General features: G+C 44.4%; 1 protein-coding gene and 1 long non-coding RNA gene across 4 annotated transcripts; one reads left to right on the top strand and one right to left on the bottom strand.

The window, feature by feature from the left end:
• Positions 1-4,449: 4,449 nt before the first annotated feature.
• LOC119088732 lies at positions 4,450-21,675 on the bottom strand. 2 transcript variants are annotated; one of them, XR_005092434.1, is made up of 5 exons: positions 21,593-21,675; positions 17,452-17,560; positions 16,509-16,620; positions 15,157-15,324; positions 4,450-4,899 (listed from the first exon to the last, which is right to left on the bottom strand). It is a non-coding gene; the product is annotated as an uncharacterized LOC119088732 (long non-coding RNA). The 2 variants fall into 2 exon arrangements; XR_005092433.1 differs by lacking the exon at positions 21,593-21,675 and adding an exon at positions 19,620-19,974.
• Positions 21,634-47,650, top strand: Aggf1 (angiogenic factor with G-patch and FHA domains 1). 2 transcript variants are annotated; one of them, XM_028871667.2, is made up of 14 exons: positions 21,640-22,133; positions 25,350-25,452; positions 26,059-26,252; positions 26,970-27,134; positions 28,020-28,208; positions 32,259-32,580; positions 33,416-33,527; positions 33,860-33,911; positions 38,093-38,194; positions 39,626-39,791; positions 40,661-40,743; positions 43,684-43,811; positions 44,957-45,056; positions 46,609-47,650. In XM_028871667.2, exons 1-14 carry the CDS (start codon positions 21,930-21,932, stop codon positions 46,807-46,809), a joined length of 2,121 nt encoding a protein of 706 aa, XP_028727500.1. In that variant the 5' UTR covers positions 21,640-21,929; the 3' UTR covers positions 46,810-47,650. The 2 variants fall into 2 exon arrangements, with proteins under 2 accessions (XP_037065389.1, XP_028727500.1); XM_037209494.1 differs by lacking the exons at positions 44,957-45,056; positions 46,609-47,650 and having other exon boundaries at positions 21,634-22,133; positions 43,691-43,805.
• Positions 47,651-53,384: the final 5,734 nt, after the last annotated feature.

Genomic DNA, 53,384 nt, shown 5'->3' on the forward strand with positions numbered 1-53,384 from the left:
GGTTGAGCAGGCTTCTCTGCTCTCACTTCCACCTGCTGTCCCTGTGGTCTCTGCTGCCACCACTCTTGTTTCTGCTGCCACTGTTTTTCCTTTTCTTTTCTTTTTTCCTTTCTTTTCTTCTCTTCTCTTTTCTTCTCTTCTCTTCTCTTCTCTTCTCTTCTCTTCTCTTCCTTCCTTCCTTCCTTCCTTCCCTTCTTCCTTCCTTCCTTTCTTTCTTTTCATGTTACCAGCTCAGCCCAGCTCTTCTGAAACTAAGCAGGCAAAGCGGAGTCAAGAGATGACTCTGACTCTTACTGGGCTTGCTGTTGAAGAGCAGAGGAGGCAGAAGAGGAGGGAATCTCCCAGCTGGCCCACCAGGCGGATGAACATCCCAGGAGAGGGAGTTAGCACCAACTTGGCTAACCTGCCATGCAGACGAGGGTCTGTGTCTGTGGCAATCATAGCAGTGACCTTGTTTGCACCAATCACAATGGTCCCCACACCAGGCTACCACCCAGGGAAATGATCCTCCTCTGGTCTGGGTGTGAAGAAAATAAATATCTTAAGGAGCCTTTACAATAAGAACTAATCGCGGCCCTTGGCATTTGCTTTAACTGTGCTTAGTAGCATACTTTAATTGTATCGTATTTATTTTGTGCACCTCTGTGGGCATGCATGCACCACTGAGCCCATGTGGAGGTCGGAGGACAACTTGCAGGAGTCAGTTCTCTCCTCTACCATGTGGGTTTCAGGGATCAAACTCTGGTCATCAGGCTTGTTGGCCAGGGCCTTTACCCATTTTACTGTGCCATCTTACTGGCCCTAAGAGTGCTTATAATAATGCTCGCTTCCTGACCATATGCCACAGAGAAAGACTGCCCCCTTCATCTAGCTCAGTCCTTCCTGCATTACAAAACCTCTGGAGTAATTTGTGTTGGGATTTCTCATCAGAATCAAATGTGTCAAGGCTAAGCTTCGACTGTCATACTTGTCAAAGTCACTTATTCTGTTTTTTTTCTTTGTGTGTGTGTGTGTGTGTGTGTGTGTGTGTGTGTGTGTGTGTGTGTAATGCAGGGCCTCAGGCATGTGGCCACTGAGCTCTGTCCTGGCTTATGAAAGTGTCACACATCTACACATTTACACTCTCTGAGACAGATGTCTCTGGGGGACTTTCTGGTTGTCACCAATAGCTCTCTACTGAAAGGCAGTGATAAAGAGCTTGGAAGCCACACCCTGAGCACATGCCCACTTTGAGAACCATGGAGTTCTGAGCCTTTTGGTTCCATGTCATGAGTGAATCCCACCCTGATTTACTTTTGATGCGTAGGCTTTCCAATGTTATTAGAGATGATTTGTGTCTTATACCATCTCTGTATAAGAGGCCAAAGGATAAAGGAGCATAAATGTGATCTGTTGGCTTTCCTTGTGTTAACGGGAAAATGGTGTCTCTGACCTGGGCTTCCTCTACGCTTCTGGCTGGTTATATTTTGCAGTGGATTCTAAGAGAAAAGCATTACTGCCGTTTGTGATGAGAACAGCTGGACAGCTTGGAGACGGCAGTCTGATGTGGCGTTTCCCCTGAATGCTTCCATCATCCAGGCTGAGTTACAGGCTGGTGACCGCATGGCACAGTAGCCTTTATGCGGAGTCGCTGGGAAGAAAATGAATCTAAAACATTATAGAATGGGGCCAGGACCTCCAAGCCTACAGAGCAGCTGTTCTCAACCTGTGGGTCACGATCCTATTGGCAAACCGCTACCTCTAAAAATATTTACGTTATGGTTCGTAACTATAGCAAAGTGACAGTTATGAAGTAGCCGCGAAATGACTTTATGGTTGGGGGTCACCACAACATGAGGAACTGTATTAAAGGCTCGCAGCATAGGTTGAGATAGGTTGAGAACCACTGCTCTAGAGAGTAGTAACCCTAGAAAAAGATGAGGGTAATGACTTGGTCAGCTCCTCTCATCCCTCATAGCCTTCTTCCTGCTACCACGAATAAAGTTTCCTGAGGCGGCAGCCTGGAAGTCAGGGTGGAAAGGCATTTGTGGATCTCTGTTGAATGTTAGCTGACACCCTGAGTTTAAAGGACATGAAGACTGTATGGCATGGCTGTCACGACTGCTGTTCTGGTCCAGTTGGTGGACTCTCTCTACCATGTGGCATCTAACTCGGGCCATCAGGGCTAGCAGCAGGCACCTTTACCAAATAAGCCCTTCTGCCAGTCTTTTTTGTAGATGATTTTTTTGTTTTTGAGACAGAGTTTCTCTTTTGACAGGCCTAGAACCCCCTTGTAGACTGGGCTGGCCTCAAACTCACAGAGATCGGCCTGCCTCCGCCTCCTAAGTGCTGGGATTAAAGGCGTGCGCCACCACCGCCCGGCTATGCCAGTCTTTTTTATAGGAGCAATTATATTCACTCTTTTTCAGGGTGTGTTTCAGAACAGGGCCCTTCTGAGCATTCTCTGGCTTTTCCCCATGGCCTTGCCATTAATATTAAATACTGATACCACGGGCTTTGCTTACTTCACTAGCTTGCAGCTGACCGGACCTGGAAGGTGACAAGAAGTCACTGTGGTCACACAGTCAGGGATTTCTTCAGACCATAAAAGCATTTTTTCTTAAAGGTAATACTGGATTTCTGAAAGAAAAAAGACTGCTGTATAGTCAGTCCGCTCTGAGGGTTTCCATGTTCGTTTCCCAGAAGCATTTATGTTTGAGAAGCCTGCCACCTGCTGGACAAGTGTGTAGTAGCATGCCAGGTCACAAAGTTCACCAAACTTTCTCTTTAAGGATCTCACAGGAACAATGCCTCATCTGTTGTCCCAGCTTTGGGAAGCAGAATGAATAAGTTAGACCTTTTTGAAATGTTTTCTGGGACAGTCTCATATCTTTATAGTAGAGGAGTATTTTGTTAACTTAAAAATGTTTTAAGGGGGCTTGAGATGTATGTAGCCAAGAGTGTTTCCCTAGTAAGCACAGAGCCCTGGGTTCTAACCCCAGCATCACATAAACCCTTATGGTGGCACATCCCTATTATCTCAGTACCCAGGAGGTGGCGGCATGAAGAGTCGAAGTTCAAATGCAGTGGAGGCAGGAGGATCAAAAGTCCAAAGTCATTCTTGGATCCTTGGTCACAGAAGGTTTGAGGCCAGCTTGAGACATATGAGAACCAGATTCAAAAACAACAAAACAAAACACAGAGAGACACTGGCAAAAGCAATAATGATAAATATTATATGCAGAGTTCTGCTACGTACCAAACTCTGGAACTCCACTATTTGCAATACCCAAACACCATCACAGGCAGATTCTGTGCATCAAGACCCTCACGTTACAGAATGCGTTAAAAGAGGGGAGGGTACCTCACCCCTCCCCTGACTCACCAACCACCCACACCTCGGAAGTCACAGCTCATGGCCACCTTTACCCCCTCACCTGGCCACAGCTGACAAGAGGAGAATTCGTAGCCAAGCAGTGTTCGCGGGAGTGGATTAACTACATTCTTCTGGGAATTTTGAATCTGACCTGAAAGGCACAGGTGCAGGCTAGTGACCTGATTGGAGGTCACGTGGGTCAGGAGACCCGGTGGAAAAGTTTTGGTTAAAGGCAAAAAGGATACTAGAAAAAAAAAAATGATCAAAGCCAGAAACTTACAGTTCAGGAATGTGTAAAGCAAATACTCCTCCCAAGTTTGACATGCATTATTTACCTGAAATTAGTTTCTGTCCTAATTAGCTAGAAGCCTGGTATGGGGCCGATAGGGGTGCCGTGGAATAGACAGACAAACGTTTTCCCGGAATCGTTCACCATACACGACTGAGGTGCGGCCCGTGTCTGGCATTGTGGTGGGCGCTGAAGCGACAATTGCAGAATGGGGTCTTCAGAAGTGTCCCGAGTCAGGCACTCGCCCTTACTGTGTGCGAGATGACTTAGAGTGTTATGGAGAAAGAAGCTGTTCCCACCTGCGAGCATTAGAGTGACTTCTGGACATTACATTCAAGTAGAGCATTGGTAAATCCATGCTAAGAGGAGTCTGGGAGAGAAGGGCGGGAGGCAGAGCCTGAGGAAAACCATGGACTGTCCTATTGGTGCTGGAGCTGGCTTTAGGTCTACTCCCGAGGGCTGTTTTCAAACCATGTTTGTATGGACCATTTCCCTTTATTCAGCCCCCTGTCTACACCCGTTCCCAAGTCACACAGTGCACCTTCCTACTAGAAAAGGAGAAAAGGGAGAGGGTCTCCGGGTATAGAACCCCTGAGCTGCTAGGATATGTGGGCACAGTTCACCCACGTACACAGCTGGGCTGAGTGGAAGCTCTTTTGATAAGAGTGGGGAGACTGAGGGACAAAGTGTGACGTCATTTCCTGCCTGTGTCAGAGCTGGTGAGAGCCAGAACCGAGTGCAGGCTCATATTTTCAGATACAACCAGAATTGATTAGCAGAACGAATAACAGGGAAGGCACACGCATTGCTTTGCTTATTTACTTCTAGGGTTAAATAAATTTTAACCATGTGACGTGTGGGAGTTTTCTGTGCACATGTGAAGGTGCCCGCGGAGGCCAGAAGAGGGCATTGGATTCTCTGGAGCTGGAGTTCTAGGCAGTTGTAAGCCACCCAAGATGGGTGCTGGGACCTGAACTCTGGCCTCGGCAGGCACAGTATGCACTCTCAACTGCTGAACTATTTGTTACTGTGCATAAGTGTAAGAGTAACAACACTTAACCTGGGGCTGGGGAGGGGGCATGAGCTGGGGATGCAGCTCATTTGGAAGAGGCTTGTGTAAGCATGCACCAGACCTGGAGTTCAGACCTCAGTATTGCATAAGCCGGGGGTGGCGGAGCTGTAATGGCGGAACTCAAGAGATGGAGGTAGGAGAGAACCAGAAAGTCGTTCAACGTTGTCCTTGGCTACATCAGCTCTGCCTCAAAACAAAACAAGAAAAAAAAAAAAAGTCACATAGGTGAGTTTAAACACCCTCTTACAGGGAGAGAAGGATATGGGGTGTGGCACATTTAAAGGGTAGATCTCTTTCAGGGAAGATGGATGGGCCCAAGGAACAGACATCATTCTGGAGAAAACCTCATCTGGGCTCTAGATGTCATGTTCTGTTTTCAGTTTTCCTCAATGTCGCAGAAGTCCATTTCCCTGTAGTTAATGACATGTCAGAAGCGATTCTGGTCCTCTTTGGGCAGCTGTGTTCAGACAAATGAAGGGACATTGCAGAAAGTCTTTCCCAGTACTTTGGAAAAGGGAAAGGAAAGTCAGAGGACCCTTGACCCCAAGACACTTCTAAAGCCTCTCAGCATGCCAAACTATAACCTTAGAGTCATTTCCTGATCTCCACAGTTTACAGTGTGACTACTATTTTAATTATCCCATTTCCATGGCTTAAGATTTGTCCTCACATATACATCGAGCTCTGTCAAACTAACTTGAAGACCTTGATCATGGGCTTCCTGCTTGGGGGTCTGTTTTATTCAGCGTGGGGCCCAGAGTTGGTATAAGGGACTGCCCATGGACACTCAGTATAGGGAATGGCATTGTTAGATAAAGGCCACAGAAGACCATTGTTTTAGACTAAGTCACTACACTGGGCTCCAACACACCTGGCTAAAAATTAAAACAGAGTCACCAATGCCAAAGTTCCACACCAGCAACTCAGAACAAAGATGCTTATTTGAATTTCCAAGGAATGAGCAGGAATGAGAGATAAGACTTGCCCAAGCAGGCCAGTTTTCATGGCCAAACGACATTGCCTGTCTTTGATTGGTATATGCGGTGCTCCGTGTAAATGGTAATGTAGGCCGGATGTAGGGACATAGGTGTATGCGGAGCATCATGAGTTAGACCCAGCTTAAGCAGCCAAGTGAGACCCAATGTCAAAAGCAAGCAAGGGCTAATACAAGGTTATTATTTTCTATTGTTCTCTGCAATGGAAATAACTTTGAATCTTTCAGCCTGTCTCTGCTCTTTTGTAAGTTCTTCAGTCCTTGTTTGTAAAACTGACATCCTTCGATGTGCTGTGAGAACTTACTGTGCTTTATGGAAGGAAATAGTGCTTGATTCTAAAATTGTAAAGAAAGCCCATTCATTAGGAGGTTAAACTAAATGATTACTGTTTTGCACCTCATATGCCCTTAGTTTCTATTTCTTACAGAGAAAAAACAAACAAACAAATCACTGATAACCACTAAAAAGACTGAGGCCGCTCCTTAGTCCTCTGGAAATACCAAACCTGTGAGGTCTTGAGGCAGGACAAAGACAGGGGAAATTATGAGCACATGAGGAAAAAAGGGGCCCCCAACTCTAAGGTCTAGTTAAAGCCTTTTGCCAGCTACCAATCAAGAATTCCAATACAATTAACAGTATTTGTTGTTTGAAGGTTTCCAAAACAGAGATGAAATTTCTTTTATATATATAGAGAGATTTTCAAATAAAAAATATCAAAGCATCAATAAGCCAGCTTGGGGCCTAAGTGCATATGACTTTGGGCAGTTCCTCACTCCTCTCTCAGATATGGTCAAGGAAATCTTCAAAGCAAAAATGCTAATTTTTGTTTAGTCAAAGTGACCTAACCTTGTCCTTTTAATTTTTATTATTGGTGTAGATATGTGTGTGAAGTGTGTGTCTTTGTGTATGTGTGATGTATGTGTGCATTTGTGTGATCCGTGTGAGATGTGTGTGTGATGTGTGTGTGACTGTGTGTGTCATGACACACATGTGGAGTTCAGAGGACTACGCTTTGGGGTCTCTTCTCTTTCCACATTTACATGAGTTCCAGGGATCCAATTCTCCACTTAGCTTGGCTAGCCTGACTGGAAAATGCTGTTAGCCCATTGAGTCTTATGCTGGCCTTTGAGTTTTATTTTATTAATTGTAATCCTGTCAGGGGCAGGTCAAAAACTATCATGCGAGCTAATTTAAATTTCTTAGTAATCTTTTGAAGGTCTGAACTTCAGAAATCACCCATATTCTATATACAATTAGTCTAAAGACTAAAGTGCCAGTCTCCTTTGAGAAGCCCACCTCCCCGCTCTCAGACATGTCTTGGTCTTGCCCTGGGTGCCTGTAACCCTTTCTTCTGAAATATATTACGAAAGTCTTTTAAAAATTATTTTTGAATGTGGATGAGCTTTGCCTGTGTGCCTGCATTTGTACCATGTGTGCAGCTGCGGCAGCTAAGAGGTGGCACTGGATGCCCTGGTACTGGAATTATAGATATGGGTGAGGAGGAAGGGGATTCTGGGAACTCAGCTCTGCTCCTCTGCAAGGCCAGCAAGTGCTCCTGCAGCACTGAGCCATCTCTTCAACACTAGAGTCGTCTCTAACTCTGCCTCAACCTGGAATGTCCTGAAATCCTTTTCTGCTGCAAAAGATCCAGGCAAGGATGCAGCCTTACCTGAGTGCAGGCCCCCAAATAGAAGGGAATGAATTTCTCAGGCTGCTTCAGGGGGCAACATGGCACTGTGTCTGTGCACCTCTCCCTGCTGGGTCTTGGTTTTTGTTTGTGTGTTCTGTTCAAAATTGCTACAGAAAAATCAGGTTAATTGTCATCTTTGTGAATTAACTTGTGAATGAGTTCCGGTTATGCTAACGTTGAGTAGTTTCCTATTATAGGAAATGCAATTGAATTTATTTCCTGCCCAGCCATCCTACAATGCTCTTGTCTTTGGGCAAAGCTACTTCTGTAACAAACAGCCTTCGGGAAGTCTCGGGTTGACCATCAGAGGGTGAGGTTGGAATCTGATGAAGCTTGCTATGTTCAGCGGCAGGAAAGTGAGAGTCCCGGTTCCTGGGGTGAAACTTGGCGGTGGCATCATGAAGTCTTGGTGACAGATGGATACTCATGGTTCATTTGACTCCACCAACCATGCATTTTCCTGTCATGTTTATGCAAATGTACATTCAGTAATACACTTAATTATTTCTCTTAGGTGTATGGCTCTGTCCTGTCTCTAATCTAAATGACTGTAGCCACAATCCACTTCCCTTTGTTCTTTCCCCATGTATTACCCCTATCACCTACACCGGTCCTCCCCACAGCTCTCACAGAATGAATCTTCCAGAACTGAAGCTGTTATGTTTTCCTTGCTTGGAGATGTTCAGCTTTTCTCTGTTGCCTGGTGAGCTTGCATTGGCCTCCAGGGCTCTGGAAGAAGCTTTCAAGCAACTGGTCCAAGTCTGTTTCCACTCTCCCCAAATCTCCACAACCTCAGCCAAAGTCTACTACCTTCCAACTTCCAAACTTTTGCTCCTGGAACAGGTGTGGGGAACTATGTATATGTTCTGTGTGCTTTTGGATGTGGCTTGTTTTTGTTTCTTTGTTTTTCCAAGACAGGGTTTCTCTGTGTAACAGCTCTGGCTGTCCTGGAACTCAATTTGTAGACCAGGCTGGCCTTGAACTTTCAGAGATCGGCCTGTCTCTGCCTCCAGAGTGCTGGGATTAAAGGCACACATCATGGCCAACTGGCTGGGGACTGTTTTTGAATAGCCCATAAACTAAGGTGATTTTTACCTGTTCAAAATCTGGAAGAGACAGGAACAGTGAAAGAAGAGGGAGATAAGGGGGGGACGGGACCAGTTGACCCTAACATACTATCTGGTCTTTTAGAAACAGAGAAAACCAAATTTATTCAAATACAATTTTATGATTCATAGAAGCCACCAGAAATGGAGACTGAAAGGCCCAGGAAAATCTGTCTATTCCTGGACTTACTTTTGGTGAACTATGGACAGCCACAGAAAAGAATGGTTAGCCAAAGAGAGTCGATCCAGTACCAGCATCTACATTCTTGCAAGCTTTTCAGCCCAGATTTGGGGCAAGAAATTGGGGAAAAAAATTGTCTTAAACAAAGTAGAAAACAAGGACTAACACCCAAAGTTGTGCTCTAATTTCTACATACCTGCAGTGACTCACATGGAGAAATCATGTACTCATGGGAAGAAGGAGGGAGAGAGGGAGGGAGGGAGGGAGAAAAGATGACCAGTTTGAAGCCAGTTTAGGAGAAATCAGTACAATTAGATCAATGTGAAGATCTCTCATGTGCGGTAAGTACAGCAAGGCCAGCAGCCCCACCCACACAAACATGGAACTAAGATATGAGGTCCAAAGATACAAGGCAACTCTGTATTACTCAGCAAGAAGGATGGTTCGTGTTAGTTTGGAGTTCCCATCTGTTTTAGGGATGGAGGACAGAAGCCAGGCAGGTGGGCGCTGTACCTCAGAGTTGACAACCTCAGCCCGAAAGCCTCTGTTATAGTTGAGTTTTTAAGAACCGTAACGTGCAGTTCCCAGCGTGGGCAGTAAGGAACGAAGGAAGCCGAGGCTGAGGCGGCTCTCTGCTCGGGCTGGAGACACCGCATTCCAGCCGGGGGCGAGTCTGTCCAGGGCCGTTTCCCGCGGCATCAACTATGTATCTCTTCACTTTTTAACCTCATTGTCACACCCTCTTCACACTGAGCCCGTGGAGAACGGAAGGAATCGTAGAGACAAGTGGGGTCACACGTGGTGCCCCTCTTAGGCCCGACGAGAGAGACCGTTGCTCTCCCATTATCCAACCAGCGAGACCCCGGGGCTTTGGAGGAGCGGAGAAGGATTTCTTCCTACTCCTCCATCCCAGCCAGCAGCAGCTCACCCACAGGGCTGATGCCCCTTTCAGGAGTCATGTGAGGGGACCCGGAGCCCAACACTCACTTGTGGGAGGCCTGGGGTCCTGAAGAGGAAGTCTGGCTGGCACTCTGAGCTCAGGGATGAGCCAGTAGAGGAGGGAATGGAGCTGACAGGTGTTCTCTGGGATCTGCCCATCCCACCCCCAACCTTCTTGTTGCTAGGCAGCCACACCCGAGATTTCTCCCCAGGAAAAGCACACTCAGGGAACGCTCTCATGCTGCAGCCTCTCACGCCTGCAGATCGCCAAAGGACTCTGAAGTGAGAGGAGCCACCCTGACTGTCCCACCAACAGCTCTCTACCCGGCCACCCTGCCTGTTACTTTTCTTTAAGGGACTGAAACTACTTGGCAGCCATGACTACACACACAGTAGTTCCTCGTGCCTGTCTCTCTTCATCCGGGGATGCAAGGTCCAGGGCGGTTGTACAGTCTGTCCGGCATCCTTTGCAGGACTTGATGTCTGCCTTGCTGAGACGGAGGAGAAAGGGAAACAGTGACGTGTTTTCCCCAAGTCTACACTGGTACTGGCTAAGTAGCACAGGCCATGAAAGTACTAAGTCCCTGAGGCCAGCTTTTCTCATCTGCTAAGTGGAGAGTAGAATTATAATCCCAAACAAAAACCAAAATCAAGCATCAAGCAGCAGCAATTGTGCCTGATGCAAGCCCGCAACGTGTCAGGGGTCTAGTACGTCTTCAGCTCACCCCGTGACTAGGTGCTTGTCATCTAGAACCTTCTTATCATGTCAGTATTTCTTCAGTGTGCTCCAAAAAGGTTTGGACTTAAGGGTCTCTACAGCAATAATCTGTGAGCTGTGCTCTCTATCAAACTAAAAGTGAGGTTCCCTATGCGTAGATGTAATTAACGACCTCATCAAGCTCATGGCTGGAACTTATCTTCTTTCTTTCTTTCCTTCCTTCCTTCCTTCCTTCCTTCTTTCTTTCTTTTTTTTTTTTTTTTTTGACTCACAAAATCCTACTAGGACGGTCTCATTTCCAACATAGACAAGCATTGGCAAGGCCACCGGGGCTTCAGATCACACAGATGTGAAGGGCTAAGCAGACTTAACATCTGTGTTCCTGCTGCTTTATTGATATTTCTGTTGTGTTTTGTGATATTTTCCTCCTTAAATTTTCTTTTATTCTTGAGAATTTCATACAGGTACAATGAAACATGATTATGTCTACCCCTCATTCCCCTGACTCCAACTCATTCCCACATCCCCCTAACATCCATCTCTCCCAACTCTGTCTTCTTTAAATTAAAAAAAAAAATCACTCAATATTCAGAAAACTGAGACAGGAGGATTAAGAGTTTCCAGGCCCTTAAAAAAAAATGGGTGCCAGGTCCAATGAGATGGCTCAGCGGGTAGGCGAGCCTGACTGAAAGCCTGATAACCTGAGCTTAATTCCCCGGACCCACACGGTGAAAGAAGGGAGCACCAAGTTGTTCTCTGACCTTCATACTACACCATAATACAGGTATCCCAAGACCTGAACTAGATAAAGGAACCTCACAGGATTGTTAACGACTATAATTGAATGAAATGTATAGCCGAGGAAGGAAACTGCACATTACTGAAATTCTAGGCCTGTCCAAATATCCTTCTAGAAAGTGATTTGGGTACTGTGAGCACTTTTAAAGGATAAATAGTAATGCACACAGTGCTCAGCACAGAAGGAGAACATGTCCACATGACATAGTTCTCAGAGTAAATTACTATTTTTTTTTTACATTTTTTTTTACACTGAAAATAGATTCTCATACAATATATCCTGATTCTAGTTTTCCCCCCTCTGCTCCTCCCAGTCCCTCCCCATTTCCCCTCTCCTTTGGACCCACCCCTTTCTGCCTCTCATTAGAAAAGAACAGGCTTCTAAGAGTTAACAAGATATATGTTCTAGGTTTGGATACTACCCTTTATTATTTACAAGCTACCACACCTCACATATTTGGTATACACAAAAATCTAGATTAAAACCTTACCTGTGCATATGGTTCATTTGTTTAGCGCTAAGGAACATGCTTTAAAGGGACTAAAGATCATGTGTTAACGTCACAGGACCTGTGGAGACCCACTGTGCTGATATCAACTAATATCAAAACTAGAAACAAGGGATGCTCCAGTTGTCGACTGATCGCCCGATCTGGTGATTGCTATGCGATTGTTAAAGAGCTATTCAGGGTAGAATTCTGTTCCTATTTGACTCTTAGTAATATAAACCACCAGCAGACAAACAAGCAAATAAACCTGGCCCAGAACCGTCTCCAAAAGGAAAGAAAGAGCAATTCCAGGTCCTCTAGCTGCCACGGAGAACGACTAACGATGATGGTCCCTATGACTTCCAACCACCCACAGTGACTAGGATGACTAGCATTATCCTGGAAGACCTATGACTCTCCTTAAAATCATAGAAAATGGTCATCCAGGTCCTGGAAGGGTGAGTGAGGGAAAGCATAGGAATGAATGGAGAATGTTCCGGAAATCGACATTTGTACTTGCAGCCTTAGCCCACCTAGGCTTCATTCAGCCAAGGGAGTATGCTCTGAATTCTGTGAACTTCAGATAGTGATGCTATTGTGCATTGAACCTGATGGAGACTGTCCTTCACTCACTTTGGGCAGCCTTCCCGGAGCCCTGTTCTCAAACAGGCCCCAGCTTAGCCAGCTTTTAGCAAGAATCCCAAGTCTACTTAGACCCCTGCATCTTTAATATTGTCTCACCCTCAATGTCTGGTCATATACCCCTGCCTTGCTCTCTCACCTCCCGGCCTGCCGTCAGCAAAAGCCCTGCTTTCTCATTCTAGCCAGAGTCTCCCAACCCTGTTTTAGTGTTCTGTTACCATTACCCACAGGCTGCCTCTTAGCTATAAATCCATTCTCTTGTTCTCAGTGCTCAGCTTGATCTCTTCCCTTCCTGCAGCCATCTTGACACTGTATATATGTGTATATATACATATATATGTGTGTGTGGCATGTATATATATATACACACATACATATATGTACATATGTGTATATATACACCACACACACACACATACACACACACACACACATATATATATATACAGACACAAACATATATACGTATTTTTGAGACAGGGTCTTACTTTGTAGCCCTGGCTGGCTTGAAACTTGTTATGTAGACCAGGCTGGCCTCGAACTCACAGAGTTATGTACATAAACTTGTTAGATCAGGCTGTCTCTGTTTCCTAAGGTCCAGGGTTAAAGGCTTGCGTCATTCCAGGCCAACTCTATGTAAACTGACATTTTCACATATACTGATACTCCTGAAGAAATTTTCCCTTTGATGTTAATAGAAGTCATCATAGTTATTTACATGAAAAAATGGGCCCTCTCAGCCTATTCTAGACATCATTGATGTGTGCCTCACAGAACTAAGGGCTTATCCCTTGGGATAAAGCACCAAATTAAAGGGCATGCCACTTTCTCCCAATAGTTCCTTCCCATTCCTGAGCCTTGAGCAAAGGGAAGTGCCCTGTACGTAGATGCAGTAAAATTAGTATATGGAAAAACACCAAGGTGTTCAGAGCAACCACAATACCCAGTAATCATTCGATTTACACAATAAAATCTACCTAAACTGTGGAGTCTTAGCTTAATGTTAATATCTACTCACAATGCCACAAGATGGAGACACTCTTCCAATAATGGCCGTGCCCCAACGCACACTGTGCATCACATTATATTGCAACTGCCCCTTGGGAGAGCCCGAGCAACCTCAGGGCGGACACCCTGGGCAGGAGACTGGGTGGCGAGTTTCTCACTCACTGAGCACAGGCCTGTGGCTCTGTTATCACTTGAAGGGCTGAGCTCAGACACAGGATATGGAGCAACAGTTCCTTAGATATCCAGTACTGTAACTGCATTGTTACACTCAGAGTGGGTTTGAGGCCAGCCTGGGCTACGTGAGCTACTGTCTAAAAAGTACCATTTATTCATGACCTCCTATCAAATCTTCATAAACTAAGGCGAAGTAGGAAATTATATAAAACAGTGGGGCTATGGAACAAGAAGGTGAGCGTCACGGCAGACCAATGCTTCCCTTGAATATTTGCTTTGAGTTTTTGAGACCGAGTCCCACGTAGCTGACGTTGGTCTCCAACTTGCTATCTGAGGGTAATTCTGAACTCTGAAGCCTCTGGCCTCTACTTCCTGGGATTAGAGGCATGTGGGACCATGTCTGGCTCTTCATTTTCTCTTTTATCATAATATTGGAAGTTAAACTCTGTATCTCCACGTGTTAGGCAATTCTACCACGGAGCCACATCCTTGGCCAGTTTTGAATAATTTTACTCTCCTTTCTTATCCTCATAAATATTTTAAATTATTATAATAGAGCTTTTAATATACATTGCTGCCCCTGAGGAAGAAAAGGGGGAGGGTGGAAGGAGACTCCCCTGGTGTCTGGGTGAATGTATTAGCAACCCACCTCCCAGTACAGGTATCAGATGCCTCCCCATCACATGGGCCAGCCCAGGACCCAGCATTCCTCTTCCTGTCCTACTAAAGGTGACCCATGTCCTACTACCCAGGTGCCCTTTTGGGTTCCATGTTCTTTTCATTCCTCCCTTTGCTCATGATGCCTCAAGCCCCAAATGCAGGGCCTGACCCAGCCTAAGCAAGGGTTTTTACAATTAAGCTACATCCCAATCTTCGCTGTGGTTTCAGAGACAAGTATTTTGCTATACTGGCCAGGCAGGCCTTGAACTCCTAGGACTGAGATCCTCCAGTTCCTGCCTCCTGAGTAGCTCAGACGACAGGTGTGAGTTACCACTTTCAACTTGGTAATTTTTGAAACCCGTATAAAATTGTAACATGAACGTATAAGTAGTTCAGGTGTGGGTAAACAAAGGGGGGGTCACCTGGTTTGGCCTTCATCACCTTTACTCCGGTGTATAATGGTACACTCATCCATTCTTTCCTTACACTTCCAGGAAAAGAAATGGGTAATGGTCAATTGACCAAAGTAATGTGGAACCATTAATCACTACTATGGAAATGTTATGGTTCCCCAGACATCCTTATGTGACATCAAACAGGAAGCTTGGTAGAGGAGAGTTGGCTATCCACGGGATCCGATATAAATCACTACCGGTGACTATTCATTAAACTCCAAATTCATGACTCCCTAAGTGAAATTAGATATAAATCAGGCTGTGCTGGGTGGACAACATTCCTCGGTTGGGGAATACAGTTGTATCTCAGCTGTTTGGACTCCATCTGGTGAGACTCACAGGCACCTGCCATGGCTCTCAATTAGGCTGAGCAGCTGTTAGCTATTGCCTCACAGAGAACCCCTCAAAACCCAGTGGATTTAAGCCATCACCTCTTATCACTCAATTCTCCGAAGCCTGGAGTGACATGGAGGTAGGCTGATCACCACTGGCACCCCTAATGATTCTGGAGTTTCCCAGGAGCCTCTGTCCTAACTGGGCTTAGCCGGTCATCTCAGTGGGTTCGGATCTGCTCCGTGCCACTCACCGGTCTCCTGAGCCCAGCAGACATGCCTGAGTCTGTTCTGTCCACAGTGATGGCAGGATACTCAGTCAGCCGCAGGCAGTCCTTCTCCAACCTCTTGAGACCCGACTTTGGGTCTGGTGTGGCACATCACCTCATTCTATGGCTTCACAGGTGGAAGGGGGATTCTCCCTGGTTAGTGGGGGGAAAATCACAGAATCATGAGGAAAAGAACATGGATACAGGACAAAAGCAAACTGGAGCCATTCAGAAGACCTCTAAATGGTAATAGGTAATTATACACGTCAGCTTCACTGGGGTGTGGGATTCCCAGGCATCTCCTGAAATGTGAGTTTTGGGGTGTGTCTGAGGATGCGTCCACAAGTGGTCAGCATCTGATTTAGTTATGTGAGAGAAGCAGTCAGTACCTCTAGGCCCTCCAATGCCAGAGAGCATCTGTAGCACAAATCTTAAAAGTTCTTATTAATAAGAACAAACCTGGAGCTAGGTACTGGGGTCAACGCTGGAAGATCAGAGAAGCAGAACAAGCCACAGCTTCCTTACCTTGCAATTCCTCAGCTGATCTTGTTTCCTCAGACTGGAAACCTCTGTGTCCTCATCCAAATGGACCTCAGCTGAACTGCTTCTCAAAAGCCTGAAAGCTTAACCAGGTTCTAGTTCCTGGTTTTCATGCCTTTTATACCTTTCTGTTTCCTGCCATCACTTCCTGGGATCAAAGGCTCTTGTTACCATGCCTGGCTGTTTCCAGTGTGGCCTTGAACTTACAGAGATCCAGACAGATCTCCACCTTTGGAATGCTAGGATTAAAGGCGTGTGTGCCACCATTTTCTGGCCTCTATATCTAGTGGCTGTTCTGTTCTCTGACCCCAAATAAGTTTATTAGGGTGCACAATATTTGGGGGAACACAATATCACCACAAGCATCAGCCAACCCACCGCCTGCTGCAGCTGGAGCACCAGTCTTCTCAGTCCAAATTATCGATTCTAAGGCAGCCATTCTCAACCTGTGGTTTTTGACCCCTTTGGCAGGGGGCACATATCAGATATTCTGCACACCAGATATTTATATTATCGTTCATAACAGTAGCAAAATTAGTTATGAAGTAGCAATGAAATAATTTTATGGTCGCGGGTCACCACAACATGAGGAACTACATTAAAGGGTCACAGCATTAGGAAGGTTGGGAACCACTTAGAATCTAAAGCCTTCAGCCTCCGGTTGGATCTACTATACAAGCTCCGAGGCTCAGGACCACTATTGGATTCCCGCATCTCCGCCTTGCCCACAGCACGTGGCCAGACTTCTTGGCCTCCATACTGACAAGAGACCATTACTTAAAATCAATCTCACTTACACTTTTCTCCTTTCCCTTTTCTCTTCTCTCCTCCGCCTCTTTCTCCTGGTCCTCTCCTTCCCCCTCTTCTGTTCTTTCTTTTTGTTGGTTCTATTACTTTGGAGAATCCTGACTGGGGAAAAGAGATGATACATATCAACAGGTGGGATACATAAAAACAGCTCAACTTTTAAAAATCACAGTAAAAAAGGAGAAAACTGAGAGGAAAAGAGAAGTTAGAAAGTAAAGAATAGGGAAAAGGAGGAAATAGAGCAGTCAGATTGATGATACAAGTGAGAAGACCCTGGAGCAGCCCCGGAAGTAGACGTTAATTATGAAAAGTATCCTGTAAGGAAGTCACAGAAACAATGTTCCTAATCTTTGGAGGCAGTCTCACTATGTAGCCCGGGCCTCAAACTCTCCATCCTTCTGCCTCAGCCTCCCAGGACTGAGATTACAGGCGAGCACCACCATAGCTGCCTGCTTTTCTCATTTGAAAATTGGATTTTTTTTAAAAAGTTAAAAGTGATCTTATGTGTATGTATGTGGGTCTACCTGTCTGCATGTGCATGTCTACATGCACACAGCACCCTTGAAGGTTGGGTGAGGACATCTGACCCCCAGGGACCGGGGTTTCGGACTTTTGCAAGTGTCTATTACCAATACTTGGAACTGAAGCCAGGTCCTCTGCAAGAGCACCAAGGGGTCTTAACTACCCAGCCATCTCTCCAGCACCCAAAGCATGGTTTTTAAATTAAAAAGCATTCACTTAAAGAAACGGGTTCAAAAACAAACAAACTTTTCTTGACGAAGAAGAAGAAGAAGAAGAAGAAGAAGAAGAAGAAGAAGAAGAAGAAGAAGAAGAAGAAGAAGAAGAAGAAGAAGAAGCAGCGCCAGGAGACGGCCCCGTTCCTGTGCGGCTCCACCGTCCTCAGTAGCTACGCACTGCTCAGTTTTCTCTCACCACAGCACTGTGGGAGGGGCTGTGCCTAGCCCGCGTCCTCCTGCCCGATCTGATTCTGCCTCTCGACTTCCAGAGTGTTCCCTTCCTTCTGAACAGCTGAGCAAGTGTCCTGCAATCCACACATGATCAATAAACCAAAACGAAGTTCCGTTCCCGGTCATGCAGTAGGCTCTGCCCCAGTAGTCCGGACCTCCTGGATCCATCCGCACTAGAGACCCACCCACCACTTAGCTTTTATCCATTTCATGTGTATGAGTGTTTGCCTGAGTGTATGTAGGCGAATCATGTGCGAGCTTGATGCCTGCTGAGGCCAGAATTAGATCCCCCAGAACTGAAGCAGTACATTGCAAATTACAAGCATTATGGGTATTGGGAATTGAACCTGCATTCTCTGCAAGAGCAGCAAGCATCATGACCTCTGAGCCGTCTCTTCAGTATCAACACAATATTTTTAATACCTTGAGACTTTTGCTGTTTTCACGTCTCCCTGTTACAGAGCTAGCAGGGGTGACCTGATCCAGGATGGGGTATTTTGGAGGACAGTTGACATAAACATTCTTGAGTCTGCGACAAGGAAGGGTCTTCTCCATCCTACAGTCTACTTTGAACATGCTTAAGCGGCACAGGACAAGTTACCACTATAATATATATTATCAGTGCTGTGGAAAGTTATTTACTGCTGCCATTAAAGAGATTTGAAAGGCTGGGGTGGTGGTGGCAGAGAACTCCTTTAATCCCAGCACTTGGGAGGCAGAGGCAGGAGGATCTCTGTGAGTTCAAGGCCAGCCTGGTTTACAAATCAAGTTCCACAGCCAGAGAGCCGTTACACAGAGAAACCCTGTCTCAACAAACAAACAAACAACATATATATATATATATATATATATATATATACATATACATACACACACACACACACACACACACAGAGAGAGAGAGAGAGAGAGAGAGAGAGAGAGAGAGAGAGAGAGAGAGAGAGAGAGAGAGAGAGAGATTTGAAAAGACATCCATCAGGGGCAGAATCCTTCAGAAACTGCAGGCTGATCACATTTCCTCAGCAGCCCACAGGCTGAGCCAACGAAGGGGGAGGTGTCCACCTCTCCTGTGCTCATAGCTCTTGCCATGTGGTAACAGCCCTGTCTGGGAAACTCTGGAGCAGGGGGGATCTGAACGTGTTCACAGACCCACATGTGACCACACCAGCTGAAGCAGTGGGAAGCCTTGGGTCCCTCTCTGCAGAGAGACGCTTTTATCAGGAGTGCATGGAAGACTGTAACTTTGCCAGAGGAGGAATTTTCAGAAGCGCGTGTGCCATGAAAGCCAGTCACCACGGGAGAGCTATCCTCGTGGGTGTGGAGTGTGTCAGAGTGAATGGAAAGTTCCCTCTAATGCCCCAGAATGTAAGGTTGTGAAAATGGAATGTTCCTGCTCCTGCTGTATGCTCCAAGACCTCCCTTAATCTTGGTAGGCTGTGCAGCACCTGTCTGACTATATAGACACAGCCTGTCCCTTATCCACACTCCCTGCAAGGATATTGCTCCCAGGAAGACACTGTCGTTAAGATTCTGGGTCATACAGAAGCAATACCACAGTGGCAAAGAGTTCCCTATTATACATCCCTCTGTCCCATACCAACTAATTGATGAATTTGTCTGAAATTTGCTGTTTCTCTTAATTGAAACTATGTAATTCTTTTTTTTTAATTTTTAAAAAAGATTCTTCTACTTATTTTACATGCATTTGTATTTTCTTGGGTGAATGAATGTACACCATGTGTGTTCAGATGCTCACAGAGGCAAGAAGAGGGTGTTGGATCCCCTGGACCTGGAGTTACAGGTGGTTGTGAGTCACTCATCCTGGGTGTTTGGAACTGAACTTACATCCACTGAAAGAGCAACAGACACTCTTAACTGCCGAGTCATCTCTCCAGTAACCTAGATTTTATTCCCCCCCCCCTGTGTGTTTGGCACTAGGTTTCAAACCCAGGGCCTCACTTACATTAACAAGCTTTACTACTGAGCTAAACCTCAATCCTGACTCTGTGTCTTGCTGTTGTTGCTGCCATTCTTTGAAACAGCATTTTGCTGTGCTGCCCAGGCTGGACAAGAACTCGGGAGCCTCCTGCCTCAGCTTCTCTTGCATGCAGCCTTGGTAGGTCAGGGACTTACTCTGTCTCAGGCTTGTGTCAATCCATCTGCCTCCATCTTTTGAGGACTTGAATTACAGGCATGTGCTACCATGTGACTCTTTGTACTTTTGAGTAAAGATTTTACTCAACCTTTGTATCTGAACATTGGAAGGAATAACACAAAATGAAAATAAATGTTTCCCTCTAGTTTTTAAATTTTTTCATTGTATATATTCATTGTGCATGATACTATGTTGCATAAAAACATTTTTGTACAGTTTTTACATTAAGTATATTCTTTCCCTTACCATCACCTCACTTCTCCCCATCTCTTTGGTCCCTTCAGTTTCTCTTCTATTTGCTTTCCTTCCTTCTTTCCTTCCTTCCTTCTTTCCTTCCTTCCTTCTTTCCTTCCTTCCTTCTTTCCTTCCTTCCTTCTTTTCTTCCTTCCTTCCTTCCTTCCTTCCTTCTTTCCTTCCTTCCTTCCTCCCTCCCTTCCTTTCTTTCTTTCATTTTTAGTGTTTGGTTTTTCAAGATAGACTTTCTTTGTGTACCAGCCCTGGCTGTCCCAGAATTCACTTTGTAGACCAGGCTGGCCTCCAACTCACAGAGATCCACCTGCCTCTGCCTCCCAGTGCTGGGATTAAAGGCGTGTACCACCACCACCCAGCTTGCTTCTACTTTATTGTCATAGAAGATAGATAATTATCTTTATATCTTTATATTTTATTAATATATCTACATAATAATACCATGTCATAGATAGATAAATGGTTTTATGATTCTATATCAAACCTAGGAACCATATGTAAGAGAAAACACATGACATTTGCTTTTCTGGAACTGGCTTAATTTCCTTACTATGATTATCTCCAGTTGTATCCAGTATCCTGCAAATAACATAACTTTATTCTTCTTTATTGTTGAACATTTGCATTTTATATATATGCCATATTTTCCTTATTTCCTAATGTGAAACCCAAACCAGAACAGTATACCTTGCAAGTTAAGCATTCTGTTTGCAGTTAAGACAGTTAAGAATAACTTCCCGTTTGTCCTGTGTTAAGTCCTTGCAAGTTAAAGTTTCTATTTGTAATTAAGTTCCTGCTTCTTCGCTATGATGTTAACTGCCTGCAACCCCATCCACATGATGTATATCCTTACCCTTCTTCCTTCCTTACATTGTATCTTTCCCCTGTGAACACCTTCTCTCTCCAGTAAAAGGGACATCAAGAGGCCAGCAGCGGCTGCTCTCTCAAATCCTGACTTAGGGTGAGACAGCCGACTGGCCAGTCCCGGATGAACCCCAAAATATAGCTTGCTTTAATTCCACAATTAAAGAAAAAACTCGTGGATTTGGTCTTTCCCCTCACGTTCTCAGATTTAACACTAATACTGTAGTTTGTCAACTTGCCTGCTTCTGGGATTTTGCTATTGCAATCAGTGCAACAAGTTTCTCTGTCATGTTTTGACTTGGGAGTCAGGAGTGGTATAGCTGGGTCACATAGTGACTATGTATAAAAATAAGTATTTTTATTCAGATTTTTTTTTTTAAAAAAGGCATCCTATACAACCAAAGCAATTACATGGGAATAGACTAATAATACTCAAATGGGAAAGATGCATATCTCAGAAGCCGACTTTAGATAGATACAGGAACCAGACAGATGATAATGGTGGTACTGCAAAAAAACTAGGGCACGGTCTTAACAAAACTATGTCATGTGTGAATCCCTCTAGTCCCGGTAGAGGACGAAATGCCAAAAGTTCACACTGTAAGGAAAATAGGAAACTTTTCGATTGGGAAACATTCCACGAATGTGACTCAAAATCCTAGACCACAAAGCAAAGGAAACACAAGAAGTAAAGCCACAGACTGCTCTTTGGCTACATAAACGCTAATTACTCGTAGACTGCAATTCCTAGCCCCTCGGGAAGCGGGAACTGCGCGCGTGCGCCACCGGACCCTTCTAGCTTCCCGTCGCTTCCTTCTTCCGCCTTGGCCCCACCCACCTCCGGCTCAGCGTTTCCGGCCCAGCCCGGAACTAGAGCGCTTCCGCCCGGTTCTCCCGTCCCGGTAGTGCTCAGGTCTGCCGGCTTCTCCGAGCCTGGCCCCGGGCAGGGTGTCCGAGCTCACAGCCGGGCGGGCTCAGCTTCGCCCCCTCGCTTGTAGTCCCGGTCGCCGACTTCGGGGCGACATGGCCGGGGCCCGTCGCGCCAGGCCGGGCGTGAGAGCGCCTCTCGCAGCCCGCGCCTTCCCGTGGCCCCTGGGCCGGCGATCCCCGGTGTCGGCGTGAGCAGCCCCCCGCCCTCCCCCATCGGCGCCCGCGGGCCCCGCGCTCACGGCCGCATGGCCTCCGCGGAGCCCTCGCCGCCCGCGTCGCCGCCCGCCTCTCCCGAGCCGGAGCTGGCGCAGCTGAGGCGGAAGGTGGAGAAGTTGGAGCGCGAGCTGCGGAGCTGCAAGCGGCACGTGCGCGAGGTGGAGAAGCTGCTGCGGCACACCGAGCGGCTGTACCAGAGCGCCGAGAGCAATAACCAGGAACTCCGCACGCAGGTGCGCGGCCCGCCTCCGCCCCGAGGCCCGCCAGTGCCTCCCTGGCCGGAGTCTTTGAAATCAATAAAGCCTAGAGCTGTTAACACCCCCTCTTCCCCAATGCTTTTGGAGCCGGCTGAACAGTGCAAGCCAGTTGGTGTGGACAGCTGTCTCGGGGCAGGCGCGGATGAACTCCAGCACCGGCTACATGGTCTTGATTTCCCGTCCCACTGGCAACGGGCGCGTTTATTTATTTTTCTTCTAGGTCATGTTTGAGTTGTTTTGGTTCAGACCAACGCGCAGTAGTGTAAAGGAGGATGGCCTTGAAGTTCAACTTTTGAACCCTTCTGCCTCCACTTCCCAAGTGGCTGGGATGGTGAGCTTACCCACCCCGGTTTGGGATTTTCGACACGGAATTTCACTCCGTAGTCAGCCTGGCTTAGATTGAGTTTCACTCTGTAGTCCATCAGTCTGGCTTAGATCTCAAATATGTAGACCAAGATTGACCCAGATTCATGGCAGTCCGGTCTCATCCTCGGAGGCTGGGATTTCAGGCACGAAAGAACATCCACCCCAGCCATTTGAGTTTGCTTAAGGCTGAACTTAGGGTCCCTTCTCATATCTTGAGCACCCTAGTTGCTTATAAAATCTGGTTGATAATAGCATGGAGCTGAGAAGTTTAAAAGCAAGAACACAATTTAATTTTTCACACTATTGAACATACTCCATGTGTAGGGTGATCAGAGTTATCCTCTTGGGGTCACTTGTAGAGAGGTAAACCTGTCTTTCTTACAGATACTAGGAGTGTGTTTCATTTTCATAATACATAGTAAGGATAAATACTTGACAGTGTTGCTTAAAAAAAATTACACATTTTTAACTTGACCATTGAATAGTTGCATATTATCCTAACAAGTTAATTCCAGATACTTAATTTCAGTTTAATGTTTATTAAAACTACATCTCCAGGCTAGATACTGAAATGTCATCAAACTTTGCCATACTTTATGTGGTGTGTGTGTGTGTTTGGTTTATTCCTACCTATGTGCACATGGAAGCCAGAGAGAGACAACAGGTGTCCTCTTGTTCTTCCTTATTCCTTCGAGACGGGTCTCTTCCTTTACCAGGACCTGACTCTTTTTTTTTTTTTTTTTTTTTTTTTTTGCTAGTCTGGCAGCACACAATCCTCGGGGATCCTACTGGCTCTACCACCCACAGTTCTGGGTCTTGGAGACCCAGATGTCTTGGAGACCAAACCAGCTTATTCTGTGATGCTGGGAAACAAACTCAGGACTTTGGGTTTAACAACAAGTGCTCCTAACCACTAAGCCACTATCTCTCCAGTCCCTGATATACTATTCATAAAGGAGCTCAGAAAATAACTGCTGGGTTGAAATGACTTCTGGACCCATTGTTTAGAGATACATTTGTAGCCTAGAAATTTTAGGCTCTTTTGGGCAGGGTAGAGAGACTGTCTCGAGAAAGAGGAGAGAGAGAAAGAGAGAAAGAAAAAGAGACAGAGAAACAGAGTGGAAGTCATTAGGAGAGTGCTTGTAAGCAGAAGACCCTGGCTTGGATTCCCAAAACCTCCCTCCCCCAGTTAAATAATAATAGTAGTAATAATAATAGCTTAAAAGTAGAGAAAGTCTTGTGTCTTGCTGATAGTTATAACTACCTTCTAGTCAGCACTCCCTACTAGGAGGGTGGAGTGTGGTTATCTGTCATCCCAAATCTTTGAATAAGTTTTCTTTGGAGCAGTAAATAGAGGCTGACCTGATAGAAAGCCATACTATGTGCTGGTTTGGGGATTCACAAGCCTTTTGCAAGTTACTTTGTCTCTTAAGCTATTTCATGTGTAACATTGACACCAGGACAACTAGTTTGTAAGGTTGTGTAAATAAGATGTTCCTCAAAGTTCCTGTATAAATGCGGTAGACACTAAGTATTCCAGTTGACAGCAGCAATGGTTCAGTCAGCACCAGGGCAAGCAAGGCTCTGGTCTCCGGGGTAAGGAGTGAATGAGGGATGAATCTGAGAACCAGAACCTCTTAACACTTTTCGCTACTTTGTTTTCTCAGCCTGGTTCCAGTCCTGGTAGTAGGAGCAGACCTCACAATTCATAGAGTGCCTAGGTAAACCTGTATGTAACTACTCTCATGGCCTTTTCTGGGTTTCAGCTTACTGATCATTAAATATTTAGAAGCATTTTCATTGTTTTCTTTCGTAAAACACAGATGGGGATCCTGTCAGACTGAGGTGAGGTACCTGGATTGAGGCAGTTCTCATCCACTCGTGGGCACGTCCACCCAGTTGCCCTGGCCTGCATAACATCTTTCACTGGTGCTTCAGTGCACAGCACACAGAGGAATGATGCCACCTCTGTCATGTTCTCTGGTCCATTCTGCTGTAGTTATTCAGTGATAAGAGCAGAGAGGAAAAAGTACATACCACCTAAAAATAGCATTGCTGTATTTAAGTAAATAACTCCTAGTTAGAGTGTGGTGGTCGAGAATTCAGTTCAGGTGGACACGTGTCATTTTAAAGCAAGAGCTGTCGGCCTTTGAGACTATGAGAATAACCCTTTTGTTTTGTTTTCGTCCACGCTGGGGTAGAACTTGCCTGTATTTGAGCTGTATGTAGTTAGACTTTCCTTTCTACAGTACCGGAGACTGAGCCTAGGACCTCACGATCACTGGGCAAGTGTCCACTACTGAGCTCTATCGCTAGATTTTTGGGGGGCTAATTTGAATGGTTTGCCTTGTTTTTTGTTTTGTTTTTTTAGACAGGCTGGTCTCACCTGTGTGGTTTCATTGATCACCTGCTGGAATGAAAGGTGTGCACCACCATACCCAGCTATGATTTGGGAGTTTTCCTAAGAGTATGAAAACATCCCTGAGCAGGCTGTAGTGGCATGCACAGGTTGTCTCTCTGGGAGGTCCAAGCAAGATTATTTGAGCATGCAAGTTCACTATCAGCCTGCTGTGCAAAATAAAGAGATCTTTGTTAAAAAGGAAGGAGAAAAGGGGGATGATGGAGATGAGAAAACCCAAAAGTGAAGCCTTAGCTTGTGGATAGTTAGTTGTAGGGTTTCTGAAAAGGAACTAGCTGCTTTGGGCACAGGGCTAAAAGTTCTACCAAGAAAAATGCCTTGCAGTGTTATGAGAATGATAGAAAGTGCTATGTGTATTATTGGATTGCTTATGTTTTATTTTTCCTAAAGCTTTTGTTTCCTTTCAGGTAGAAGAACTCAGTAAAATACTGCATTGTGGGAGAAATGAAGATAATACAAAGTCTGATGTAGAAGTACAGACAGAGGACCACGCTCCGTGGTCCATTTCAGGTATTCAGTGTCTAGTGGGCATGCACGAGTCCTCTCAGAGCATTCATACTTGCTCAAGCAGTGTTTCTTTACAAATAAAAGACAAAATACATAAATATGAAGAGTCTAATAATACTGATTTCTCTCTACATCACTTGGTTATTTTTCTTTTTGTCAATGTAGGGTGGCAAAATAGAAATGTATTATTTCTGTAATTTTGTTAATGTTTGTGTATGTTTTCAATGCTATACTAAGTATTTTGTTCTTGTTGTTTGAGTTAGGTTCTCAGTTTGGAGATAGAGCTAGCCTGGAACTTGCTTGGTAGCCCAGGTTGGCTTCATTTGTATCAACTTTTTACCTCGGGCTCTCTAATACAGGGAAAATCCCCTTTACCCCCCACCTTACTGATCATACTTAATAATTTTGTCAGTCAGTAAGCCACCTTCTTTTTTTGTTTTTTCTTATTTTTTTTTAAAAAAATCTGGTCTTGGCCTTGTGGCCAGATTTAATGGATGCTGTTTTGCGTGTGATACTCAGGGTTTCAATGGGTGCTATTTTGTGTTTGCTATAATTAGCAGTTAAACTTCTTCCATACATCCATCAGCTGTGTCTTTCTTTTTACTACAGATTATTATTATCAGACATATTATAATGATGATAGTCTTCCCTGTAAAGAGACGGAACTGTCTGCACAGCAGAGCCAGTGTGTTCAAGCTCCTACTAAAGATGAGTCACAGGTAGACAGTGATCGTTATGCTGGTACTGATGTAGCAGAATGTGTTAAACATACACAAGAAGACCACTTCACCTCTGACTCACAGGTAATAAAAGGCTAGTCGTGAAACCTGAGGCCCAGGAATTTATCCTTAAATTGCCGTTATAGACAAAGACAGGATTCCTTGATGCACACTACAATGCACATAGGAGTTATAAATAGTTATATTTATGATTATGCAAAGAGTGTCAGTTTTGTTTTGTCTTTTGAAATAAAGTTTTTCTTTGTTGCTCAGGTTGGCCTTGAACCCCTGAGCTCAAGTTGTTCTGCCTCACCCTCCTGGGTATTGGTTTGTGTCAGTACAGAACTGGGAATGTATTTATAGTTGTGACTGCTTTTGTGTTTATGATTGCATGAACTAAAGGACTACTTGTCAGTCTATTTTAACTCAGTCCATGAACCCTGGAGCTCAGGAAGATAACCCAGGAGGTTAAGGTGCTTGTTAATGCAAGCCTGGCAGCCTGAGTTCAGTTCTTAACCCTGGAACCTCCTTAAAGGCGGAAGGAGAGAACCGAGTCCACATGGTTTTCTCTGACCTCCCAGAACAGCAAAATCGACAAAAAGAAAAAACTCAGAGTCAAGGTTAAATTGAAAAACACTTGAAAATGTTTTTGAAAATGGTTCAGGTTGTAACTTATGGCCATGTGTTTCCATTACAAACGGGAAACAAACTGAAACAGCCTTCTGAGTCCTGGCCCTTTCAGGTTTGCTAGCGTCTAGCTGAGCGACAGTTGTGTCACTTGGTGTGATTTTGTCTCCACAGGAGAGTGCGTCCGCGTTAGCAGCCGAGGGCCCGGCCTTGGAAGGGGCCTCGCTAGCTGAGAGCTTGAGAGCGGCCGCCGAAGCTGCTGTGTCCCAGACCGGCTTCACTTACGACGAGAACACAGGGTTGTATTTTGACCACAGCACTGGCTTCTATTATGATTCCGTAAGTATCTTTTTATACTTTTAATACCGCGCTGTTGCAGTTTTAGCTGCCCGAGAGCAGAAGTTAAGTCCAGGCTGAGGTAAACCAGTAAGAACTGGCACTTACAAATTATGGTTGAGGGCTGATGAGTGAGCTTCCATCCTGAAATTCATTCTTCCCACGGTCTTGTCTGTTAATGATGGTGTCTGTTGTCATTTTTAAAAAAATTGGTTGACTATAAATGGAGCCATCCTTCACTTCAAATATTTCTGTTTTTCAGTGTTTCATTCTCCTTGCTCATTTTCCTCCATGTTCTGAACTTGCGCCTCCAAGTTTGCTCATTTTCCTCCATGTTCTGAACTTGCGCCTCCAAGTTTCTAATAAGAAATAGAAAATTAATGAAGGTCGTTGTTTACCAGTTGCTTACACTTTAGCCGCCCGCCCCAAATTTCTTTAGTTTTATGATTAAACATTGAAAGTCAAGATTTTCTCGTAGTGTTAGAGGTTTGGGTGTTCGGCACCAGGACACTGATTTCGTTTGCCCCTCTCTGGTCTGTGCCTTGGTGCTCATGCCTTCAAAGCAGCTTCTTCCACTTTTTCTTAATGTGGTCAGTTGAACCATACGAAATCGCTGTTTCTTATAAAGCAAAACACCATAAGCAATGGCAGTCACTTGATGCAATTAAGATTAATTTTTTTCTCACCAGGAAAAAGGAACAGACCTTAAATGATAAAATATTTTTGAATATTTAAAGGTATTTTTTTTCTAATTCACTATCTTCTGAAAATACTATAGTTACTAAAACAAACATATTCACTGTATTGGAATATATTTGACATTTTTGTTTATTTTTCTGCTTTGTTTCATTATACATGAATAAAACTTATGTTTCTTGACTTTGAAAGGAAAACCAACTATACTATGATCCTTCCACTGGGATTTATTACTACTGTGATGTGGAAAGTGGTCGATACCAATTTCATTCTCGAGTAGATTTACAGCCTTACCAGACCTCTAGCACAAAACCAAGCAAAGATAAAAAATTGAAGAAGAGGAGAAAGGAGCCAGGTTTTTGTACAGCAAATGATGAAAAGGTAATGCTTTCTTAATTTTTAATTTTACAGTGTTTTAGTATCATTAATTAAGCCAAAAATTTTATGAATGTAAACATCATTCTGAAGAAAAAAAATCATTCTGTATCTTTGTATTTTAAATATATCCATTAAGGTATGAGAGTCTAAAAACTAAGGAAGATTTAAATGAAACAATTTTTTTTTCACAAACTCAGTCACTAGAGGTAGGTATTTTGTAAGTTTGAAGGCGATAGATTTACGATATATAAAATAGTTTACATTGTTTAGCTCAGAATAACATCCAGAAACTGATTTGGTAAGTTGCTTATTGTACTGTTTCTCATTCACAAAAGAAAAACAATTTGCGTATTGGTACAGATTCAATATTCTTTTTTTTTTTTTTTTTTTTTTTTTCGAGACAGGGTTTCTCTGTGTAGTTTTGTGCCTTTCCTGGAACTCACTCTATAGACTAGGCTGGCCTCGAACTTACAGAGATCCGCCTGCCTCTGCCTCCCGAGTGCTGGGATTAAAGGCGTGCGCCACCACTGCCCAGCCAGATTCAATATTCTTATATTTTTGGTTGTGAGCCTAGCCTTTAACGGCTGAGCCATCTCTCCAGCCCCAGATTCAATATTCTTAATCAAGTAATTTCTCACCTATTGAACTGCAAACTTAAAAATGCATTCTTGGTAAATATGGAATGAGGTACATATTAGGGTTGAAAGAGTTTTTTGTTTTGTTTTAAATGATTTATTGTTTCTGTATTTAAATATACATTGTGTGTGTGTGTTTGTGTGTGTGTGTGCGCGCGCGCGTGCGTGTGCGTGCGTGCATGGGTGCGTGCGCCCGCGCCCGTGGGCATGCCTGTGTACGTAGAGGCCAGCAGAAGGGACCAGGTTCTCTGGAGCTGGAGTTGTGGTTGGTTGCGAGTGGATGTAGGCGCTGGGAAGGACAGTTGGGTCCACTGCAAGCACTCGTAACGGCCGAAACATCTGTTGTTTACATTGAGTTTTGTTTTTGGGAAGAGGTTGACTTTGTCAATAACCATAAAGGTGTTTTATTTTCATTAGGTGGAGAACGTATTTCTAGTAATTTATATCTCAAAAGTCAAAACAAAAGACAATTTCTTTGCATAATTAACACAGCCATATGTATAAGAAATGGGGGTAGGGGGAGGGCCTGGTATGTACCTTACTTAGTATTGGAGAGCTTAGGTTACATGTGCAAGGCCCTGGGCTTAATCCCTGGCATTTCAGAAATCATGTCAGGTGTGGAAAAAATTCAAGTCTAATGGAGTGAGACTTTGGTTAATTTAGAACATGATGACATAGCCGGGCTGTGGTGGCGCACACCTTTAACCCAGCACTCAGGAGGCAGAGCCAGGCAGATCTCTGTGAGTTCGAGGCCAGCCTGGTCTACACAGTGAGTTCCAGGAAAGGCGCAAAGCTACACAGAGAAACCCTGTCTAGAAAAAATAAAAACAAAACAAAAGAACATGTGAAGGGAAATAAATTTATATATGAAGACTGAAGGGAATTTTAAGCTCTCTTAGGCTACCATGGTGATTAGCACGTTATTCCAGCTCTTCTCTTGTTTCTGCTCTAAATGGCTGAGGTTGGCGGTGTGTGACAACAAGCGTGTTGGCTGTGCTGACATTGTTTGAATTGTGTGCTCTGGAAATTTATCTCATGGTTTTTCTTAACTTAACCAAAGAAATGTACTTAAAATAATAAATTCTATCAACACTTGGAATTAAGATTCTGTTGGGCTTATTTCTGTCCTCGATGTGCTTTCTCTCTGGAATAGAAAAGTGTGTTAGTGAACGACTAAGAACCACTTTGGGATCCCCATTGTAGTGACTTGTTCCCATTGCTAGAGTCTAAACTTTGAAGGGCAGGCTTGGAAAAGCCCTCTCTCTAGCAGGAAGAAGATTCTGAGAGGTAGCTGTCAGGCATCCCAATTACTGCCCTTCCTTTTTAAGATACTCTCCGGCCTCACTTCTTACAGATGAGGGTGTGTGGAAGGAAGGCAACAGGGCTGGGTATTGGGAGAATATTTTTATGTATGCTATGTATACACACACACACACACACACACACACACAGAGAGAGAGAGAGAGAGAGAGAGAGAGAGAGAGAGAGAGAGAGAGAGAGAGAGAGAGATGTGTTTCATTGTCCACATATAAGTGCCCTTTCTAAGACCTTATACCAGGAAATCCCTTATCAAAAGCACCTCCAACAGTTTCATTAATTTTCTCTCTTATGTTTTCCAAGAAGTGATGATGATGATGATGATGTTGATGATGATGAATGGAAGCTTGGAGCATGCTTTTTTAAAGTGTACACATAGTTAAGGAGATACTTTTGATCTAATTTACATGGCCCGCGAAGCTCCTCATAGCTTTTGAGCCCCTTGTCCTTGTGTCTGCCTTGGTGAGTTTGTATTGCTGAGAGTGTATATAGTTAATCACACTGCAGGTATTCAGCCTGTCCAAACTCTGTTCATGCTGCTATTCCAAACATGCTGTGCTGTTTTATTAAGTTACATGTGAACTCACTTCATTACATGCAGCATGGCAGAAAGAAGAATGGAGTGTCACATCCCAAAGGGAAAAGAGAGAGCAATTACTCTGTGTCTCTTCTCAGTTTAAATAATATATTATCTGCTGTACAGAATGGGGCCTGTAGTTAGTGACGGTGTTACTTGTCATGTGTACTGCGAATTGAACCCAGGACCTTGTGTGTATAAATCACACATCTCACTGCTGAGCTATATCCCTACACTGTATATTATATTCTTTGAAAGTCACTATGAGGGCTGGAGAGATGGCTCAGCCGTTAAAGGCTTGGCTCACAACCAAAAATATAAGAGTTCGGTTCCCAGCACCCACGGCTGTCTCTCCAGCCACACACACACACACACACACACACACAAAAAGAAAGTCACTATGAGAATAAACTGTGTTATGACCACAAACAAAAATCACGTAATGCACATGTTCATTGGCTTGATTTAGTCATTCATTCTATACAGTTTCAAATGTGCTTAATAAAAATACATACTTTTAATTTGTTAATTAAAAATGGTTTGTTCATTTTTCATAAAGCATGCCAAAATTAGCAATAAAAGGTTTATGGTAGACAGGTTGAACTTTCAGAATTAAAGGCATATGAATAACTCATTTGTATTTTAAACTCTGTGCATTTTCAGTGCAGCTAGCTCTAAAATGTTTGGTTTTGGCAAAACCTGTTTTGATAATATTGATTATTTAAAGTCATGTGTGCTGCAAATTGAACCCAAGATATGTTGTTTATTAAAATATTTCTGTGTTTTATGTATGTTGTCTTATTTAAAAACCCAGAACTTCAGAGTTGACACACTCTGTAGTTTTCACACTGCTCACAAGGGAGCCTCTAGCTGCTTGTGACTGTGGATGAAGTGAAGGTCCTAGAGAGGAGGACATTCTGTATGTACAAGATTCTGAAGTCTTATTACAAAAATGAATATACATCTTTTTACTTTTTTAAATATGACTATTACAAAATTTAAAGTATAAATAGGAGTGACATTATAATTTTTATTATGCAGCTTTCTTTTTTTTTTTTTGGTTTTTTTCGAGACAGGGTTTCTCTGTGTAGTTTTGCGCCTTTCCTGGAGCTCACTTGGTAGCCCAGGCTGGCCTCGAACTCACAGAGATCCGCCTGCCTCTGCCTCCCGAGTGCTGGGATTAAAGGCGTGCGCCACCACCACCGCCCCACTTATGCAGCTTTCTTATAGGCTATCACACAAGCCACATTATTGGTGGGGGGCCTGGGCTGGGAATATTGGGGCCTTGAGAGTAAATGGAGGGCTGTGGAGCATCTAGCACTTGGATATTGGTCCCATGTGATGCTTTGCTGGGGATCAATAAGGAATTTCATGTTCTAAGAGTAATGGTGTCGTGAAGCAGGATCAGCAGGTACAGATTCCTGTTCTGCTGCTGTCCTGCATCCTCCCTGAATCAGTGGGATTTTATACAGTGCTGTATGTGGTGATGTTGTCACTCACTTATTTTCTCCCTCCTCTGTCTAGGATTTGAGTTCAGAAGACCAGAAAGTCTGCAGCGTTGAATATATAAACTGCAGTGAGGAAGACAGTTGTGCCAATCTGAAAAAGAAGGCCAGAGTAGACACTCCCCACAGAAGCAGTCCCTTAAGACCCCCTCTTGCAGTTAGCGGAAACACTGGCGAGCCTCCTGGTGATGACAATTCAGCCTCATCTAAGGATGAGAAAGTTAGAGAGAGTGAGAGCGAGCCGGAAGAAGGTGAAATTACAGACTCTCAGAGCGAGAATAGTTATGATGACGATAGTCCCAGTGAGAACGAGGAGTCCTCAGGAGAATCGGAGGATGAAGGTACGTAAATAAACAGTGCACTCTGGTCACCCAAGAGCTGAGTGGGAGAGCCGACAGGCAGGCACACCGGTAATTTCCCTGACACTGGAGATTGTGAGAACTCTCTGTGACAGTTCTTAGAAGGCAGGTCATGAGATGACAATGATGATCACCACGTGCCCTTCAGAAAGCTTCCATTAGACAGAAAACTAACCTCTCTCAATTCTAATGTATGTTAAGGTTGTGCTGTTTATCATTTGCTTTTGCAATTGAACAGGAAAAAGTAATTGCCATTAAAAGCATGGCTCATGAAGTCACTTGCATAGGTATTAGGGTCATTCTCACATTTTAACTTGATATGGAGATGCAAACACTGTTTTATAATTATAGTAAATGAATTAAATTTGTTCTCTAATAATAGTCATAATAATAAATCATATATATATACATATATATGTACACACACACACACACACACACACACACACACACACACACAGCAGAATTTAAGAAGTTTTTTGTTTGTTGCTATACTGGGTATTGAACCCAGGACCTGAACATGTGCTGGGCCATAATCTACTATGAGTTCTGACCAGTGAAATTTTAGTTATCTGTGTGAAAATTAATTTTCTTCTTCTTTTTTTGTTTTTGTTTTTGTTTTTTGTGAGATAGAGTTTCTCTGTGTAGCCGTGGCTTTCCTGAAACTTGCTCTGTAAACCAGGCTGGCCTCAGACTCAGATCCACCTGTCTCTGCCTCCCTAGTGTTGGGGTTAAAGGTGTACACAACCAACCTCCTAACGAAAAATCAATTTTCATAGTGCTTAAATTAATGTTTGCCCACCTCTTGTCTTGGTAGATGAGGAAAAGATTTGGCCCCCCTGTATTCGGGTGATTGTTATTAGATCTCCAGTGTTACAGACGGGCTCACTGTTCATCATCACAGCGGTCAACCCAGCCACCATTGGGAGGTAAGGATGCTTCATAATGTTGTGTATTTCAAAACGGTGGATGAGCAGTATTGTCTTTCGAGCATTGTTCTGTGTGCTCTGGAAACAAAAAAGATGAAAGCAACATCTTCATCATAAGAAAGCACAGTTACTCTAGGAAACGGATGTGAACAAATCCTGTGTGGAAGCATGCAAACTCCAGTGTGTCAGTGAGGGCAGTCCACAGTAGGGGAAGTGCTGGGTGAGACCTCCATTTAAACATCGTGTAAAGACATACCTCGAGCCTGTCGATGTCACTGCTGTGTTTCTCCGTGTTCCCTGAATCACTAAAGTCACTTTGCCTTCTGCTGCAGAGAAAAGGATATGGAGCATACTCTCCGAATCCCTGAAGTTGGTGTCAGTAAGGTAAGACCTTTCCTCTCAGTGGTAGCCCTAGGGGGGAAAAGCCGTGTGTGTGTGTGTGTGTGTGTGTGTGTGTGTGTGTGTGTGTGTGTGTGTCTTTAGCTTGTATTCCAGTGCTTGGTAAGCTAAGTTTGGGAACAGGCTTGTACATAAGAGTTCTGAATCAGCTTGGGCTACATAACAAGATCTTACATAAAGAAACAAAACAAAAAAGGAACCCAAAATCATTTTAGTAGAAAACTTGACTTCTATTTAATGAGAAGGTTAATAGTGTAGTAATACTCATGAAGGCAGTACCTATTTGTTTCTTGCAACGTTTGAGAAAAAGATTCTTTATCACAGTTTGAAAATTATGGGGCTTTTGTGTTTGGTCTCTTGTAGCCCAGGCCAGCCTCAAACTCACTAAGTAGCAGAGTCTAGCCTTAAACTCCAGATCCTCCTACATCTGCCTCCTAAGTACTGTATAGGCAGGGGTCCCCATGCCTGGCCAGGATTTTTGTTGTGTTTTGTTTTGTGACAAGGTCTTCCTCCCCTTGTTCCTAGGCTGCCCAGGTCATCTGGCCTCAGCCTCCTGAATTAGTGGGAACACAGGTGTGTATCACCACACCTGGCTAATTATGTCTGAAGCAGGAGTTACAAAACATGGATTTAATTTAACATAATAAATAGTAAATAGTAAAATAGTAACTAGTTAACACATTAAAAAAGAAATCCAACCCCCATTCCAAGCAGTTGCTTTGAATTCAGATGTTTTACCACCCATAGGTAATCTAGCCTTTTCTACCTCAGGACACTGTTTCCTCTTTTCTCAGACTTTCAGTGGCTTCATGTTGTAACAACAAAAAGTTGAGTTTTGCAACAAACAATTGCAGCTTTAAAACAGAGGGGAAGGGTTGGCTTCTGGGGTTCTTCATGCTGTGTGTTTCTAGTTCCATTTTTACTGTCTTTCTGGGAAGAAATGTGGAAAATTGAAACCACAGCTTTGTGAATAGTAGGCAGGCATCTACCCCTACAACTCCCAACTTTATTTTTACTTAATGGAGTAATGTGAACCTTACAGAGACTTCCTGTGAGTTTTGTGTATTAAAAATGGAATTTATGCTGGGTGATGGTGATGCACGCCTTTAATCCCAGCATTCAGGAGGCAAAAGCAGGCAGATTTCTATGAGTTCGAGGCCAGCCCGGTCTTCATAGTACGGTCCAGGACAGCCAAGGCTACAAACAGAAACCCTGTCTTAAAAAGCTTGCACAAAAGAATGGAATTTATTTCCTGTTATTTCCTGTTATTTGGAAAGGCTTCCCCTAGATACTCATTTAGAAGCAGGAAACCCTCCTCATCTACCCTGTTCATTTACTTAGTGTCTCCAAAGAAAGTCCACCCTGTGACTTTGGTAAAGAATCCCTTTCCCACCTCTCAGCTAGGCAGAAATGCAGATAGCTGTGTGCTTGGTTTCTTGCTTTTGTTTGTGTTAAAGTGACATTCTCTAGTAGGTAGATAATCTAGGAAATATGAGGCTAATAGCACATACTACTTATTCCCAGTTAGATGAAATCTGTGTATTCATTCTAAAAACTTTCAATTTACCATGAAAGAAAACAGAAACAAATACTTGAGCATTGAACAGAAGGCTTTATGAGTTTGAAGAAAAATAGTAAAATTCACACATCGGTCATTTTGACTCAGTTTGAAGCTTCTTCTGAGTTAAACAAATTAAAAAGGCAGACAGTGATGGCCATCCCAGAACTATGGCAGGATGCATTTACATCTGTACAGATGTATTTCCTCCAACCCCGTTGTGATGTCAGGAGAGCAGTGAGTCAAAGTTACAGTCTGCTCACCTTGGGGAGAATGTCATGGCTGACGTGAAAAGCCATCTACTCCTTTGAGCAGTATACCCAATACAAAGGGAAAGCCGACTAAGGACTTCCCCCCAAGTACCTGCCTTGAGGGGATTTCTATCGGTCCAGAACAGATGCTACAAGCGGCTGCGGATGCTAATCTGAGGGATAGCAAATGAATCTAAGCACACAGAGTTCTTTAGTCCATTCACTTTATTCTTCTAAGTCAATTCCATCTACAGTTTCTTTCCTGCTCTCTTACTTAGCTCCTCTCGGTCCCTCCTGCTCTCGGTCCCTCCTGCTGTTCTCTCATCATTCTACTTAGTTCTTTCCTTCTCCGTCCTCATCTTTGTTCTTCTCCATCCATCCTCCCAGTGCTCTCAGAGAACCAGTATGTATACCCACACAGTAGTTCTTTGGCAAAGCCATGCGAGGCTTGAAGTTTTCAGGGTCTCAGAGAGGTGATAAGGACCCACACATAAAGCAATAATTAATTGTCAGCTTCCAATTACAACCCTAAAGGGGAGTTCTCTGGTAGGGTCAACTAAAGGCTAAGATCAATTAGGGAATTTATGTGCTCAAACTATACTCTAGAAATGCTAGGTAGAATGTTAGGGGTCAGCAAGTCACAAGAAAGTAAACTGTCTTTGGTGCCGCTTTTCCCGCTCATCCCGGCTGCAGCTGCTTTCTAGTAGGGGGGGGACAGGACATATGCTAGGTGGCTAAGCAACCTGTGTCAGAGCATGTAGTATTTGGTTAGTAAAAGCGCTTTCACTCAGAGTAATTGCTGAGGAGAAAATCTAGGAATACCACCTGGCTGAGGAGGAATAAAAACTTAATTTGCACAAGAAAGCAGATTGACACCTATCACCTGTCTGGCCTGGAGGCAATCTCCTTGGGTCAGTGGGAAGTAATTGCCTTAACTCAGTAACTAGCAAATGGCTAAAACATCATCCCAGGAATGGGAGCAGTAAATCTCTGGCATGCCCATGCCCTTAAATATCCAGTGTACACCAGGGCACCTCATAAACACACATACATACAAAACAAATAAATGAAAAATTAATTTAAATACATTTGCTTATAGTGATTCGACAGTTCTGTATCTTTCTCTGAGAAATAGCTGGATTGTGTGCAGATACTGTACACACAGAAAGGCTCATAGCAGGTTTTTTAGTTTTAGAAAATATATGTGTTTTACTTGAATGTATGTCTGTATACTGTAATCGGAGTTTTCTTTGGGCCGCCAGTTCAAAAATATTGACACGGAGACTTATCAATTATGAAATCTCAGCCTTAGCTCAGGTTTGTCTCACTAGCTCCTTTATAACTTCAATTAATCTGTTTTTATCAACCTACATTTTACCACGTGGCTTTTTACCTTTCTTCCATTCTGTATGTCCAATTCCATGTCTCGTTGGTGTCTCCTCTGCGCCTTGATTATCTCCTCCTACTTCCTCTCTGCCGAAAAGTCCTGCCTATGCCTCCTGCCTAGTATTGGCCATTCAGCTCTTTATTAAACCAGTCACAGCAATAGATCTTCACACAGTGCACAAATATCCCACAACAGTGTGTCGCTTAGGTGCCGGGTACACACAAAAGCCAGAAGAAGGTGATGGATTTCCTGGGCCTGGAGTGACAGGTGGTGTAAGCCTCGGTGTAGATGAACTGCCTCATGGTGGCTGGGAATCAAACTCTGGCCCTCTGGAAAAGTAGCCAGTGCTCTTAACCCCTGAGCTACCTCTCCAGCCTGACCAGCAGTATTCTTAAAGATAGTAACACCCTAGAGAGTCTAGATACCCAGTTTTAGAAGCTCTGGTGTGGGCTTATTCATATACCAGACTGACAGAGTCCAGTTGTGCCCACTCCTTGGACAAGCTGCATGGTGTAACGCTAAGCCATGAAGCAGAGCTGCAGGATAGAGGACTGAAGTGCAGTCCTATGTCCTGACGATCTGGAGAACTTGCTTCCTTGAGAAGTTGAGTGTTTCAGTTTGTATTGAGAATTACAATGATTTTAAATAGATAGTGCTTATGTTGGGGGGGGGGGAGTTCAAATTGTATGTATGGTATAATCTTACCTGCATTTTAAAAAATTAAATTCCAAATGGAAAATTGTAAAAAATAGGGACAGGATATATACACATTTTTCATCATAGCTAAAGGTGTAAGTATAGCCTCCATATTTTTACTAGAGACTGTAATGATTTGTATTCAGAGAAAAGCATTAAGGAAAGTACAAGTGAAATGATCAGAGACTGGCCCACATCACTGCATTATTGATAGTGAGTCAGCTCTGCTGAGAGCAGGCAGTGCTGTGTAATTGCTTGGTTGCTTTTCTTTAAGTTTCATGCAGAAATTTATTTTGACCATGACCTGCAAAGCTACGTCCTTGTGGATCAGGGCAGCCAGAACGGTACCGTTGTCAACGGGAAGCAGATTCTTCAGGTGAGTGACTGTGTACTGATCACCTGTGCAGGGCTTGGGTCCTGGTCGTTATAGATAGCATTTGGTTAGATCAGAGTTAAAACCCAAATGTGTGACTTGGGTGGAAATTTCCAGAAAGAGGTAGAAAAAATATTTAGTAGATGTCGGTCTGTTGGGTTTTAGCTTCTAATTATGTCTCTGTTGCTGTTTAGGTATGAATGTATCATAAAGCTTATTTAGATTAAATATTGTTTTAAAAATATTTGTGTGTGTACGTACACACATGTGGAGGTCATAGGACAGCTTCCTGGAGTCATTTCTCCCAGCTGAGCCATCCACTGGCCAGGACTGAATATTCATAGAAGTAGCTTGGGTAGCCTTCTTTCCGGTGTGCTACTGTGAATGTAGCTCAGGTTCCTCCTGCATACCAAACAGATGCTCTTTCTCCAATGGACCATTCGGCATCCTGACCTGCCTTCTGTGCCCTTTTCTTGTCTTAATAAAAATAATGCTCACCTGGGAATTTGCTGAAAACCAAATACCCTGATAAAGCAACTCCGGGAAGGAAGGGAACTACCTGCCAATCCGGGGAGGAAGGCAGGGCTGTGAACAGGTGGTTGTGTTCTGTAAGACTTCAGGAAGTATATACGCCATGGTGTGTCCAGAGGTCACCCTGAATTGTATATGCCATGATGTACCCAGAGGTGATAAGCAGCTCTAGATCAAGAAAGGCTGAGAGGTGGCTCAGTGGTTAAGAGTGCTCACTGCAATCATGAGGACCAGAGTTGTGATCCCAGTGCCCACGTAACAAGTTACACACCCACCTGAGCTCTGGCTCTGAGCAATCTTAACCCCTCTTCTCACACACACACACACACACACACACACACACACACACACACACACACACTGGCTCTGAGCAATCTTAACCCCTCTTCTCACACACACACACACACACACACACACACACACACTGGCTCTGAGCAATCTTAACCCCTCTTCTCTCTCTCTCACACACACACACACACACGCACGCACGCACGCACGCACGCACGTACGTGCATACACAGACAAATTTTTTTTTAAAGAAGGAAGGCAGTTACCTCTTAACATGTAACTCTCTTCTGATTATATGTTTTGCTAATAGATTAAAATCCAGAGTGGGCTGGTGGGTAAGAAAATTGGTGAGTTTTGATATGATCAAAATTATAAGTAGCTTTTGGGGAGTACTATAAAGGACTGTGGGATTGATCCCGGAGTTTGGTTCAGGATAAGTACATATCCTACCACTAAGTTACTGTCATGTTTTTCACAGTCCATCCCCCAAGTTGTAGAAGTGTGCATGTGTCTCCGTTTCTGAGTTTTTCTCATCATCAGATATCTCTTACCATAGACACAATGTAACCAGGTGACTACTTTGTATTTCTGTTTCATTAAAAATTTCTCCTTTAGCCCAAAACTAAAAGTGACCCTTACGTCCTTGAACACGGTGATGAGGTGAGGATCGGGGAGACTGTGTTGTCTTTTCACATCCACCCTGGCAGCGAGACCTGCGATGGCTGTGAACCAGGGCAGGTCCGAGCTCACCTGCGCCTCGACAAGAAAGACGAGCCTTTCGGTACGTGAACCACCAAGTGTGGGTGTCATGATGCTTTTTAGAACACTTCCATTCACTGATGTTTAAAATGCACCATGGCCCTTCCCTCCCCACCACTGAGCCCCGCCCACCCTTCCTGTCACTGCCCTGTGGTCGAGATAGGTGAATGCCCCAGCTTGTGTCTAGTGATGTGGTGGTGTAGAGAAGGTGCTCTTCCGTGAGTAGTGCACGTGTGGGCTGCCTCCACTCAAAGTCCTTTCAGAAATCGTAGTTCTTAATTGGCTTTCAAATAATGGGCTTCCAGAAGGGGTTTTCATACATCCTTAGTTTGACAAACCCACATCCCAACCTCTTCCTCTTCTCCCATCCACACTTAAACATTGAACCCTTCTTTCTTCAGAGACAGGGTTTCTCTGTGTAGCTTTGGAGCCTCTCCTGGAACTCAGTCTGTAGACCAGGCTGGCCTTGAACTCACAGAGATCCTCCTGCCTCTGCCCCCCGAGTGCTGCCCCCCCCCCTTTCACATCAAGTGTGCTCCACTTTGCTCTCCCTGCTCTCTTGGGCCCCCTGTGCCTTCCTGATCCTGCAGACACTCCAGCTTAATAGACACATTGAAAAATTTTCACATGGGGGAGTGAGTATGTAACATTTTGTCCTTTTTTCTGGTCCTGGGTTAGGTATCTCAGCATAATATTTTCTGCTTGCTGATGAACGGATAATGATAATGTGATATACACAATGGAACTTTATTCTGTTAATGAAAAATAGGATTATGAAATTTCAGGAAAAATGGTTTGAACTGGAAAATACCCTGAGATAAACTAGCATTTTTTAGTAAGTATTAGTTTTCTATGAGGTCTGTCATATTCAAACTCAGTTTTTCCTTTTAGTTGCTCCAGCGTTAAGTAAGGAGGAGAAAGAGTTGGAAAGGAGGAAAGCGCTAAAGAAAATACGGGTGAAGTACGGTCTGCAGGTAACGACGTTGATTGTTACTCCATTGTTCAGTCTACTGAGCACATTTTACATGGTTAATACTATTTTCCATGACTCCTTATATAATGTCTGTAGTTCCGGTGTTTATAACGTAACTGCTGAAGTTGGAGTTGAAAGAGTAGTAGGTGACGTTGAAGTAGACCGTTGTGGGTTCCAGAGACCTTCACTAAAATACTGAAGGGGCAGAGGGTGCTGCAGGCGCTGCGGCGTAGCTGTGTGGACGGAGAGTGAGTCCGGAAGGAGGCCGTGTGCGCGTACAGAAAGCTTGATCTGAGAACGATGGGATGGGGTGGAGAAAGGATGCCTGCCGCTAGGGTGATGGACGGATGGATGGCCCCAAGCAGAGGACAGAAACCACAGCATGAACGACAGGAACAGAGTGTCGGTCCATGTTGTATGCCTTGTAAACTATGACTAAAAGTGTGTTATTGATGCAAACGGAGAAATGTAAAACATGTTTGCAAGATAGTTCACTGGATAGAGGCACTTGCTGCCAAGGCTGAGGTCCTAAGTCTGGTTCCTGGGACCCACATGGTAGAAGGAAAGGACTGACTCTCACAAATTGTCCTCTGACCTCCATGGGGGTGGACTGGCACATGTGTGCACACATGGATACACACAAAATTATGTGTGACATATGATTATGACAGACTAATGTAAACGTAACAACATCTTTAAAATGTGAAACAAAAGAACTTAAAGTTTGTAGGAACTTGCCCCGTCAGCACTAGTTATTGAATTCAGGACCTCGAGCATGCTAGCAAGGGTTCTTCTGGCACTGAGCTATGTCCCTAACCCCAGGAAATCTTGAAAAGAAAAGATTAGGATTAGGTTGCTGGGCATGATGGCACACCCCTTTAATCCCAGCACTCAGGAGGCAGAGGCAGGCAGATCTCCATGAGTTCAAGGACAGCCTGGTCTACATAGTGAGTTCCAGGCCAGTCAAGGTTACATAGCAAGATCTTGTCTCCAAAATAAATAAATAAATAGATGAGAAAATAAGATGAGGTAGAGAAAGGAGGATAGTTCACTTGGTAAAATGCTTGCCCGGAAAGCATGTGGGCCTGAGTTCAGCTCCCCAGCACCCACCTGAAGGCCAGGATGGCAGTGCATGTTGTACCACACTGCAGAGGTGGGGTAGGAGGACCCTGGAGCTGCTGTCCAGTCAGTCTGTTTGAGTCAGTTGACCCCTCCAAACCTAAGGTGGAGAACACTTGGGGAGGACAGCTGATAGTCTGTCCCTCTGACTCCACGTGCACACTCATATGCAGGTTTAAACAGACTTCTGAGGTGTCTAACTAACACCAACATCACAACCCACGGGGATAAAGAATATGAAGATAAACCATAGGCCAGGAAACACTGGCAAGTCACATACTTGATGAGAAACTTCCATCTGGAATTTACAGAACACTGAAGATGAGAGAACAGCTTAGTTTAAAAACAGGCTCCTAGATAGCAGCACATACTCAGTCCTATCTACTTGGAGATTTTTATGAAGAGATGACTTAAATTCATTCAGGGCCAGCCTTGTGCTACCGTGTGTAATAATTATCTTTCTGTTGCTGTGATAAAATACTAGGACCAAAAGCAACTTAAGACAAGGTTTAGTTTAGCTTAAAATTCCAGAGAGATAGACTGTTAATGTTGGGGAAGGCATCAGGACCAAGAAGCTGGTCACAAGGGATGCAGAGAAGGAGAGCAAGAAATGGAACAAAGTTATAAACTGAAAACCCTTCCCAGGGGCATACTTCCTCCAGCAAGGCTCTGTATTTCTAAAGGTCCCATAGCCTCCCAGACAGCACCACCAATTGCGGACCAGTGTTAAATACATGAGCTTACGGGGAACATTGATCATTCAGACAACTACCCCGTGTTTAAAAAAAAAAAAAAGGTACTAGATTTTAGCAGACACTTCCCAAAGAAGATACAGTTGGAAAGTAAAGACACAAAAAACGTTCAGTAAGGAATATCGGAATGTGAGTGATTACTACAGTGAGGTACCAGTGAGCATCTATAGAACAGTGTGAAAATTGTAAACTGACGGCACAAATCATTCACAGGATTATAAGGAAACTGACGCTCATATATGGCTGGTAGGGATGTTGAATGGTGCAGTCACTCTGGGAAAACAATGTAGTAACTTCTTAAAAGTTAAAAGGGCTGTAGGTGTGTCTATCATTCCTATTTACAGTATTTGCCTGAGAAGTGCAAACATGGTTTTCTACAAAGGTTGATAAGCAAATGTTTGTAACTTGTCTTTTAGTAACACCTTCAAACTGAGAGATTCCAATGTCTTTTAAATATGGATGAACAAACCTTGCTGTGGTCTTATAGTGGGGTACCATTAATTAATTAAAAGCATGAACCATTGACACTGCTGTGACCTGGGGCCACTGCCACACCCCTGTGCACCTTTACCACGAGCCTGCCGTGCCGTGGAGGTTCTTTGGAATCCTTAGAGAAGGGGGAAATAGGTGTTTTCCTCTCAGTCCCAGGGGTTCGGGTCTTGTCATTATGTGTGCATCCCTGATGTGTATGGGCATGCATGCCACAGCGCCTCGCAGAGGTCAGAGGGCAGCTCTGTGAAGCTGGGGCTCATCCATTTTGATGTGGGTTCTGGGGCTCAGGTCTCAGGCCTGCATGGCAAGTGCCTTTCCCTGTTGAGAAAGCCATGAACACTAGTTCATACAACATGAGAAAGGCCAGGACAGTTAGGGAAAATGCACTGGATTTCCACAGACGACCTCCCTGCTGTTGTTTATTTTGTGACGGAGCAAAGATGGCCTGTCTGATAACGGGTGGCCCATACAGCCACTTGTTTTCATTCGTGACTGCGGAGGCCCCAGGGAGCCATGGTTACTAAACTGTATTTTCATTTGCTTTCGTTTTTCTCAATCGATGGCTTGTGATTGTTAAGAATACAGAATATGAAGATGAAAAAGCGTTGAAGAATCCAAAATATAAAGACAGAGCTGGAAAACGCAGAGAGCAGGTTGGAAGCGAAGGGACTTTCCAGAGAGATGATGCCCCTGCATCTGTCCACTCGTGAGTGTTGACTGACACCTGAGATAAGATTTCTTGTTGAGTTTTCTTACCTAGTAGTTCTTTTCTCATGGTAAAGTGGCTTTGTTAATCAACATGAAAAATGTGATTTTTGAGGCCTATAATATGACCACACTTTGTATTAAATTGGCTACATTTTTTTTCATTCCAGGTTGAGTCAGATTGAATCTTCCATGCAGAAATGAAAATGATAAAATTGTGGTTTTTCTCCCTTGTTCCCACACTCTTTTAGCACTAGTGCCAGGTTTAGTTTTATACTTAGAGTTGCTGGTAACTTCCTTCGCAGCGTGCAGAAGGCCTGTCCTACTGTGCACGGAGTCAGGTGAGGGTGAGCTGTAGATGCAGCAGGCAGCAGATTAGACACATTAGAGAGAGCGTTCCTTGTGCTGGACAGGAGGCAGATTGCATTAGATTTAAGTTAGAAATAAAGAACAAGCGCCTCGGTCTGCTCCCTTGGCATATCATAAAAGAAGCTAAAGTAGCAGCACACAGTGAGAAAGTCATAAAATACAAAATCAGAACTCTCACATTAGAAAATCCATCACACAGAATGCGGGTAGGGAGCAAAGGATTCCATTTCCCTTTTTTATTGGTTCATCCATATATAGAGAAAGTCATAGTGTTCTATGCTGACTGTTGAAGCTTGTAAGAGTGCACGTTTCATGGACAAGAAGTGTCAGTAACCTTTGACCTGTGCCAACCTCTGCCCCGTTCTTCCCAAAGTCAGTCACCGTCCTGACAGCGATCGCTTCATTGATTCTGAAATGTTAAGTGAATGGGCAGTACAGTATTCCTATGGTGTCAGTAGTCTTTTGTCCGGTGCGGCTCTGTTTGATGCTGCTTGTTTTCATTGCCGGAGAACGTGCTTTGTGAATGGCCTCAGTTGGTCTGTGTGGACATCGAGTGCCTTATCCTTTGTTGCCGTTAGGTTTGCTTGCTTGTATGTAGGTCATTAGGTGCGTTTCTGTTAGGTAGCGTCTCCAGAGGAGAGTTTGTGTCCTCTACGTTAGGAGGTATTGTCAGTTTTTTAAAGGAGCTGTACTGGTTATTTTTAATTCTTGAGTTTATTGTACATATGGCCTTGAAAGTCTTTATAAATCAGTTATCATCTTAATTTTCCTCTACAGTGAAATTACAGATAGCAACAAAGGCCGGAAGATGCTGGAGAAGATGGGCTGGAAAAAGGGCGAGGGCCTGGGAAAGGATGGTGGAGGAATGAGAACGCCGGTGAGACCTGTGTTTTCTCTCATTCATAAATTCTTTGACTAGACAGTGTAGTAACGAGCCAGGCACTGCCAGGCGCCGGGCTGCAGTTGTAACCCGAAACAGACCCGGTTTAGGCCTTTGTGTGTTCTCACTTAACACGTGTGGGTTTGGGTTGATACTTTGTGCTTCGGGAAAGCCTTGTCTAGAACTTTTTTCTTAAATCCAGACTATTAAAGTGTTATTTCCTGAATCAAAGGTTCTCTTGTGCTTTTTAGTTGTGTGGGTTTTTAAGTTGTTTGCTTTACCATGTTGAGCATTAAACCCAGGGCCTTGAACATGTTAGGCAAGCACCCTTACCAAGCTACCATCAGTCAGTCCTTTTAACGTTTTTAAATGACATTCTTACTAGTCTGGTACTGAACATTGCAGGAACAGTTGGTGTTAGTTTACACATCGGCAGATTCTGCATTAGCTGGAGAGACTATTATGCTTCAGAGAGTTCTGTGTGTACAGTACAGAGAACAACGTGTAGAAAACAATGCATCAGTTAACTTCCATAGTCCCAGAGTCGATGGGAGACAGCGGGCGGTCATCTTTAACACTCTCTCCATAAAGTGACCTTTGTAGTTCGTGATATCTACCGAAACAGATGGACCACAGCATGAATTTGTGCTGGTTTTCTCATTTTCACTGGAACATGATAGAAAGAATAGTTCTGTAATTAGACTCTGAATATGTATGAGCCTTATCACTGAGTCTTTGGGCATGTTTGAAGTTACATTGCTTGTGTAAGGTGAGGATGATAAGGACCATTTTCAAGGGTGTCCTGTAGTAAAGCTCTGAGCTTTACCTAAGGCACCGGTCTCTGGTAGCTTCCTAACATGAGAGGCCTTCATCTCCTGATGGGAGGGTAAACAGCAGTCGGATTCTCTTCATGGCTCTGTGTGCACAGCCCTGGACAGGGAGCCCGCCCTCGCTCGGTGCATGCCAGGCAGACCCTGCAGTGTCCAGTGAGCCCCGGGCCTCCTCTGACCGTCTTAGCGCTTAGTCCTCTTGTACAGTTCCTTGAGTGAGGCTAGGGCAGGGCTTTAAACGGCCCACGGCCTTTACTTGGGGTCAGAATGGACCGTTCAGTGTGTCCCTCCTGTGTCTGTGGACTGAGCAGTCTAGCTATGAATACAGCCTAAACAAAACATAAACTTACATAAAACTGAACGGGGCTCTTTTGTTGTTCATTTTTGGGGTGACTGTTCAGAGATAAACTTTGTAGATAAGAATATTCATCACAGTTAAAAAGGACAAGCATAAAGGTTTGATCACGGCTGTTGAAGGAACAGGTGTTAATAGTCAGTTGTACTTAGCTCTGGCAAGATAATGCAAACAAAATGTGCTTAAGCTCCATGGGAAAGAGGACATGTATTCCTGAATGTATTTATGTATTTGACGTGTTTTCTTTGTGTGAGCCTTTAATAAGTCAAAGGATTACAGGCAGACGTCTACACAGCCGTGGCACACAGCAGGTTTTGGTGTGTTTTGGTCCTAAAACAAGTCCTCTGTTCAACTCCCATAACAGATCCAGCTTCAGCTCCGACGGACACATGCAGGCTTGGGGACAGGGAAACCATCCTCTATCGATGATCTTCACTTTCTCCAGAATAAGAGCAAGAAAAACTGGGACAAAGCGAGAGAGAGGTTTGCAGAAAACTTCTCAGAAACTAAACCTCTGAAAGATGCAGCGGGGGCCACGCCGTGGGTGAAGGGGTCTGCGGAATGAAGGTCGGTCATAGGAAAAACTGGAGCTTTGTAAAAAGAAGACTTTGGAAACTGTCGTTGTAGAAACTTGGGTTCTCAAAAAGTCAGTAACAGGAGGGAACTCTTCAGATGGTCCTCTAGATCCACACACGTGTGAGGACGTGTGCTTTACAGCTTGTAGAGAGCATTTTATCGCGGGCAGGAGCGGAATGAACTCATGCAGGAAGTGGACTGAAGTTCACGGGGCACAGGCAGAGCTTGTCAGACCTTTGCTGTTTTATACTGTCATGTACCACACCTGTAGAGGGCAATAGCCATGCGAGCAGAATTCAGACAACCACTAATGACGTGAGTGGACGCTCGTCCTGTCTCTGTGTGTCACTGTTAGAAGATGCGCAGACAGGAAATAGACGTTTATAAAACAATTCTTCTATGTGGATACTTGTTTACATCTTTTAGAACCTAGGTTTTTTGTTTTTTTAAGTTGAGAAACTCTGAGTAGTGGAGCATAATTTTATCCTTAAAATAACTGCAGTAAATTGAACAACTGATGAGCAGGTGACATGCTATAGAAAATTAGTCTCAAACTGTTTTCTTCTGTGAAGAATGTTGATTTGTACTATATATTCAGCATTTGCCTTTGGGTTTTTCCTAGCTGATGAAATATTTGATATAGACAACTGGGTGCGTATTGGCATATTCAATGTGCTAGCATTTTTAGTTTTGATAAATACCATTGCGGGCAATGGGGTTGTGCCAGAGAAACCTGACAACCAGTGCAGATGGGTTACATAGCCAAGGCTTCAGACACAAACATTTGCTGGAAATGTCTTCAAATGCAATAAAAAAAACATTTTAAAAGACTTGATTTCTTGAATAAATGATTTAAACATATTAGTCTCCTTTGTATTTGCAACCAACCAGAATTGTCCCCCTTTGCATTGGCAAACCAATGACAGAAGGCAAAGCCTCCGGGGGCGGCTGTCTTATTTACCACCCTACACTGTTCAAAAGCCTTTAGGCAGTGGTGGCGCATGCCTTTAATCCCAGCACTCGGGAGGCAGAGCCAGGCGGATCTCTCTCTGAGTTCGAGGCCAGCCTGGGCTACAGAGTGAGTTCCAGGAAAGGCGCAAAGCTACGCAGAGAAACCCTGTCTCGAAAAAAAAAAAGGAAATAAAAAAAGCCTTTGGGGTCAGTGTCTTATTTACCATCCTACACTGTTCACTGTAAAGCAAACACTGGAATTGTCTCTCTTTTTTTGGCAGTAAGTATAAACCTTAGCTCTCCATCTGCAAAAAAAAAAAAATGTCTTTAAGATTCAGAAGCAAGTGCAGGAGATTCTGATAATGAAAGATACGGTCATGGAGATAATTCACAATGAAAGGTTCCCCGTGGAACTCACGCTGTAGTGGACAGGGCATGTGGGGGTGAGCGCCGAGAAGTCAGTTATGACTAAAGGTGAGAAGAGGACCAATTAACAAGTCCCTAGAGGACTATCATGGGAGAATTTGGCCCTATGAGTCCTCATTTGGATAGTGTTTCTTTGTGCCCTTACACATGCATGCATGTACACACACGTACACATGTACGCATGCACGCACACAATCCACTTGGAGGATTATTTCCTCTAAAATAGAAATGAAATTTATATTTTGGTGCTGATTGTCTGAGTAGGTAACAGTAGGACCTTCAGGACAGGTTTTGCTTCTGGTGGGTTTCCTTCAACATGCTTAGTAAAATGACTGTGTTATTTCCCACCTTTAGTCTACTTTGGAGGGGGAAGTGTTTTTCATAGGCATTTTGCTAAGAAGATGGAAAACTAGAAAACAGTAGTAAAAACGGAAATATGTGTATATAGTACTTCCATTCCTAAACCATTTTGCAGATCTAGTCTCAGGACTTCACTATGAATTATTAATGTACCACCGAATAAGTGTCTCGGTTTCTGTCTGGAATTTTATCTCACATGTCTCTGTCAGACAACAGAAGAGATGTATGTGTAACCAATCGGTAAACTGTAAACACAGAACGTATGTGAGCGTCTATTAGTTTAGAAGCATAAATGTGAGCTATATGCAATTTGGGTTATGCACAAAACTGTTTTAAATGCAAATTTTAAGTAGTACTTTATTCACATCGTGCAGATTTGCTAATTTATGTAGTAGCTTTTAAGTGCTGTTTTAAATTGAACTACAAGTTGCTGAATTTTAAGCAATTTAACATCTTAATATTAGCCAGAACATGAGAAATTTACAGTTGAGGACTGAAGAAGCCATCCACTTTAACAGAAATCATTTTCTGGTATTCCACACATCTCTAACTGAGCGCTCCTCAAAAGGAGCACTTTTTTTTTTTTCAGCTTTTGAAACAGGCTCACTTCCAGCATTTCCTTTTCACTCTGATTCTGATTGCTTCACTCAGAGGCTTCCTGGTTTTCAAGTGAAAAGCTATTTATTAATTGGGCATGTTTCCCAGGGACAGGCAGAAGGGAGAAATCTCAAACAAAGGAAACCAGGAGGCATGAGGAACTCGGTAAAGTCTGGGATAGCAGGGGTACACATGGCTGATGGCCGGAAGCACTTTTGAACCTAGCCCCTAAGTTGTCCTCCTCAGGGACATGTGGACACAATCTCCTGGGAACCTGGCCACATGGGTATTTTTCTCTTAAATTGTCGCCTTCATTTCTGCTTTGAATCTGTGATTCAGAGCATTTCAGTCGCTTTTTCAGACTTTAGAGTAGGATGCCACTGGATTCCTCAGAGTGAGACGGCGGTATGGACCGGCTTATCAGGGCGCGGGCTTGGCCCATTGCCTCACTGCCTTGTCGTAGTTTTGGCTTGTGGTGAAATGACTTTTGGGACTCTGGCCATGTCATGTCTTAGGAGGAATGGGGCAAACATGGTGCAAGATGTCTGTTCTTTTCTGTCAGGGGGGTAAGTCCTCAGGCTGACACTGCCCGCTTCTTAATATCCCCAAGAGTCTCATTCAGAACAAGCAAAGGTAGCCACAGCTGGCTTAAGCTGGTCTTGAACCATCCATTGGAGCTGTGCATGTTGCTGTTAGAACACAGTTGAGGGTCAATGGACAGCGGAAGTTTGGCATAGATCCTGAGTAAGCAGGTAACCATTGGCCACGTGACCTAACTCTCCTGAAGGAGAGGCTGCGGTTGGTTAAACTATGATACATCCTTACTATCTTTGTATCCATTCCAACAGAGGCTCCTGTACACTGGTCAAGAAAAATATGTCAGTGCCTTCTGATGTTTAAAAGCAAGTTCTAGGATGTGCAGAATCTATTTTACAAACAGGGGCACACATTGAATTATTAGCGATTCAAGGAGTAGGCAGACTTTTAATTATACTATGTGTGAATTATATCTAGGGTCTCGCTCATGCTTACACAAATACCCCACTACTGAGCTGCACCCCAATGACTACTGAAGATTTAAGCAGGGCAGGGCTTCCACTGGATTGTCCCTAGCAGGAGAACTGGTTGATTGAAGGGAGAAGAGGAAGGCTGGAGACTTGGAGGGTTCGTGTGGCTAGCAGATCCTCAGCCTACAGCAAGTGCCGTGCAGTCCTGGAACGCAGGAAACCTTGTGTGTCTTCCTCACTGCTGTTTCTTAGAGCCTAGCTCAGGCCGGATGCTTGGCAGGTCCTTGGTAACTCAGGACTGGAATGCGGTGCACATTGCCTGTGTACCAGGGGCTGCACTAGGCACTTAGCTTGTATCCCTGGCTCTCAACACTTAAGAATTAAAAAACCTAGGCTTAAGAGAATTTTTTTTTTTTTGTGGGGAGTGGTAGAATCCCCAGCATTGTCTGTATTAAAAAATAAGGTGGGGGCTCTATTTTGTTGAAGGTCAAAACCTGCTTGCAGGAAGTGGCCGTGATATCCCATCTTGCTGGCTGAGGACTCTTTTGAAATGGGTGGAAGTCTCCGGTGCAGAAGCAGCAAAAAATCTGTCAAGTGCTGCTCTCTGGGGACATTCTTTGACTCTGGTAGCCGTGAGCCACCGGAGTGGGCAGGTAGAAGCTGGGTGGCAGTCTCTGTGCCGCCCCCTCGCGCATCTCTAACCCTGCAGCGCCAGTGTTAACAGCTCGTCGTCGTCGTCGTCGTCGTCGTCGTCTGCAGTCTGAGACCCTTGGTCCCAAACGCTGGTCAGCTCCCCGGGACTCACAGGGAGCTTGCCGCTGTTCTTCCCTGGCTCCTTACAGCTCTTCCTGCTTCAGCCTCAGCCTCTGCTTTCTTGTCCTTTCTCTCTACTTCCCTTCTTGCCCTGGCCACTCTCACTGTCCAGCCAGGGGCTCCAAATGCTGGTCTTTATAACTTCCACACTGCAGCTCCTGTTGGGCCGACCAGGGTACCTGCCTTTTGGGGCACAAGACACCTCACTCAGTGAACTCCTGGAGATCCAGGTACTGAGTGCCTCTGCTGTTGCTGCTCTCTGTCTCTGTCTCTCTGTCTCCCTTCCCCCCTCCTTCCCTCCCTCCTTCCCTCCCTCCCTTTCTTCCTCCCTCCCTCCCTCCTTGCTACTAGCTCAGACTCCTTCTGAAAGCAGATGAGCCCATTCTAAAGAAAAGCCTGTTGTTGGGCCTGCTTCGCAACAGCCCTAGAGGCAGCACAGGAGACACAGACTGTTTTGGACAGTCACAGCCTTGTCTCAGCACCAGTTACACTCCTTGATGTGTGGACCAACCACAGCCTTGTTTCCAGGCAACAGCTATGTCTCTCTGTTACACCACCAGGGGGCGTGCTGCCCCTCTGGCCAAGGTGGAAGTAGTTGCAGGGTTATCAGAGTTCTTCTAGTCTTACAGCAGCAAAGAGTCTAGCGCAAACTGTTTTGAACAGCCTGGCTGAGGTGATCTCTGCATCCGCGACACCACCAGGATTGATAAAAGTCCCAGTGCCAAGTAATAGGCCACCTCCTCTTAGCCCGTATCTTAGTCGGGGTTACTATTGCTGTGATAAAACACCATGATCGAAAGCCAGTTGGGAAGGAAAGGGTTTATTTGGCTGACACTTCTATATCATAGTTCATCACTGAAGAAAGTCAGTACAGGAACTGAAACAGGGCAGGGACCTGGAGGCAGGAGCTGATGCAGAGGCCATGGGGTGGAGGGATGCTGCTTATTGGCTTGCTCCCCATGGCTTGCTCAGCCTGCTTTTTTATAGAACCCAGGACCACCAGCCCAGGGAAGACACCACCCACAATGGGTCTTGCCCATCAACCATTAATTAAGAAAATGACCTACAGCCAGGTCTTTTGAAGGCATTCTTTAATTAAGGTTCCCTCCTTTCTAATGACTGTAGCTTGTGTCAAGTTGACATAGAACTAGCCAACCCAGCCTGCCTCACTGCTTAGCTCCCATTGTGGCCACAGCGAGACAGAACCAGCTGGAATCATTGGGTAGCTGTCCCAAGGTATCCAGAATATTCATAATGGCTGGTGCTGGCATAAAGGGTGGTCCCAGTTGTTTATTAGAATGAGTCTTTTTGTTCAAGGCATCCAAGGAGGCAAGGAAGAATCTAAGGGCTGCTACTAGGGAGCCAAACTGCCCCATCCAAGGATGCCCAAGAGGACTTTGTAGGTAAAGGTACCCCTGCCAAACTTGATGACCTGAGTTCCATCAGGACCAACTTGGTGGAAGGGAAGAGCCAACTCCAGTAGGTTGTCCTCCGACCGCCACACTTGCACAAGGCATGTAAGCGCATGCCCACACAGGAATCAATAAGGGATAAAACCGTGAAACTCTTTGTATCGCCACACCTTTAACATTGTCCCCTGTTTGCAGGAAAATGAAATGTCAGAAGTACTTACAACGAAGACTTACCTCATAATTAACACTAGCTATTTTAACAGATCGTAACCATGCTTAGCACCTGCCCAGTGACCCAGAGAGAGGTGTAACCCCCTTGTGCGTCTCCACAGAGCTGGGGTTTTAGTCTTCCTTCTTTTCATCCCCAGGGGATGGGGAAGAGCATAAGGTGAAGGGTTTGGTGGATCTGGGTCCAAGTTAGGGCTCCAGTCCCTCTGACCTGAACGGCTATTGGAAAGGTATTTAATCTCTGTGCCCAGGGTTTCCTTGTGATGACTGGAAAGTTAATGAGACAGGACTGTGTGGCATTGCATAATGAACCCTCAACAGTCGGAGAGTGTTGGCACTGTTTCCTTCTGTGCTGCTGAGCCTCCAGGTGTGTGTGTGTGTGTGTGTGTGTGTGTGTGTGTGTGTGTGTGTGTGTGTGTACGCACCTGTGTATAGCACAGTCCTGGAGTGGAGATGTGGTTACCGACATCAGGGAAGATTAAAAAATGGGGTTATGACATGCAATTCATTCCCCACAGTGAAAGGCAGTAGGTAGTGAAAGGTGTAGACAGGAAGACCTGAGTTGGGAACTGAGTTTCTTAATGCATTTTGGAGAGTAAGTAGAAGGTTGTAGGGGAGATGGGGAGAAAAGACAGAAGCCATTGTAGGTGATCTTTACCATCCTCGAAGGACGAGTGGATTTGACAAGGCTTTAGAAAAGAAAAATAAGATCTTAGAAACTTGTATTTCAGCAGCATACATCGAGCTAGAAAACAGTCCTGGGGTGCTTA

This window comes from Peromyscus leucopus, chromosome 11 (assembly GCF_004664715.2).
Source record: "Peromyscus leucopus breed LL Stock chromosome 11, UCI_PerLeu_2.1, whole genome shotgun sequence".
NCBI classification, from domain to species: Eukaryota; Metazoa; Chordata; class Mammalia; order Rodentia; family Cricetidae; genus Peromyscus; species Peromyscus leucopus.

Coding starts and splice junctions, on each gene's coding strand:
- Aggf1 (XM_028871667.2), top strand. CDS start 21,930: ATGGCCTCCGCGGAGCCCTCGCCGCCCGCGTCGCCGCCCGCCTCTCCC. Junction 22,134..25,349: donor ACCAGGAACTCCGCACGCAG/GTGCGCGGCCCG, acceptor GTTTCCTTTCAG/GTAGAAGAACTCAGTAAAAT. Junction 27,135..28,019: donor CTGGCTTCTATTATGATTCC/GTAAGTATCTTT, acceptor TGACTTTGAAAG/GAAAACCAACTATACTATGA.